At 45.6% G+C, this 72,089-nt stretch overlaps 1 protein-coding gene across 1 annotated transcript; it reads left to right on the forward strand.

Annotated features, from left to right (window-relative positions):
• Positions 1-18,562: 18,562 nt before the first annotated feature.
• NGDN (neuroguidin) lies at positions 18,563-38,078 on the forward strand. The gene is made up of 10 exons (XM_073575400.1): positions 18,563-18,715; positions 30,472-30,531; positions 32,842-32,913; positions 34,866-35,003; positions 35,189-35,326; positions 35,486-35,603; positions 35,681-35,849; positions 36,614-36,764; positions 37,334-37,394; positions 37,527-38,078. Exons 1-10 carry the CDS (start codon positions 18,701-18,703, stop codon positions 37,544-37,546), a joined length of 942 nt encoding a protein of 313 aa, XP_073431501.1. The 5' UTR covers positions 18,563-18,700; the 3' UTR covers positions 37,547-38,078.
• Positions 38,079-72,089: the final 34,011 nt, after the last annotated feature.

Below are 72,089 nucleotides of genomic sequence, written 5' to 3' on the forward strand. Positions count from 1 at the left end.
TGTCTTTGTACATCTCCCCTGGACAAAGCCAAGTGCGAAACGCGCGTTGGGGTCATTGCTGCTAACAGGTATATATACAGATTCCTTATATACTTTCTTATTGTAATGAGACTTGCTTGTCTCGGTTATTTGTTCCATCTTGGGCAATGCTAGTATAGCAATTTAATTATATACTTTAAGGACCATGGACTTGTCCCTTTTGTAGATTTGTTTATCTGGAATTGGTTCTTCTGTTTGCACAGTCACTTTATTATTGTTATGCTTGCATTGCTCTATCAAAAGAGACTTCTCTCTAATACTTGGTACTAGCCTTTGTATATACATACATATTTTATAAGGATTTGGTCATGTAGGCTAGTCTTTTGGACAGTTTTTGGTAAGATAACCTTTTTTGTACTCTTTATTAAGCACAACTTTTTCTGGGCATACATATATGCAGGGAATGCATCATCCATCTATACCATAGGATATTTGTGCAGCAATTTTGTTGTATTGGTGTTACCCGCTTTTAATCGGCATTGTTGCATTTATTAAATAAAATTTGTCTTTTATTATGAAAATATGTAAAATTTGCATTGTTGCATATACTAAATAAAAATCCATTTTTTATGGTATTTGAGCTTCCATTGTTCTTTCGGTTTTCCTATTATACATACATATAACTGCACAACATATTCTGGGTGCTGAGTGGTTCTGTAACACGGCTCCCCTTTTCAGCGACGCGATCGGCATACACAGTCTGATCCTCAACGGATCGGTTTGGGGATGACCGAAGTTTATGGGGTTGGTACAAGTTCCGTTTGTCGACTTAGTCCATCGGCGTTACCGTTTTGTTTGCCGGGTCTGTGGTGGATGGTGAAGTCCAGAGGTTGTAGGGCTAAACTCCACCGCAGCAATCTGGCGTTGTCTCCGGAGACCCAATTAAGCCAGACTAGGGGATTATGGTCCGTTAGGAGGGAAAACTGTCATCCATACAAATATGGTTGCAACTTCTTGAGTGCCCATACTACCGCCAGGCACTCCTTCTCGATGGCCGCATAGCTTACTTCACAGGGCAGTAGCTTCCGACTCAGGTAAGCTACCGAGTGTCCTTGGCCGTCCGGCCCGACTTGGCTCAGTACTGCCCCCAATCCAAACATAGAAGCGTCTGTGTGAACAAGGAAACGTTTAGTTGGATCGGGTGCGGCCAATACAGGGGTATTGGTGAGGGCGTCCTTTAGTTGACGGAAGACTTCCTCACACTCTGAGGTCCAGGATACCTGGCTGGGTTGGTTCTTACGGGTCAGATCAGTGAGGGGCTTGGCTACGCTGCTGTAATTGGGAACGAATTTCCTGTAATACCCCGCTGTCCCTAGAAACGCCATGACCTGGGTTTTAGTGCGTTGGATGGGCCACTTGGCTATGGCCTCAATCTTGGCTGGTTCTGGTTGCTGTTTCCCACTTCCCACCCAATGCCCTAAATACTGAACCTCTGCTTTGCCCACGTGACAATTGTTTGGGTTCAGGGTGATTCCGGCCTGGTGGATCCTGTCCAATACTGTCTCTAGGTGATTTAGATGCTCTTCCCATGTCGCACTGTAGATGGCCTTCCCATGACGCACTGTAGATGGCGATGTCTTCCAGGTAGGCACAAGCATAGTACTGGAGACCATCCAGAAGCCGGTCAGCCAGCCTTTGGAAGGTCGCCAGGGCATTCTTCATCCCGAATGGCATAACTCGAAACTGAAATAAGCCGAACGGGGTGACAAATGCCGACTTGGGAATAGCGTCAGGACTAAGGGGAATCTGCCAGTAGCCTTTGCATAGATCGATGGTAGTCAAACACTTTGCCCCCGCCAGCCGGTCTAACAACTCATCCACACGCGGCATGGGGTATGCATCCGTCACTGTTTTCTCATTGAGCCTACGATAGTCTACACAAAACCGTGTAGTCCCAACCTTCTTGGGCACGAACACTACGGGGGATGCCCAGGGACTGACTCTTCAATGACCCCTAAGCGCAGCATCTCTTGTTATGATGAGTCACCGAAGGAGGAAAAAATAAAATACAAGCTAAGTCCAGAAAAACCAGAGAGGTTGGCAGCTATCGGATTGCAGACCCCTGAACATATCCACAACAACTAGCAGTAGCCGTGGGGGGTTCCTACGGTGCCCTAGACCCCTCGATCACAGCCGGAGAACTATATAGCCTAAAGACAGAAAGGGGAAAAACTAAACTGCCCCAGAGCAGACCCCAAAGCAATAGGCAGCCCCCAACATATAATGACGCTGAAGCAAGATGAAAACACTAACACAGATAGAAAGATAGGTTGAGCAAATGATGGGGCCCAAGCTAACTACATAGGACAAGATAGGAAAGCTGCTGTCTGCCATCCGCAAAAACCCTATGAAAATGAGCCAACCGACTGATAGGAAAAACAGGCCCTGAAGTCGCTAGGCTTCAAAAGACTATATCAGCACTCAGGTATATTCTGAAGACAGAGCAAAAGATCAACAGATCAGAGACAAAAATGGAATTCAGCTCACCCCCGGCCGGGGATGGCAGAACTCCCAAAAAACAAGGCAAAACAAAAACAAAACTGAAGAGTACAAAGCAGAGCAGAAAAACTTAGCTTTTGAGATGCAGGAATCAGACTGGTCTCCAAGAATCCAGCAGGAAAATCACCAGCCAGGAAGAAGGGCATCGGCAGCCTTATATCCAGTCCTCAATTCCAGCCACCCAGTCATCATCTAGCTGCCCATGTGTTTGGTAATCAGCCTCACTACCTTCCTTCACCAGAGGAGGGAGTTCATCAGACCTCAATGTTGAAGGGAAAAAGGAACTCACAACAGTACCTCCCCCTTGAGGAGGGGTCACTGAACCCTCATCCATGCCACCAGGGCGATCCGGGTGAGCCCGATGAAAGGCACGCACCAATCTTTCAGCATGAATATCAGAGGCAGAGACCCAGGAATTATCCTCCTGACCATAACCCTTCCACTTAACCAAATACTGAAGTCTCCGTCTAGCCAGATGGGAATCCAGTATCTTCTCTACCTCATATTCCATGTTACCTTCAACCAATATAGGGTCAGGAGGTGCCACCACAGGAACTACTGGTTCAACAAACCTCTTCAACAAGGACTTATGAAACACATTATGAATTTTAAATGTGACAGGAAGAGCCAACCGAAAAGAGACCGGATTAATAATCTCCAAAATCTTGTAAGGTCCAATAAATCTAGGCTTAAACTTAGGAGAAGCCACCTTCATAGCGATATTTTTTGATGACAACCAAACCATATCACTCACCTTAAACTGGGGACCAACGGTCCTACGCCGGTTGGAAAACCGCTGGGCCTTTTCCTGGGAGAGAGACAACTTATCCACTGCTTGGTCCCAGATCTGGTGCATTCTCTCCACCACAGTGTCAACACCTGGGCAGGCAGAAGGCTCCACCTGCCCTGAAGAAAATCGAGGGTGAAAACCAAAGTTACAAAAAAAGGGTGACATCAAAGTGGCAGAACTAGCTCTATTATTTAAAGCAAATTCGGCCAAGGGCAAAAATGAAACCCAATCATCCTGATCGGCAGAAATAAAACATCTCAAATACGACTCCAAAGTCTGGTTTGTTCTCTCCGTCTGCCCATTGGTCTGAGGGTGAAACGCAGAGGAGAAGGACAACTGAATTCCCAGCTTGGAACAGAAAGTCCTCCAAAATCTAGACACAAACTGAACTCCTCTGTCAGATACAATGTTCTCAGGAATCCCGTGCAAGCGAACCACCTGTTGCAAAAACAAGGGCACCAACTCAGAGGAAGATGGCAACTTAGGGAGTGGTACAAGATGGACCATCTTAGAGAATCTATCACAAATCACCCAAATAACAGACATTCTCTGAGAGACAGGCATATCAGAGATAAAATCCATGGAAATATGGGTCCATGGCCTCCTGGGCACCGGCAAAGGCATCAACAAGCCACTAGAGCGAGAACAAGGTTTAGACCGGGAGCAAGTCCCACAGGACTGCACAAAATTCCTGACATCATGAGACAAGGCGGGCCACCAAAAAGACCGACTCACCAGATCTCTAGTACCAAAAATACCTGGATGACCAGCCAATGCAGAGCAATGAACTTCAGACATCACTCTCTTCCTCCACTGGTCAGGAACATACAACTTTCCACTGGGACAACGCTCAGGTTTGTCCTCCTGAAACTCTTCCAGAGCACGTCTCAAATCGGGCGAGATTGCAGAAAGAACTACCCCCTCGCCTAAGATGGTAGCAGGCTTAGTCACAACAGGAGAATCAGCAAGGAAACTCCTAGAGAGCGTCTGCCTTGACATTCTTAGTGCCCGGAAGAAAAGAGACCACAAAATCAAAACGTGTGAAAAACAAGGCCCACCTAGCCTGTCTAGGATTCAAGCGCTTGGCCGACTCCAGGTAAATCAAATTCTTGTGGTCAGTAAGGACCACGACTTGGTGTTTGGCTCCCTCCAACCAATGTCTCCACTCCTCAAATGCCCATTTCATGGCCAACAGTTCCCGTTTTCCCACATCATAGTTACGTTCGGATAGGGTGAACTTTCGGGAAAAGAAAGCACAAGGATTCATTTTAGATGTCACAGGATCTTTCTGGGACAACACCGCTCCTGCACCAATCTCAGAAGCGTCCACCTCTACCTGAAACGGGAGTGATACATCAGGTTGCCGCAAAACCGGAGCAGAAGTGAACCTTCGCTTCAGCTCCTGAAAGGAATAAACAGCCTCCGGAGACCAATTCAGCACATCAGCACCTTTCTTAGTCAAATCAGTCAATGGTTTGGCAATACCAGAAAAATTAGCTATAAATTTACGATAAAAATTAGCAAAACCCAAAAACTTCTGGAGGGCCTTCAAAGAAGTTGGCTGAACCCAATCATAAATGGCCTGTACCTTGGCCGGGTCCATTTCAATAGTTGACGGAGACAAAATAAATCCCAAAAATGAAATCCTCTGTACCCCAAAAAGGCATTTAGATCCCTTGACATACAGGGAATTCTCCCTCAAAATCCGGAACACAGTCCGAACATGTTCCACATGAGAGTCCCAATCCTTGGAAAAGATCAAAATATCATCCAGATAGATGATCAAAAATTTATCCACAAAGTCTCGGAAAATATCATTCATGAAGCACTGGAAGACAGAAGGGGCATTAGTGAGCCCAAAAGGCATCACCAGGTACTCAAAATGTCCCTCTGGAGTATTAAACGCCGTCTTCCATTCATACCCATGCTTAATGCGAATAAGATTATATGCCCCCCCTGAGGTCAAGCTTGGTAAACCAGCAAGCACCTTTAACTCTAGAGAATAGATCAGAAATCAGGGGTAACAGATACTGATATTTAACAGTAATTTTGTTGAGGGAACGATAGTCAATACAAGGCCTTAATGAACCATCCTTCTTGGCCACGAAAAAAAAACCAGCACCTAAGGGTGAAGAGGATGGTTTAATATGACCCTTCTCCAACGACTCCTTAATATAGGATTGCATAGCCTCGTGCTCGGGTACAGATAAATTGAAAAGTCGACCCTTGGGAAATTTACACCCAGGGCTCAGCTCAATTGCACAGTCATAACTCCTATGAGGAGGCAAAGACGCAGACTCATTCTCACTAAATACATCATAAAAATCAGCCAAATAGTCAGGAACATCATGCGACTGGGGAGAGGTGGAGAAAACAGGAGCGTCACTAAGGGCACACCGACAACCCCAACTCACCACAGACACAGATTTCCAATCCAAAGCTGGATTATGGATTTGCAACCAGGGAAACCCCAGAACAATGGTATCATGCAGATTATGCAACACCAAAAATCTGCAATTTTCTTGATGGTCTGGGGCGACCCGCATTACCACCTGGGTCCAAAACTGAGGTTTATTCTTCGCCAAAGGAGTAGCATCAATACCCCTCAAAGGGATCGGCATCCACAGAGGTGTCATAGGAAATCCACAACGTTTAGCAAAATCCAAGTCCATCAGGTTCAGAGCTGCTCCCGAATCCACAAAAGCCTTAGCAGAAAATGTGGACAGGGAGCAGATCAGAGTAATTGCCAGAAGAAACTTAGGTTGAACACCACCCACAGCAAATGTGTGTGCAAAACGTTTCTCTCGTTTAGGGCAGACAGAAATAATATGCGAGGCATCTCCACAGAAAAAACACAGCTTATTACGCCTTCTGAACTCCTGACGTTGCGCCCTAGACATAACTCTATCACATTGCATAGGTTCAGACATTTGTTCAACAGGTGGCAACACCTCTCGTGCAGTTTTGCGTTCACGCAAACGCCGATCAACCTGAATGGCTAATGACATAGAATCGTCAAGACCAGAGGGAACAGGAAATTCCACCATAGTATCTTTTACGGTTTCTGACAAACCCTTCCGAAAGAGAGCTGCCAAGGCACCATCATTCCAGGTAGTAAGGACCGCCCACTTTCAGAATTTTTGACAGTACAACTCTGCAGAATCCTGACCCTGGCTCAATGCCAACAGGGCCTTTTCAGCCTGATCAATAGCATTAGGTTCATCGTACAACAGCCCTAAGGCTTAAACAAATGCATTCACATTAGTTAGAATAGGATCATCAGGTTTCAAGGAAAACGCCCAATCCTGAGGATCGCCGCGCAGCACAAGGAGATGACAATTTTAACCTGCTGTGCGGAGCTCCCTGATGAGTTAGGCTTCAAGGCAAAAAATAATTTACAATTATTCTTAAAGTTCAAAAATTTAGACCGATCCCCAAAAAACACATCAGGAGTAGGGATCTTTGGCTCAGCAACATGTGAATGAGCAAGATAGGCGGAAATTCCCCGCACTTCAGCAGCGAGCTGCTCCACACGATCAGACAATTGCTTCTTCTCCATTGAGAAGAAAAAATTCCCCCTACGGCCTCAAAGACATAGAGAAATATACACACAAAAAAAGAAAAAAAAATTCTGACACTTTTTTTTTCTTTCCCATTTTTTTTTTTTTTACAATCCTTTCCTGCTATTGAGTACCCTAGAATCTGCGGTATGGCTGGTGATTCTGTTATGAATGAGTCACCGAAGGAGGAAAAAACAAAAATACAAGCTAAGTCCAGAAAACCGGAGAGGTTGGTAGCTATCGGATTGCAGACCCCTGATCCTATTCACCACAACTAACAGTAGCCGGGGGGTTCCTACGGTGCCCTAGACCCCTCGTTCACGGCCGGAGAACTAAATAAGCCTAAAGAAAGAAAGGGGAAATCTAAACTGCCCCAGAGCAGACCCCAAAGCAATAGACAGCCCCCAACATGTATTGTCGGTGAAAAGCAGATGAAAACACAAACACAGACAGAAAGACAGGTTGAGCAAACGATGGGGCCCAACTATCTAAATAGGAAAGGACAGAAAAGATGCTGTCTGCAATCCGCAAAAAACCCTACCAAAAATGTCCCAACCGTCTGATAGGGAAAAAGGACCTGAAGTCGCTAGACTTCAGAATCACTATATCAGCACTCAGGTATATTCTGAAAACAGAGCAAAGAGATAAACTGATCAGAGACAAAAATGGAGCTCAGCCCGTCCTCAACAAGGGCAGGCTGAACACAAAACACGAAGCAAACAGACAAAATCTCATGGAAAAATAAGAGAGCAAAAACTTAGCTTTCAGTAGACAGGACTAACTGGTTGCAAGAGCTCAGAGCAGAAAGGATCACCAGCACCCCTGTAGGGCATCGGCTGCCTTATATCCACTCAGTGATTCCGGGTGTCCAATCAGGCTCCACCTGTTCAGATGACAGGTTCTTCTCAACCCAATCAATTTCACTACGTCTCTTCACCAGCAGAGGGAGTTCATCAGACATCAACGGTGAAGGGGAAAATGAACTCACAACACTTGTAGTGTGGGGTGCGAGTGTTGGAGTGTGGAAATGAGTTCCCACCTTACCTGGACGGTGGGGCACCACACCTTAGGAGAAGGTGCAGTACCTCTGTGGCGACCGAGCCTCAGGGGCGCCACACATATACCAAGAGTGTAATGTATAGTGATGTAGCAGAGGTGAATTGGCTCAACACAATAACCATATCGTGTTTCCTCGTCAGTTTTCCGTAGGATTGCAGGTTATTTATCACAATGTAGACCCAGAATGGAGTTTTCTAGCCACTAAATAATCTCCCTATAATAGAACCTCCTTAGACCAGGTTCACATGAGCGTATAAAAAATTATCAATTCCATCTAGAAAACTTGGACAATTTTTTTCTCACTTGTCATCCGTGTTGCAATCTATTTTTTTACACCAGCTGTTAATCATTTGCAAGACCCTTTATAGTTTCCTATGTTGCAGAATTGCAATGTATCCGTATAAAAATGATGCTATACTGTGGCTCTGATTTTTTTGTGCACCCATAGACATGAATGGGCGAATCACATGCGAATCATGAAAGAAACTTGTGCATGCTGCAATTTTTTTCACATGCAGATTTGATCTGTGAAAAAAAAATCGCTCATCTGCACTGTCCCATTGAATAACACTGGCCCGAGTGCTGCCCGTGTGCGGTGGGTTTTTTCACCCATAGCACTAGGATCGAAAATATGGTGTTGTGAACAAACTCCAGCAGCTCTGCGCCTCCTTGCCTATAGTTTCTTATGAAGGTTAGATCAGTGAGTAGACATTGCCGTGACATATTCTGTCATGGACAAGTCTTACTTTAGGGGCTCATTCACACAACACTCAGACCAATGTTCTTCAATGAGGCTGCGCAGACGAGCAATTTTCTTCAGTGAGCAAATCTGTGTGTGAAATACATTCGCAGCATGCACTAGTTTCTTTTGTGTGTCCGATGACAATCGACCATTCAAGTCTATGGGTGCACAGAAAAAAATCGGATGCCTTATGGAGCCACATTATAGCATCCAATTTTATGAATCCATTGCAATTCTGTAACAGGAAACTGCAAATGGATAAATGCTGCAAGTCTTCAGTTATTCTATGTGACTGCAGACTTGTGAACCCTCACATCGCACGTACTGTGCCCCTGTGATGGGACTGCAAGTTTTTGATATGCATACTCCTGGACACCATCGGTCTAGATGGCTGCAGCCCCACTCCATGCAAGTCTAGTCGGAGTGTAACCGGCATATTGCATACTTGCGGTCACTTGACTGCTGTTCCTGGCACTGGAGAATCCTCGCAGGGCATATAAGGTGATGGACATACAGTGGCGAAAATATGAATTTGATACACTGGCAATTTTACAAGTTTTCCCACCTACAAAGAATGGAGAGGCAAAAAGGAGAAGCACATAACCAGCTCACCTGCAGCAGCATAAGGCATGTAGAAGCACGGAGCCCGTGTAGCCTCACATGCGATAATCAAGAAAAATGGGCGTTGTTCCAGCTTCTTATAAAAATCAATTTTCATTTAACAAAAATTAAAAGAGTAATGACAAGCATAATTATTATTATTTATTATTATTATTATGCATTTATATAGCGCCATTTATTCCATGGCGCTTTACATGTGAAAAGGGGAAATAATATAGACAAGTATAGCAAACATGTGTAAGACAAGGGACACACAAGTACATAAGGAGAGGGGACCCTGCCCGCGAGGGCTCACAGTCTACAGGGATGGGTGAGGATACAGTAGGAGAGGGTAGAGCAGGTCATGCGGTGGTTCAGTAGACCGAGGATCATTGCAGGCTGTAGGCTTGTTGGAACAGGTGGGTCTTCAGGTTCTTCTTGAAGGTTTCCGTTGATAATGCAAACGTCCTAGATAGCTACGCGTTTCGACGTGTCCTTTCTCAAGCTACATATAAAAAAACAAAACAGATCAAATCAATTGTCAAAAACATTCCAATTTTATTTGAGGATCCCACCTCGTCTTCTATTTTAGCCCCTGGGTGTCACTTTGTTGCCAAGAGCGCTGCTACGGTGGGTAATTCTGTTTCTCCAAGTTTTTTTAACCCCACGAAAAAACATCCTATTATATGGTTAAATTGTCCAGGTTTTTTTTAAATGTGATAGTACCATATGTAGGACGTGTTCACATGTGGTAGTTACCGACGTGTTTTGGGATCATCAAAATCAGAAGCAATTCAAAATGCAACATTACATTAATTGTGATTCCAAGTATGGTGCGTATCTGATTGCTTGCGCGGAGTGTAACTTGGATCATGTTGGATGCACTACACGTCATCTAAAGATAAGAATATCAGAACACATAACCGATGTCATCTCTCTCTCTAGTCTGAATCGCACGGCTTCCAGACATTTCATTAATCATCATCACAGAAGTATTGATAAAATGAAAGTTATCGGCATTGAGCGATTGTTGAAACCACCAAGAGGAGGGGACATCAAACGAATGCTTATGACCAGGGAAGGCTACTGGATCTTTCGCTTAGGATCATGCCATCCCACAGTATTAAATGCCCGCAAGGAACTCATGTTCCATTATTGAGATTGAATCGGTTACGTCTGTGTTTTTATTATTTTCAAAAAGCTATGGATTGCTGTTTTTCATTATCATACTAATTATGTTTTTTTTTAGATTTGGTTATACTATTGTTGGATTTTTTGGTTTCTTCTCTTTTTAACTATTCATATGATTTTAATTAACCATGTTTGACATCATGTGACGAGAGAATACTTTCCAATTGGGTAATATCAGTATAAAAACCATGGAGGTTTCATTAAGTGTAGCTTGAGAAAGGACACTTCGTGTTCGAAATGCGTAGCTATCTAGGACGTTTGCATCATGTCTGTCATCATTCTTTTAGTTTTTATTAAATAAAATTGATTTTTAGAAGAAGAAGCTGGATCAACACCCATTTTTCTTAAATAATGCTGCTGCACTTTTTATCGTAGGTATACTTCAACTGTGTGAGACAGGATCTGAGGCCGGGGTCACACTAGAGAGAAATACGGACGAGTGAGAGGCGTAAAAACCACGCATTGCACACGGACCAATGATTCTCTATGGGGCAGCTCCCAACAGCCGTATAATTCTCGCCCGTATTTTATGGTCCGTGCCAATCGCAGCATGCTGCGATTGTCGGCGTACTACGGCCGAAATACGCCAATGCAAGTCTATGAGTGTGCAAAAAAAACGCATTACACACGGACCAGATGTGTGACTTGCGAGAAATACGCACCGGTGTCCTTTAACAAAAGCCTGCAATTCAGTGCGCTATACAGTAAAATCACACTGACATGTTTAATAAAGAAACAAAAGAATAGATATACACACATAGAATACATATATATATATATATATATATATATATATATACATGTCATTGAGACACATATTTGTATTACATGGAGTTCTACATAGCAGAATAGCCGCTAAATCAATTGCCGGCTTCTGTAAAATCATTCTCCAACCCGACATGAAATGACACATGTAGCCGGGGGGGGGGGCAAGAACAATGGTCACTCTCAAGGCTATTAAAATCTGCCCTCACTCACCTGCTTTACCTCTCTGGTTGCGATTTTGCCACGGGAGCCCACGCATTTTTTTCCGACGAATTAACCCCTAATTTAACACCTAGACGTCCCAAACTTTACGCACAAACCCTAATCTAATTATTAGTCAGGGACATTTAAAAAAATATATGAAAGGAAATGGTTTACTGTATGTAAACCATGTGTCATTTCATGTCAGGTTTGGGAATGATTTTACAGAAGCAGACAATTGTATTAGCGGCTATTCTGCTATGTAGAACTCTAAGAAATGTAAATATATATATATGTGTCTCAATGACATGTGTGTGTATATATATATACTAGCTGAAGAGCCCGGCGTTGCCTGGGCCTAGTAACCAACTGGGGTTAGTTATAACAAATTCTAATGATTATATTGCACATAAAAACATTTCACATCATATATTCAACACTACAGATTTGCAACACAAATTAACTAAACAATTACCCAAGTATTGATAGTATTTTATTTTAAACTTATTCAAGAGCCTTTTGATAAACAACATTTTTGGTTTTTCCTTTCGGTGCAAAGATGAACAGATTTTTGGCAGTTCCAACTCTTAAACAGATCACGTAAAGATGACCATGAGAAAAGCATGGAGATTGCAAATCGATCCCTACTACTTTCAAGGACTGTCCCTGAGCATTGTTAATGGACATTGCAAACAGCAGTTGAACTGGAAACTGGAGGCATTTAAAATCAAAAAACAAATCAGATGGAATGAGTGGAATTCTTGGAATGAAAATGTCCTCTCCTTTGGCATATCCTGTTTCTGAGCTGTGTATCTAACCCTATCCTGTGTGATAATGTCTGCTGAGCTGTGTACCTAATCCTCTCCTGTGTGATACTTTCTGCTGAGCTGTGTATCTAATCCTATCGTGTTACTGACTGCTCAGCCGTGTATCTAATCCTATCCTGTGTGATACTGACTGCTGAGCTGTGTATCTATTCCTATCCTGTATGATACTGACTGCTAAGCAGTGTATTTAATACTATCATGTGTGGTACCGTCTGCTGAGCCGTGTATCTAACCCTATCCTGTGTGATACAGACTGCTGAGCCATGTACCTAATCCTATCATGTGTGTTATTGACTGCTCAGTCGTGTATCTAATCCTGTGTGATACTGACTACTGAGCTGTGTATCTAATCCTATCCTGTGTGATACTGCTGAGCTGTGTATCTAATCCTATTCTGTGTGATACTGTCTGCTGAGCCGTGTATCTAATACTATTCTGTGTGATACTGTCTGCTGAGCCGTGTATCTAATACTATTCTGTGTGATACTGTGTGCTGAGCTGTGTATCTAATCCCATCCTGTGTGATACTGTCTGCTGAGCCGTGTATCTATTCATATACTGTGTGATGCTGACTGCTGAGCTGTGTATCTAATCCTATCCTGTGTGATACTGCCTGCTGAGCTGTGTATCTAATCCTATCCTGTGTGATACTGCCTGCTGAGCCATGTGTCTAATCCTCTCCTGTGTGATACTGACTGCTGATCTGTGTATCTAATCCTATCCTGTGTGGTACCATCTGCTGAGCCGTGTATCTAACCCTATCCTGTGTGATACTGACTGCTGAGCCGTGTACCTAATCCTATCATCTGTGTTATTGACTGCTCAGTCGTGTATCTAATCCTATCCTGTGTGATACTGACTACTGAGCCGTGTATCTAATCCTATCCTGTGTGATACTGTCTGCTGAGCCGTGTATCTATTCATATACTGTGTGATGCTGACTGCTGAGCTGTGTATCTAATCCTATCCTGTGTGATACTGCCTGCTGAGCTGTGTATCTAATCCTATCCTGTGTGATACTGCCTGCTGAGCCATGTGTCTAATCCTCTCCTGTGTGATACTGACTGCTGATCTGTGTATCTAATCCTATCCTGTGTGGTACCATCTGCTGAGCCGCGTATCTAACCCTATCCTGTGTGATACTGACTGCTGAGCCGTGTACCTAATCCTATCATCTGTTATTGACTGCTCAGTCGTGTATCTAATCCTATCCTGTGTGATACTGACTACTGAGCCGTGTATCTAATCCTATCCTGTGTGATACTGACTGCTGAGCTGTGTATCTAATCCTATTCTGTGTGATACTGTCTGCTGAGCCGTGTATCTAATACTATTCTGTGTGATACTGTCTTCTGATCTGTGTATATAATCCTATCCTGTGTGATACTGACTGCTGAGCCGTGTACCTAATCCTATCCTGTGTGATACTGACTGCTGAGCCGTGTATTTAATCCTATCCTGTGTGATACTGCCTGCTGAGCCATGTGTCTAATCCTCTCCTGTGTGATACTGACTGCTGAGCTGTGTATCTAATCCTATCCTGTGTGATGTTGACTGCTGAGCCATGTACCTAATCCTATCCTGTGTGATACTGACTGCTGAGCCGTGTTTCTAATCCTGTCCTGTGTGATACTGACTGCTGAGCCGTGTATCTAATCCTATCCTGTGTGATACTGGGCTCCCCCTGCAGTCTGTGTCAGAGGGTGGTCTGTGTTGGCACGGTAATAAATGGTGTTATTTCCAGCTTTACAGAAGGACGATAACACCATAGAAATGATAAGAATAATAGGCCTCAGTTACCACAACTGTCTACAAAGAAAACTGTTGCTGATAGCAACCAATCACAGCTCATTTTTCATCTTTTAAACAGCTCTAGGACAGCGTGGCGAGTTTTGAGTGGCGACTTTTGTGTTTCGACTTTTATGTGGCGAGGTTGGTGTATGTGTGGTGAAATGTGTGCTGAGGGTGGTATATGTGTTGAAGCACGTATCGAGTTAGTCCCGGGGGCTAAATTGCCTAAAGCCCGTCTGTTTAATTTATCTGGCCCTGAGCGCTTGGCCATGAAAGATTACATTACTGAGAGTCTTCGCAAAGGACACATATGTCACTCAGTCTCACCTGTGGCGGCAGGGGTTTTTTTTGTTAAGAAAAAAGATGGTGGTTTACGTCCCTGCCTCGATTTTCGTGAGCTGAACAAGATTACTGTACGAAATACGTACCCCCTTCTGTTGATTCCCGATTTGTGTAACCAACTTTCAGGGGCAAAATGGTTCTCCAAACTGGATCTTCGGGGGGCATATAATTTGATAAGGGTCCGGGAGGGGAATGAATGGAAAACCGCGTTCCTCACGACCGAGGGACTGTTTGAAAATTTAGTCATGCCGTTTGGTCTTACCAATGCCCCAGCCATATTTCAGAATTTCATCAACGTGGTACTCTCGGATCTCATTGTTCGTTTTGTTGTCATTTACTTAGACGATATTCTGATATACTCACACGACAGTCAATCTCATCTGAATCATGTACGAACCGTTCTCCAAAGACTGAGGGAAAATCATCTGTATGCCAAATTGGAGAAATGTGTTTTTTGTTCAAGAATTGTCTTTTTTGGAATTAATTGTGTCCTGTGAGGGTTTTCGCATGGACCCCAAGAAGGTGCAGGCCATTGCGGATTGGGTGCAACCCCGAGACCTTAAACGTCTTCAGCGATTCTTGGGGTTCACCAATTATTACCGCAAATTTATTCGGAGGTTTTCACAGGTGGTCAAACCACTCACAGATCTTAATTGTAAAGGTGTGGATGTGAGAAACTGATCCTCGCTCGCAAAAGAGGCCTTTGCGACCCTGAAAAGGAGCTTTATGTCTGCTCCTGTTAGTACAGCCAGATCCGTCCAAACCATTCGTCGTGGAAGTGGACGCCTCTGAGGTGGGGGTGGGGGCGGTGTTGTCCCAAGGGCCTGCCACTCTAACCAACCTCAGGCCATATGCTTTCTTTTCCAAGAAGTTCTCTGCTGCGGAAAGAAATTATGACGTAGGCAATAGAGAGCTTCTTGCGGTCAAATTGGCGTTTGAAGAATGGAGGCACTTTTTGGAGGGGGCCAGTCACCCGGTTACGGTGATCACGGATCACAAAAATTTGTCATACATTGAGTCTGCTAAAAGACTAACGCCCAGACAGGCCCGTTGGTCACTTTTTTTTCCCCGTTTTCATTTTACAATTACATTTCGTCCAGGGTCTAAGAATGTCAAGGCTGACGCCTTATCACGCAGTTTTCAGCCGGTGTCGCCGCCTGAGCCACCGTCCTCCATTCTTCACCCTGGGGTTGTGATAGCAGAGGTCTCATCTGAATTGGAAAGGGAGATTCAGGGGGACCAGTCGCGGGCCCCGGCGGCCAAGCTGGAGGGGAAGTTGTTTGTCCCAGAGCAACTTTGCCTGAAACTCTTGCAGGAGTTCCATGAATCCAAGCTGAGTGCTCACCCTGGTATTTCAGCCACACGTCTGGCAGTGGCTAGGATCTTTTGGTGGCCTACCCTTGGTTCGGACATAAAAAAATTAATTGCTGGTTGTGGGGTCTGCGCTCGTTCTAAAAGCTCTCATAGCCAGCCGGCAGGGGAGCTGATGCCCTTGGCAGTGCCCGAAAGACCATGGACTCACTTATGCATGGATTTTGTTACCAATCTCCCTCCATCTAAGGGTAATACAATGGTATGGGTAGTGGTGGACAGGTTTTCTAAGCAGGCTCATTTTGTACCCCTGTCCGCACTACCGTCAGCTGAGACGTTGTCCAGGTTGTTTGTGCAGCATGTGATCCAGTTGCATGGGGTACCCCTGAATGTGGTGTCTGATCGTGGTGTGCAGTTTGTGGCTAAGTTTTGGTGTGCTTTCTGCAAAAAATTAGGGATGTCTCTGTCCTTTTCATCTGCATACCATCCTGAGAGCAATGGTCAGACGGAGCGCACTAACCAGTTCCTGGAAGAGATCCTCAGGTGTCTAACCTCTGCTAGACAGAATGACTGGTGCGATGCACTGCCGTTGGCTGAATTTGCCTTCAATAGTCGGGTGAGTCAATCCACGGGTATGACTCCTTTTTTGATCAATTATGGGTTCAGTCCTCATTTTGGTGAGTTTTCTCGTCTGGACTCGGGGTGTCCCGGGGCTGAGGGCTCTGTTCGGCAATTACAGAATACGTGGGCAGAAGTTCAGCGGAGTATATCTAGGTCTCAGGGCAGGTATAAGTTTTTCGCGGACAGGAAACGAACACTAGGGCCCACGTTTCAGGTTGGAGACAAGGTTTGGCTCTCCACTCGAAACATTAAGTTGAAGGTTCCTTCAGCCAAGTTGGGGCCCAAATTCATTGGCCCATACAAGATTGCGGAAAAAATCAATCCAGTGGCGTATAGGCTGTGCCTTCCACCCTTTCAAGATCCCTAACGTCTTCCACAAATCTCTACTGAAACCTTTTGAAGCAGTCCGGGGAGACTCAGAGTCTGCTACTTCTCCTGTTTTGGTTGAGGGGCAGGTGGAGTATGAGGTTGGTCATATCGTAGATTCCAGGTTGGTACGGCGGTCGGTACAGTACCTGGTTCATTGGAAGGGGTATGGACCGGAAGACAGGTCCTGGGTACCGGCCCGGTTGATGCATGCTGATCGCCTGGTGCGGGCTTTCCATGCTAAGTACCCGGGCAAGCCTGGGGGTCCAGAGGCCCCCGTTGAGAGGGGGGTACTGTCATGATCTCAGTGCAGGTTTGACTCGCACATGTGGGATTAATGTCTGGAACCAGTGCTGATGACTGGCATTTCTGGGGTTAAAGGTTGTGATCCCGGTGCAGGCTTACCTGCACACCTGGGGCTATGATTGTGGCCTCTCCCTGATTCTGCGAGAGGCTTCTTATAGCCTCAGGACGCTCCCATCCATGTCAGTTATACTCTCGCCCTTGGCATAGTGTGGTGACCCCTGAGTGTGTTTTTGCTGTGTTCTGGTTGCTTGATAATCTGTGTATGACTCGGTCTGTTCTCTGGATATTGCTTTGGATTCTGCTTGGTACTTTCTATGTCTGTTTGGTTTTGACTGCTGCTTGACCCTGACTATCCGCTCTGTCTCATCCTTGGTACGTTACGGCTATCTCTGTGTATGAACCCCGTTTTGCCTGACTCTGAGTAATTCTGTATAGCGTCTTTCCATCTCACTAAGCAGGACGCTGAGCCCCACCTCCTTGCAGTCACATGACCGTAGTTCCCGTGTCTGCTTGCTAAACTTCAGCATCCACAGGTCCTGTGCATCGGTACTTTCTGGCTGTACCTAACCCCGATACCCCTACAGTGCAGGTGAGTCCCTGCTCAGCAGAGGCTGCACGCCGGCGCTGACAGGATCCTGACACTCAGGACACGCGCACTGGCTCAGTGAGCAAGTACAGTGCGGTGTTCCTGACACAAGTACTATCAGTTTAATTAAACACAGCTGGACTCCAATGAGGTAGAACCATCTCAAGGTGGATCACAAGGAAATGGACCGCATGTGACTTACTAGTTTCACACTAGCGTATGGCCGAGGTGCGGAGGGCTGTGGACTTCCTCTGTGAAGCTCCGCCCATGGCCGCAACTCCTCCTGTCAGTTCCGCCTACCTCGGCATGCAGCATGCATACCCTATCTTTAGCATTGGGTACTCAGGCCATGTCGATCTATGCGGATGCCTCCGAATGCGTTGTTTTGACGGTGCTGCGACTGCATCAAAATGCAACAGAAGCAGTGAGAAAGACTGGTGGAAAGCATGCCAAGACGCATGAAAGCTGAGATTAAAAATCATGGTTATTACATAAAATATTGATTTTTTTTTTAACTCTTCCTGAGTTCAAACATTAGTATTGTCGTTTCAAAATGATTATGTACTTGAGAAAAATCAGACAAACTGAACATTTCGATGTGGTCTCTTAATTTTTGCCAGAGCTGTATATATTGTTCTCTCTACATAAAATTACTATTTGAAAACCCTGCATTACATAGTAATGTCCAGCAGAGGGCGCCCAAGTAACACTTCTGTGGAAAGAAAATGACACGCAGACACAGTAGCTACGTATAACCCATTCGGGACTTCCATTTACTGACACTGCTGAGATACAAGGTGACGAATGGAACCGTGAAGATAATTAGCATTTGTGTTACCGTCAGTCTCCTCTCCTACTAATTATTAGCGGTATACTCAACGCTGCTTTCGCGGCCAAGCAGACTAACTTCCGGTATAGGGCTAAGCTGCTAGTGCCTGCACCTGTGATTGGCTGGCCCACTGAAACAGCGTTTAGTCATTGGTCGATACTCTGAGGTCAGCACTGCGCACACGCCACTCTCATTTCCGCTTCCTTTGAGGTGGACAGACGACTTGTACCCGGAAGTTCCGCCCCCTGCGTGGTATATCCAGCAGCAACGGAGACATGGCCGCCGTGCAGGTGAGAGGCGTGTAAACGGCAGGGACACGTGCGGCTCATGTATGAGCTGTTCCTCCATTACCCAGACACGTGTGTGTGTGTGTGTGTGTGTGTGTGTGTGTGTGTGTGTGTGTGTGTGTGTGTGTGTGTGTGTGTGTGTGTGTGTGTGTATATATTGGCTCATGTATGAGCTGTTCCTCCATTAGGCCGGGGTCACACTAACCGACGCAAAATACGGTCAGTATTTTACATGCATAATACGGATGAATGGCCCCTAAGCAGTGCTCTGTATGTCATCCGTAATCAAGGTGTGGTCGCGTATTTTGCGCATGTCAGCATCCGTATGTAATCCGTATGGCGAGATTTTCTCACAGGCTTGCAAAATGGACATATAATGGAGCCCTATGACAGGGTTTCTAAAGACACCTGGTGCGTATTTCTCGCAAGTCACATGTGTGGTCCGTGTGCAATCCGTATTTTTTGCGCACCCATAGACTTGCATTGGCGTATTACGGCCGTAGTACGCTGACAATCGCAGCATGCTGCGAGTGGCACGGAGCGTAGAATACTGAGGAGAAATATACGGCTGGTGCGAGGGACCCCATAGAGAATCATTGGTCCGTGTCTAATGCGTGCTTTTTGCGCCTCTCACTCTCCCGTATTCCTCGCCAGTGTGACTCCGGCCTAACTCAGACGCGCACGTGTGTATTGGCTCATGTATGACCTGTGCCTCCATTACTCAGATGCGTGTGTGTGTGTGAATTGGCTCATGTATGAGCTGTTCCTCCATTACTCAGATGCGTGTGTGTGTGTGAATTGGCTCATGTATGAGCTGTTCCTCCATTACCCAGACGCGCGTGTATGTGAATTGGCTCATGTATGAGCTGTTCCTCCATTACTCAGATGCGTGTGTGTGTGTGTGAATTGGCTCATGTATGAGCTGTTCCTCCGTTACCCAGACACGTGTGTGTGAATTGGCTCATGTCTGAGCTGTGCCTCCATTACTCAGACGCGCGCGTGTGTGAATTGGCTCATGTATGAGTTGTTCCTCCATTACTCAGACGCGTGTGTGTGTGAATTGGCTCATGTATGATCTGTGCCTCCATTACCCAGACGCGCGCGCGTGTGTATGGGCTCATGTATGAGCTGTTCCTCCATTACTCAGACGCGTGTGTGTGTGAATTGGCTCATGTATGATCTGTGCCTCCATTACCCAGACGCGCGTGTGTGTGAATTGGCTCATGTATGAGCTGTTCCTCCATTACTCAGACGCATGTGTGTGTGTGTGAATTGGCTCATGTATGATCTGTGCCTCCATTACCCAGACGCGCGTGTGTGTGAATTGGCTCATGTATGAGCTGTTCCTCCATTACTCAGACGCATGTGTGTGTGTGAATTGGCTCATGTATGAGCTGTGCCTCCATTACCCAGACGTGTGTGTGAATTGGCTCATGTATGAGCTGTGCCTCCATTACCCAGACGCGCGTGTGTGTGAATTGGCTCATGTATGAGCTGTTCCTCCATTACTCAGATGCGTGTGTGTGTGTGTGAATTGGCTCATGTATGAGCTGTTCCTCCATTACCCAGACGCGCGTGTGTGTGAATTGGCTCATGTATGAGCTGTTCCTCCATTACTCAGATGCGTGTGTGTGTGTGAATTGGCTCATGTATGAGCTGTTCCTCCATTACCCAGACGCGCGTGTGTGTGAATTGGCTCATGTATGAGCTGTTCCTCCATTACTCAGACGCATGTGTGTGTGTGAATTGGCTCATGTATGAGCTGTTCCTCCATTACCCAGACGCATCTGTGAATTGGCTCATGTATGAGCTGTGCCTCCATTACCCAGACGCGCGCGTGTGTGTGTGAATTGGCTCATGTATGAGCTGTTCCTCCATTACTCAGATGCGTGTGTGTGTGTGAATTGGCTCATTTATGAGCTGTTCCTCCATTAGGCTGGGGTCACACTAACCGACGCAAAATACGGTCAGTATTTTACATGCATAATACGGATGACAGACCCCTAAATAGTGCTCCGTATGTCATCCGTAATCAAGGTGTGGTCGCGTATTTTGCGCATGTCAGCATCCGTATGTAATCCGTATGGCGAGATTTTCTCACAGGCTTGCAAAATGGACATATAATGGAGCCCTATGACAGGGTTTCTAAAGACACCTGGTGCGTATTTCTCGCAAGTCACATGTGTGGTCCGTGTGCAATCCGTATTTTTTGCGCACCCATAGACTTGCATTGGCGTATTATGGCCGTAGTACGCTGACAATCGCAGCATGCTGCGAGTGGCACGGAGCGTAGAATACTGAGGAGAAATATACGGCTGGTGCGAGGGACCCCATAGAGAATCATTGGTCCGTGTCTAATGCGTGCTTTTTGCGCCTCTCACTCTCCCGTATTCCTCGCCAGTGTGACTCCGGCCTAACTCAGACGCGCACGTGTGTATTGGCTCATGTATGACCTGTGCCTCCATTACCAAGACGCGTGTGTGTGTATTGGCTCATGTATGAGCTGTGCCTCCATTACCCAGACGCGCGTGCCCGTGTGTGTGAATTGGCTCATGTATGAGCTGTTCCTCCATTACTCAGACGCGTGTGTGTTAATTGGCTCATGTATGAGCTGTTTCTCCATTACTCAGACGCGCGCGTTAATTGGCTCATGTATGAGCTGTGCCTCCATTACTCAGATGCGTGTGTGTGAATTGGCTCATGTATGAGCTGTTCCTCCGTTACCCAGACACGTGTGTGTGTGAATTGGCTCATGTCTGAGCTGTGCCTCCATTACTCAGACGCGCGCGTGTGAATTGGCTCATGTATGAGTTGTTCCTCCATTACTCAGACGCGTGTGTGTGTGAATTGGCTCATGTATGATCTGTGCCTCCATTACCCAGATGTGCGTGTGTGTGTATGGGCTCATGTATGAGCTGTTCCTCCATGACTCAGACGCGCGTGTGTGTGAATTGGCTCATGTATGAGCTGTTCCTCCATTACTCAGACGCATGTGTGTGTGTGAATTGGCTCATGTATGAACTGTGCCTCCATTACCCAGACGTGTGTGTGAATTGGCTCATGTATGAGCTGTGCCTCCATTACCCAGACGCGCGTGTGTGTGAATTGGCTCATGTATGAGCTGTTCCTCCATTACTCAGACGCATGTGTGTGTGTGTGAATTGGCTCATGTATGAGCTGTTCCTCCATTACCCAGACGCATCTGTGAATTGGCTCATGTATGAGCTGTGCCTCCCATTACCCAGACGCGCGCGTGTGTGTGTGAATTGGCTCATGTATGAGCTGTTCCTCCATTACTCAGATGCGTGTGTGTGTGTGAATTGGCTCATGTATGAGCTGTTCCTCCATCATCCAGACACGTGTGTGTGTGTGAATTGGCTCATGTATGAGCAGTTCCTCCATTACTCAGACGCATGTGTGTGTGAATTGGCTCATGTATGAGCTGTGCCTCCATTACCCAGACGCGTGTGTGAATTGGTTCGTGTATGAGCTGTTCCTCCATTACCCAGACACGTGTGTGTGTGTGTGAATTGGCTCATGTATGAGCTGTTCCTCCATTACTCAGACGCATGTGTGTGTGTGAATTGGCTCATGTATGAGCTGTTCCTCCATTACTCAGACGCGTGTGTGTGAATTGGCTCATGTATGAGCTGTTTCTCCATTACTCAGACGCGCACGCGAATTGGCTCATGTATGAGCTGTGCCTCCATTACCCAGACGTGTGTGTGAATTGGCTCATGTATGAGCTGTTCCTCCGTTACCCAGACACGTGTGTGTGTGAATTGGCTCATGTATGAGCTGTGCCTCCATTACTCAGACGCGCGCGTGTGTGAATTGGCTCATGTATGAGTTGTTCCTCCATTACTCAGACGCGTGTGTGTGTGAATTGGCTCATGTATGAGCTGTTCCTCCATTACTCAGACGCATGTGTGTGTGTGAATTGGCTCATGTATGAGCTGTGCCTCCATTACCCAGACGTGTGTGTGAATTGGCTCATGTATGAGCTGTTCCTCCATTACTCAGATGCGTGTGTGTGTGAATTGGCTCATGTATGAGCTGTTCCTCCATTACCCAGACGCGCGTGTGTGTGAATTGGCTCATGTATGAGCTGTTCCTCCATTACTCAGACGCATGTGTGTGTGTGAATTGGCTCATGTATGAGCTGTTCCTCCATTACTCAGACGCATGTGTGTGTGTGAATTGGCTCATGTATGAGCTGTTCCTCCATTACCCAGACGCATCTGTGAATTGGCTCATGTATGAGCTGTGCCTCCATTACCCAGACGCGCGTGTGTGAATTGGCTCATGTATGAGCTGTTCCTCCATTATCCAGACACGTGTGTGTGTGTGTGTGTGAATTGGCTCATGTATGAGCTGTTCCTCCATTACTCAGACGCATGTGTGTGTGAATTGGCTCATGTATGAGCTGTGCCTCCATTACCCAGACGCGTGTGTGAATTGGCTCGTGTATGAGCTGTTCCTCCATTACCCAGACAAGTGTGTGTGTGAATTGGCTCATGTATGAGCTGTTCCTCCATTACTCAGACGCATGTGTGTGTGTGAATTGGCTCATGTATGAGCTGTTCCTCCATTACCCAGACGCATGTGTGAATTGGCTCATGTATGAGCTGTGCCTCCATTACCAAGACGTGTGTGTGTATTGGCTCATGTATGAGCTGTGCCTCCATTACCCAGACGCGTGTGTGAATTGGCTCATGTATGAGCTGTTCCTCCATTACCCAGACACGTGTGTGTGTGTGTGTGTGTGTGTGTGTGTGTGTGTGTGTGTGTGTGTGTGTGTGAGAATTGGCTCATGTATGAGCTGTTCCTCCATTACCCAGACACGTGTGTGTGTGAATTGGCTCATGTATGAGCTGTTCCTCCATTACTCAGGCGCATGTGTGTGTGTGAATTGGCTCATGTATGAGCTGTTCCTCCATTACCCAGAAGCATGTGTGAATTGGCTCATGTATGAGCTGTGCCTCCATTACCCAGACGCGCGTGTGTGTGAATTGGCTCATGTATGAGCTGTTCCTCCATTACTCAGATGCGTGTGTGTGTGAATTGGCTCATGTATGAGCTGTTCCTCCATTACCCAGACGCGTGTGTGTGTGTGTGTGTGAATTGGCTCATGTGTGAGCTGTGCCTCCATTACCCAGACGCGTGTGTGTGAATTGGCTCATGTATGAGCTGTGCCTCCTTTACCCAGACGTGTGTGTGTGAATTGGTTCATGTATGAGCTGTTCCTCCATTACTCAGACGCACGTGTGTGAGAATTGGTTCATGTATGAGCTGTTCCTCCATTACGCAGACGCGCGCGCGTGTGTGTGTGAATTGGCTCATGTATGAGCTGTTCCTCCATTACTCAGACGCGTGTGTGTGGGTGAATTGGCTCATGTATGAGCTGTTCCTCCATTACCCAGATGCGTGTGTGTGTGTGAGAATTGGTTTATGTATGAGCTGTTCCTCCATTACCCAGACACGTTTGTGTGAATTGGCTCATGTATGAGATGTTCCTCCATTACCCAGACGTGTATGTGTGTGAATTGGCTCGTGTATGTGTGTGAATTGGCTCATGTATGAGCTGTTCCTCCATTACCCAGACGCGTGTGTGAGTGAATTGGCTCATGTATGAGCTGTGCTTCCATTACCCAGACGCATGTGTGAATTGGCTCATGTATGAGCTGTGCCTCCATTACCAAGACGTGTGTGTGTGTGTGTGTATTGGCTCATGTATGAGCTGTGCCTCCATTACCCAGACGCGTGTGTGAATTGGCTCATGTATGAGCTGTTCCTCCATTACCCAGACTTGTGTGTGTGTGTGTGTGTGTGTGTATGTGAATTGGCTCATGTTTGAGCTGTTCCTCCATTACTCAGACGCATGTGTGTGTGAATTGGCTCTTGTATGAGCTGTACCTCCATTACCCAGACACATGTGTGAATTGGCTCATGTATGAGGTATGCCTCCATTACCCAGACGCGCGTGTGTGTGAATTGGCTCATGTATGAGCTGTTCCTCCATTACTCAGATGCGTGTCTGTGTGAATTGGCTCATGTATGAGCTGTGCCTCCATTACCCAGACGCGCGCGCGTGTGTGTGTGTGAATTGGCTCAAGTATGAGGTGTGCCTCCATTACCCAGACACATGTGTGTGTATTGTTTCATGTATGAGCTGTTCCTCCATTACTCAGACGCGCGTGTGTGTGTGAATTGGCTCATGTATGAGCTGCTCCTCCATTACTCAGACGCGTGTGTGTGTGTGTGAATTGGCTCATGTATGAGCTGTGCCTCCATTACCCAGATGTGTGTGTGTGTGAATTGGTTCATGTATGAGCTGTGCCTCCATTACCCAGACCGCGTGTGTGAATTGGCTCGTGTATGAGCTGTTCCTCCATTACCCAGACACGTGTGTGTGTGTGTGTGTGTGTGTGTGAATTGGCTCATGTATGAGCTGTTCCTCCATTACTCAGACGCATGTGTGTGTGTGAATTGGCTCATGTATGAGCTGTTCCTCCATTACCCAGACGCATGTGTGAATTGGCTCATGTATGAGCTGTGCCTCCATTACCAAGACGTGTGTGTGTGTATTGGCTCATGTATGAGCTGTGCCTCCATTACCCAGACGCGTGTGTGAATTGGCTCATGTATGAGCTGTTCCTCCATTACCCAGACACGTGTGTGTGTGTGTGTGTGTGTGAGAATTGGCTCATGTATGAGCTGTTCCTCCATTACCCAGACACGTGTGTGTGTGAATTGGCTCATGTATGAGCTGTTCCTCCATTACTCAGGCGCATGTGTGTGTGTGAATTGGCTCATGTATGAGCTGTTCCTCCATTACCCAGAAGCATGTGTGAATTGGCTCATGTATGAGCTGTGCCTCCATTACCCAGACGCGCGTGTGTGTGAATTGGCTCATGTATGAGCTGTTCCTCCATTACTCAGATGCGTGTGTGTGTGAATTGGCTCATGTATGAGCTGTTCCTCCATTACCCAGATGCGTGTGTGTGTGTGAATTGGCTCATGTGTGAGCTGTGCCTCCATTACCCAGACGCGTGTGTGTGAATTGGCTCATGTATGAGCTGTGCCTCCTTTACCCAGACGTGTGTGTGTGAATTGGTTCATGTATGAGCTGTTCCTCCATTACTCAGACGCACGTGTGTGTGAATTGGCTCATGTATGAGCTGTGCCTCCATTACCCAGACACGTGTGTGTGTGTGTGTGTGTGTGTGAATTGGTTCATGTATGAGCTGTTCCTCCATTACGCAGACGCGCGCGCGTGTGTGTGTGTGTGAATTGGCTCATGTATGAGCTGTTCCTCCATTACTCAGACGCGTGTGTGTGGGTGAATTGGCTCATGTATGAGCTGTTCCTCCATTACCCAGATGCGTGTGTGTGTGTGTGTGTGAGAATTGGTTTATGTATGAGCTGTTCCTCCATTACCCAGACACGTTTGTGTGAATTGGCTCATGTATGAGCTGTTCCTCCATTACCCAGACGCGTGTGTGAGTGAATTGGCTCATGTATGAGCTGTGCCTCCATTACCCAGACGCATGTGTGAATTGGCTCATGTATGAGCTGTGCCTCCATTACCAAGACGTGTGTGTGTGTGTATTGGCTCATGTATGAGCTGTGCCTCCATTACCCAGACGCGTGTGTGAATTGGCTCATGTATGAGCTGTTCCTCCATTACCCAGACTTGTGTGTGTGTGTGTGTGTGAATTGGCTCATGTCTGAGCTGTTCCTCCATTACTCAGACGCATGTGTGTGTGAATTGGCTCTTGTATGAGCTGTACCTCCATTACCCAGACGCATGTGTGAATTGGCTCATGTATGAGGTAAGCCTCCATTACCCAGACGCGCGTGTGTGTGAATTGGCTCATGTATGAGCTGTTCCTCCATTACTCAGATGCGTGTCTGTGTGAATTGGCTCATGTATGAGCTGTGCCTCCATTACCCAGACGCGCGCGCGTGTGTGTGTGTGAATTGGCTCAAGTATGAGGTGTGCCTCCATTACCCAGACACGTGTGTGTATTGTTTCATGTATGAGCTGTTCCTCCATTACTCAGACGCGCGTGTGTGTGTGAATTGGCTCATGGAAGAGCTGCTCCTCCATTACTCAGACGCGTGTGTGTGTGAATTGGCTCATGTATGAGCTGTGCCTCCATTACCCAGATGTGTGTGTGTGTGTGTGTGAATTGGTTCATGTATGAGCTGTGCCTCCATTACCCAGACGTGTGTGTGTGAATTGACTCATGTATGAGCTGTGCCTCCATTACCCAGATGTGTGTGTGTAAATTGGTTCATGTATGAGCTGTGCCTCCATTACCCAGACGTGTGTGTGTGTGAATTGGCTCATGTATGAGCTGTTCCTCCATTACCCAGACGAGTGTGTGTGTGTGAATTGGTTCATGTATGAGCTGTTCCTCCATTACCCAGACGCGTTTGTGTGAATTGGCTCATGTATGAGCTGTTTCTCCATTACCCAGACGCGTGTGTGTGTGAATTGGCTCATGTATGAGCTGTTCCTCCATTACCCAGACGAGTGTGTGTGTGTGTGAATTGGTTCATGTATGAGCTGTTCCTCCATTACCCAGACGCGTTTGTGTGAATTGGCTCATGTATGAGCTGTTCCTCCATTACTCAGATGCGTGTCTGTGTGAATTGGCTCATGTATGAGCTGTGCCTCCATTACCCAGACGTGTGTGTGTGTGTGAGAATTGGCTCAAGTATGAGGTGTGCCTCCATTACCCAGACACGTGTGTGTGTGTGTATTGGTTCATGTATGAGCTGTTCCTCCATTACTCAGACGCGCGCGTGTGTGTGTGTGTATTGGTTCATGTATGAGCTGTGCCTCCATTACCCAGACGTGTGTGTGTGAATTGGCTCATGTATGAGCTGTTTCTCCATTACCCAGACGCGTGTGTGTGTGAATTGGCTCATGTATGAGCTGTTCCTCCATTACCCAGACGAGTGTGTGTGTGTGAATTGGTTCATGTATGAGCTGTTCCTCCATTACCCAGACGCGTTTGTGTGAATTGGCTCATGTATGAGCTGTTTCTCCATTACCCAGACGCGTGTGTGTGTGAATTGGCTCATGTATGAGCTGTTCCTCCATTACCCAGACGCGTTTGTGTGAATTGGCTCATGTATGAGCTGTTTCTCCATTACCCAGACGCGTGTGTGTGTGAATTGGCTCATGTATGAGCTGTTCCTCCATTACCCAGACGAGTGTGTGTGAATTGGCTCATGTATGAGCTGTTTCTCCATTACCCAGACGCGTGTGTGTGTGAATTGGCTCATGTATGAGCTGTTCCTCCATTACCCAGAAGCGTTTGTGTGAATTGGCTCATGTATGAGCTGTTTCTCCATTACCCAGACGCGTGTGTGTGTGAATTGGCTCATGTATGAGCTGTTCCTCCATTACCCAGACGCGTTTGTGTGAATTGGCTCATGTATGAGCTGTTTCTCCATTACCCAGACGCGTGTGTGTGTGAATTGGCTCATGTATGAGCTGTTCCTCCATTACCCAGACGAGTGTGTGAATTGGTTCATGTATGAGCTGTTCCTCCATTACCCAGACGCGTTTGTGTGAATTGGCTCATGTATGAGCTGTTCCTCCATTACTCAGATGCGTGTCTGTGTGAATTGGCTCATGTATGAGCTGTGCCTCCATTACCCAGACGCGTGTGTGTGTGTGTGTGTGTGTGTGAATTGGCTCAAGTATGAGGTGTGCCTCCATTACCCAGACACGTGTGTGTGTGTGTGTGTGTGTGTGAATTGGTTCATGTATGAGCTGTTCCTCCATTACTCAGACTCGCGTGTGTGTGTGAATTGGCTCATGTATGAGCTGCTCCTCCATTACTCAGACGCGTGTGTGTGTGTGTGAATTGGCTCATGTATGAGCTGTGCCTCCATTACCCAGATGTGTGTGTGTGAATTGGTTCATGTATGAGCTGTGCCTCCATTACCCAGACGTGTGTGTGTGAATTGGCTCATGTATGAGCTGTTCCTCCATTACCCAGACGAGTGTGTGTGTGTGTGAATTGGTTCATGTATGAGCTGTTTCTCCATTACCCAGACGCGTGTGTGTGTGAATTGGCTCATGTATGAGCTGTTCCTCCATTACCCAGACGAGTGTGTGTGTGTGTGTGTGAATTGGTTCATGTATGAGCTGTTCCTCCATTACCCAGACGCGTTTGTGTGAATTGGCTCATGTATGAGCTGTTTCTCCATTACCCAGACGCGTGTGTGTGTGTGAATTGGCTCATATATGAGCTGTTCCTCCATTACTCAAAACGCGTGTGTGTGTGTGAATTGGCTCATGTATGAGCTGTGCCTCAAATACTCAGACGCGTGTGTGTGAATTGGCTCATGTATGAGCTGTTCCTCCATTACTCAGACGCGTGTGTGAGTGAATTTGCTCATGTATGAGTTGTTCCTCCATTACTCAGACGCGTGTGTGTGTGTGAATTGGCTCATGTATTAGCTGGGCCTCCATTACCCAGACGCGTGTGTGTGAATTGCCTCATGTATTAGCTGGGCCTCCATTACCCAGACGCGTGTGTGTGTGTGTGTGTGAATTGGCTCATGTATGAGCTGTGCCTCCATTACTCAGACGCGTGTGTGTATGAATTGGCTCATGTATGAGCTGTGCCTCCATTACTCAGACGCGTGTGTGTGAATTGCCTCGTATTAGCTGGGCCTCCATTACCCAGACGCGTGTGTGTGAATTGGCTCATGTATGAGCTGTTCCGCCATTACTCAGACGTGTGTGTGTGAATTGCCTCATGTATTAGCTGGGCCTCCATTACCCAGACGCGTGTGTGTGAGTGAATTGGCTCATGTATGAGCTGTTCCTCCATTACTCAAATGCGTGTGTGTGTGTGTGAATTGGCTCATGTATGAGCTGTGCCTCAATTACTCAGACGCGTGTGTGTATGTGTATTGGCTCATGTATGAGCTGTTCCTCCATTACCCAGACGCGCGTGTGTGAATTGGCTCATGTATGAGCTGTTCCTCCATTACTCAGACGCGTGTGTGTGTGAATTGTGTGTGTATCGGGTGTCCGTCCAGCTGGTGAAGTTTAGCCAAAAGTTCGCGGATAGGAAAATGAGGGGCACATCCATCCAACTTTATATAAAAATTATTTCATGCTAGTGGAATAATTTTTATATATTGTTGGGACGGATGGTCCAGATCATTGCGTTTTGGCCATAGATAGGAGCTACACAGATTATCTGACCTTTTGGCGTTTTAGTCGACGACCTGGTGTGATGTCATATATGTGCCCTGCGGCATACAGGTGATGATGCTCCAGCAAATCATAAGACAAGCACTGGATTCTGGAAGATCAGGAAATTCACACAGTTCTTGTGCATAACCAAAATGCACTGACTTGGAACCGGTTTGCATGACGCTATCCACGCATCTCCACTATGGACATTCAATCCAGACTTGCTGTTGGAACACCCATAGCCTATTACAGTAGAAGCAAGTGGATGAGGTTTTGCCAAAAAGGGAAATCCGCAGTAGAAATTGACCTGTAGTGCAAGTTATAAATCCACAACATGTTCATTTATGCTGTAGATTTTAACTTCTGATTTGACTCTCTTCAATGATTAGGGTGAAATATGTAAGAAATCGATTTTGATGCAGATTTACCACTACAGAAAACTTGAATGCGTGCAGCATAGCATTCAAGCTGAAAATGATTGTGACTATGGGTGTGGACATACTAACTGTATTACTTTTTTCTGTAGGGTATAACATCTGAAGATCTGTCAGCAGCGAAGATCCTGCTTAGTACAATACAAGAACAGGTAGTTGATGTGATGCTTTTCTCCACACACATTCTACATATTAATATGTGAACTTCTTTTTTAAATCAGATCATTTTTATTGATTATTTGATTTTATAAACAACTAGCTGAAGAGCCCGGCGCTGCCCGGGCATAGTAACTAACTACGGCTAGTTATAACAAATTATAATGATATTATATATATATATATATATATGTGTGTGTGTATATATATATATATATATATATATAAAGCTGAGTAATATCCCACGTCATCCCGTCAGCCAGAGCTACCGAACTACTACCTCTAATATCCCACATCGTTCCGTCAGCCAGAGCCACTGGACTACTACCCCTAATATCCCACATCATCCCATCAGCCAGAGCCACCTGGCAACTACCACTAATATCCCATCAGCCAGAGCCACCGGGCAACTACCACTAATATCCCACATCAGCCAGAGCCACCGGACAATTACCACTAATATCCCACATCAGCCAGAGCCACCGGACTACTACCACTAATATCCCACATCATCCCGTCAGCCAGAGCTACTGGACTACGACACATAATATCCCACATCATCCCATCAGCCAGAGCCACTGGACTACTACTCCTAATATCCCACATCATCCCATCAGCCAGAGCCACCGGACTACTACCACTAATATCCCACATCATCCCGTCAGCCAGAGCTACTGGACTACGACACATAATATCCCATATCATCCCGTCAGCCAGTGCCACTGGACTACTACTCCTAATATCCCACATCATCCCATCAGCCAGAGCCACCGGACTACTACCACTAATATCCCACATCATCCCATCAGCCAGAGCCACCGGACAATTACATCTAATATCCCACATCAGCCAGAGCCACCGGACTACTACCACTAATATCCCACATCATCCCGTCAGCCAGAGCTACTGGACTACGACATATAATATCCCACATCATCCCGTCAGCCAGAGCCACTGGACTACTACTCCTAATATCCCACATCATCCCATCAGCCAGAGCCACCGGACAACTACCACTAATATCCCACATCATCCTGTCAGCCTGGAGTCAGAACCAGAGCGCTGAGTGGAACAGTCCTAACTTCCATACTGGAAGTTTAAGAGAGGCCTGGCGTGAGAACCAGAGCGCTGAATGGATTTGCCCTAAATTCCATACCAATGATCCCTTTAAGAGACCCTGGGGTCAGTATCAAAGCGCTGGATGGATTTGCTCTGACTTCCATACCAATGATCCCTTTAGTAGAAACCTGAGGTGAGAATCAAAGTGCTGAGGGATTTACCCTAACTTCCATACCGGAGATCCCTTTAAGAGAGGCCTGGGGTCAGTATCAAAGCGCAGAATGGATTTTCCCTCACTTCCGTACCAAGGATCCCTTTAAGAGGGGACTTGGGTCAGAACCAGAGCGCTGAGTGGATTTGCCCTAGCTTCCATACCGGGGATCCCTTTAAGAGAGCCTGGGGTCAGTACCAGAGCATTTGAAGGCAATTGACCTGACATCCGTACCGGGGATCCCTTTAAGAAAGGCCTGGGGTCAGAATTAAAGCGCTGGATGGATTTGCCCTGACTTCCATACCGGAGATCCCTTTAAGAAAGGCCTGGGGTCAGTACCAAAGCGCAGAGTGGATTTGCCCTAAATTCCATACCAGTGATCCCTTTAAGAGACCCTGGGGTCAGTATCAAAGCGCTGGATGGATTTGCTCTGACTTCCATACCAATGATCCCTTTAAAAGGGAAGATATGCCTACGGGATGGAGGATGTGTGATGGGGATATAGGCACGGGAGGGGGGATTCATTTCTGTCATGTGATCTCTGCTCCTTTCAGGGGGGCAGACAAAGGCTGGGATCTTATGTTCCCAGGGATGCTATATGTCTCCCACCATGTCAGTGTCTGCTGAGGTGTTGTCAAGTGGGAAAACTGTTTGTCATAGCAACCAATCACAGCTCAGCTTCTTTTAAACAACTGGTGAAATGAAAGAGGCTTCATGATTGGTTGGTGATAAACACACACACACACATTCATTTTTATATATAGAGATTACATACATTATAGTACAAACACAATAAACTTAATAAACAAGTTTAACCCTTAAAGTTTATATAGCCCTATACCTGCCAAGCTAGTCCATGCCAAGCAAAGTTATCAATTTTGTCCAAATGAAGATTTTCAGAAAGACTGGTGACATGTTATTAAATGCAGGGATTATACCAAAACTAGTATTGGTCATATGTTCACTATATGTGAACTTCTTCTAATCTTCGTTTTGTGCTTGACCTTATGATATAACACTTTACATTCTTTGGCAGGTAACAGCAGTCACAGCACATATTAAAAACCTAACTGAGAAAGTCCGAAATGGGGTCTACCCAACCGAAAAGGTGAGACGAAAACATATTTTAAGTTAAAATATTGATCCTGAGTGCCAGTATACCATTATTCTAAAGCTCAAGGCAGGTAGTTTCCTTTGATATACATATTAGAAAAATCATCAATTCCAGGACTCTTAACTTGCTTGTAGTTGTGGGCTTGCAAGGCTACAGCAGCACGGATTAAGATCTGCTTAACCCCTTCATAACCTTAGGATTTTCTGTTTTTGCATTTTAGTTTTTTGCTCCTCAGAGTCTTAGCTTTTGCATATTTTCATCAATATGGCCGTATGAGCGTTTGGATTTTGCGCGATGAGTTGTTCATTTGAACGACACCATTGATTTTACCACGTAGTGTACTGGAAAACGGGGAAAAAAAATTTCAAGCACAGTGAAATTGAAGAAAAAGTGCAATTCCTCAATTATTTTTTTCTACCATGTTCACTAACCTGACCTGCCAATATGATTCTCCAGGTCATTACGAGCTCACAGACACCAAACATGTCTAGGTTATTTTTTAATTAAGTACATGTGAAAAAAAATTCCAAAGTTTAAAAAAAAGCCGCCTTTTCCGAGACTCATAACGTCTTCATTTTTCGGGATCTTGGGCTATGCAACGGCTTATTTCTTGCATGCTGAGCTGATGTTTTTATTGTTACCATTTTAGGGTAGATATGATCTTTTGATCGCCTCTCTGGTGTTTTTGATCTTTTTTCTCATTACACCGTTTACCAATCGGATTAATTTAGTTTATCTTTTGATAGGTCTGGCGTTTCTGAACTCAGTGATACCAAACATGTATTTTTTTTATTACTTTGAAAGGGGCAAAAGGGAGGTGATTTGAACTTTTTATTTTTAAAAAATATTTTTTAAAACTTTTTTTTACACTTTATACTGGCTTTAATAGTCACCATAAGAGATTTGAAGACGTGATCATCCGATCACTTGTGCTACATATAGCAAGGCTTCAGCCCTGCTATGTGTAACAAAAATAATCATCTGCTATGAACATTGGCCATGGGCCGGCATCGATAGGAGATCTGTAATGACAGGCACGGAGGTCTCTGCAGACCCCCGGCTGTCATGCCAACCCATCAGCGCTCTGTGATCATGTGATGTGATTCCGGTAACTGCGAGCTAAATCTCTGACAGCGGCATTTAACATGTTAACTGCCTCGTGTGGATCGCGATTCCTCCCTTAGCTGTTAGGGGCACATGTGCCTGGAGAGATGCAGGCTCAACGGAGGAGCCTGCATCAAAGAGAAGGAGGCGACCCATGACGTTTCTATACGTCATAGTTCTTAAAGGGGATAAAGGCTATTGTCAGCTTCAGGGGCAATTCAATTTTTTTTTTTTTTTTTTTTTTAAATCGGGGTCAGTAAAGGTCTAACCTCTGCCTGTCATAAAGTGATGACATACCCTAGCAATATGCCATCATTTCCTAACATAGGAAAATCTCTTTTAATTTGATGAAATTGAGTACATGGTTGGTTTTTCCTACATTTTAAGGAGCAAAGTAAGCTATTTTTGTATGGGACCTAAAAAAAATATTTAGGAATCTGTTGCCTCAGAAAATGGTATTTACCTGCAGATATGGGGTTAATCTGCATGTAAATAGCTTTATAATGCTGCCTGGCTTCCTTGCTCTGCACAGATACTTGCGGTGTGCAGAGCAAGCTGTCAGTCAGAGTGCCAGAGCGTTCTTATAGCCAGCACTCACAGTATAGCGAGCAGTAACTGTAGCCTCTCTGTGCATGACCCCATTTTCTCCTGGAACCTGCACTTTCAGAAAGCTGGCCAGGCAACACTGTAATGCTGTTAAACTCCTGATGATCCTTCAGATTAACTCTATATCTGCAGGTAAGTAGCATGTTCTGTGGTCACAGGTTCCCTTTAACACTGTTGCCACATTTAGGTAATGTCTATGAGGGATCAGTAACTGAGTCCTTGGTGCTTTCTTCTAGGGTCTTAGTTTCCTAGAGCTGAAGGATCAGCTGCTCTTGAACTATATGCAAGATCTCGTTCACATCATCATGGAAAAAGCGTCTGGGAGGTCCTTGAAGGAAAACGCAGCCATCATGAGACTAGTGGAGACTCGCACAGTAAGTAGACCCTCTGCCTTGTAATATACACGTGTTCTCACCAGAGTTGTGTGTGAGAGAGACAGGGGGGTATCTACTATGTAACTGCCCTTTAAATATGTTGGGTTATTTACAAAGTCTACACGTGGTCACACAAATTAAATGGTTTAATTTGTTTATTTTAATATTTACTTGTCATTTTAAAGGTTTTGGAAAAAATGCGTCCAATTGATCAAAAGCTGAAATATCAAATAGATAAGTTGGTAAGAGCTGCTGTGACTGGGAGTCTTGCTGAGAATGACCCTCTACGCTTCAAACCAAGTCCTCAGAACTTAATGAGTAAGGTAAGACAATGACATTGTTTGGTGAGCAAGTCGTTGAATTTTTTGCCCTTTAGTTCACTTCTCATTGTATTAACCCATTAACGTCACACATTCTTTTGTCTGCAGTTCAGTTGCTTCTTATCCTTGTTTCCATGTTTTTTTTTGTTTTTTTTTTTACAGTTGGAGGAATCTGACCAGGAGGGTTCAGACAGTGATAAAGATAAGAGTGGAGTAGGAAAAAAGTCTCACAGCAGTACCAGGAAATATATACCTCCTAGACTTGCACCAGTACAATATGGTAAGTAACATGTAATGACTTGTATATATCCCTGCTGTAGTAAGGTTTTGATGCTCTAATTGGACATAATTTCACAGATGACACTGAAGCAGAGAGAGAACAAAGAATAGTACAGCGGGCTAAGAAACGAGCTCTAAGCAGCTCGGTCATCCGGGAGTTGAAAGAACAGTATACAGATGCTCCTGAGGAAATCAGGGAAGGAAGAGCCTATCATATGATGCAGCATCAGCAAGAAGAGCAGCATCGGTGAGTAGCTTTTACATTGCTACCATGCAAGCTCTGATCTTGGTCAATCTTATATAACTGTTTTTCACTGTGCGTGATATTTTTCTAGTGTAGGACCTGAGCATTTATTTTTTTGGATTTTCATTTTTGGATTTTCCTTCTCTTGTTCCAAGAGCCATAACTTTAATTTTTCCATTGACCGAGCAATAAGAGTGCTTGTTTTTTGCTGAAATACTTGTCGTTTTGAATGGAGCCATTCACTTTATCAAACAATTTATTGCAAACAAGGAACAAAATTCTAAGTGAATAAAATTATTTAAAACATATGCTATATTTGTAAAACTCTTTTTATTTTGTAATAATTATATTTTTTAGTTACCTTTAGTGGACCTGCAATCATTCGATCACTTATACTGTATACTTCAATCATGTAGTATTTAGTGAATTTGTGATTCTGCTATTAAGCTCAGACTACGGCTGAGTTTCACATGATGTCCAAGATGGCAGATACACATACGCCCTTGGTAACCCATCAGTGCCCTGTGATCGTGTCTAGCCGCTGGGAGCCAGTGCGCAGTGGCAGTATTGTCAATTAAATGCTGCTGTCCAAGATTGATGGTGGCATTTCAGTGGTTAAACTGCAGCAAGCTGCGCTAACTCTGCTTGCTGCAGTTGCTGGCTACATAGCACAACCAGCTGTTTTCTTTAGTGACCTATGACAAAAATGTACGTCCAAGGTCGTGAGAGTTATTTACTGATTATTTGTTTTTTCTTTCTTTTTAAAGGACAAACTATGAAGAATCTATGATGGTGCGATTAAATGTGACTCGAAAGGAAAAGGCTCGTAAGAAGAGAGCACTTGCCATGACGTCACAGCTCAACTCACTCACACACTTCACAGATATTAGCGCCCTAACTGGAGAAGCGAGAGCAGAGGTGAGAATTGCCTGGGTGCCAGACATCTTTCTCTTTTAACAACTTGGTAAAAAAAAAAGCAAACAATAGTATAATGGTTGAAAAAAACGTTGCAATATATCTTAGAGAAAAATGTTTGTTTCTCCTCCTATCAGTCATGCCCTCAACAGGCACCACTCCCTCCCCACTCAATTCTTGGTCTTCCTAACTGATCATTTACTCTAGATGCTTAAATTTGTCTTGAAAATAATATCAGGATCTTCTGCCCTTACTGTGTGCTCTGTATGGAAGACTTACTGGCAGGTAGTCACCACCCACAATTCGGCTTCGGACAACCTCTTTAAACTTGGTATACACCTTCAATTCAGATTATCTTCCATATGGCCTATCAATTGCACATGAGTTTGTTCACACAAATTAATAGACCTTCAACAAGTTAGCTTGAACTGACTGATCTTGGCTTAGAAAAAATGTGTTAGAAAAAAGAAAATTTTTCTTGTTGTTGAGCCATCTGTATGATGTATGTTACCTGGTTTTGTTTGTTTTCTCGTTTTTATTTTTTTCATATTTTAATTTTATTTTGTATAAAGGACTTCATGCATTCTGCCAAGAAATCCAAGAAAGGACATAAGAAGGGGAAAAGCAAGAAAGGTAATTTTACTTATATTTTATACTATTTTGTGTTTATTGTTTGAGTTTTTCATGGTTGTCATTTCCTTATGGGCATAAACTCATAGCAACATTTGAAGCCTATTACAATATATTTTTTTCTCTCCTTTCTAGGCTTTAGAAAGCGCCACTGAGGAATAGCCACCAGTCAACTCTTTACTTTCTACAAGTGTATTGGGCCAGCAATTCCAAAGCACTGCCATCCCCTCACTGTTTGCTTGTCTCTGAGGAGCCTTCATTAGTAATAACTGGCACCTATGTATCGTATGGACTTGTGCTATGTTATTGTTGATTGTACTGGAAAATATAGACAAGATTATCCTAATTTTGATAACAATTATCAAAATTTATTCAAAGTAATTTAACTTGTTTTTTAAGTGCAATAATAATGTTCCAGAGAGATAAGGTGAATAGGGCCAGCTAGGACTTGTATTTTCCTTGTCTTAAAATGACCTTTGGCATGCCTATCTCTGTTTTTCGTTAAATAATTAAGAATCTGTTTCTCCATAACCATGCCTTTTATAGAAATGAAGATTTGTTGTTACTTTCCTATTTATAGTGTTGACCTGCAATTTAATTTCTCTACACTTGTACAGCGGCCCTTTATTAGCTATGAGCAGAATAAATGCACCTTGTTGCCTCTTGTGTAATAAATAATGTGAAGTATTTTTTTCTCCCTGGTTAGTCTATTAATTTAAAGGGAAGCTGTCATTAGATTGATGATGCCAAAGTTAGGGGCATGAACCATATCCTGGGTGCATGATTGCAGCCAGGTATAATTTTCTCTAAAATCCAGTGGCCTTTCAGAGAAAATGTAGCTTTATCCCACCTTGCTCCAATTGACTGACAGGCCTCCCATGTGTGTACAGAAGGAGAGACCTGTCAGTCACCAGGATAAAGGTGGGAAGAAGCCAGACAGGGGCTGCAGCTGGATTAGTCAGGTATCTTATGTTTTCAAAGTGAAACACGCCTGGTTGCATTGACACAGCCATGTTCTGATTCTCATGGTTCAGGCAGCATGAATATAGTGGCTGCTTTCCTTTAAGAACAGTGTGTATCATATTTCTCAGTCGCCTTATTGGGGGACACAGAGACCATGGGTGTATGCTGCTGCCACTAGGAGGCTGACACTATGCACAAAAAAAGTTAGCTCCTCCTCCGCAGTGTACACCCCACCGACCGGCAGGGAATTCCTCAGTTTAGCTTAGTGTCAGTAGGAGGTGGACACGGGTCTTTCATTAGACCCATATCTACCTCAGTGTGCGTCGTTCCTTTTCAGGTTTCCGGAGGGATACAGTGTGAAGAGTCACAACTGTACTCCCACAAAGAGACTATGAGTACGGCGTGTACTGCCACCCCGTATCCTCATAGCTCTCCGTGCGGACCAGAAGCTCGGCGCAGATGCGGGCCAGCGACGGATGGTCCTTGCCAAACGCCTCCCACCCACTCGCCCACCAGAGCCTGTCGGTCGGAAGAAGCGCAGACACGGGAAAGATTAACAGACAGCGTTGGATAAAGAAGGTACCTTTATTGGAGCAGAGGCGCGGCGCACGGAGCAAACCACCGCAAGGATACATTGGAGCGGCACCAAGGCAGCGCTGCAGGATGCGGCCCGCGCCTTCGACGGTCGCCACATTTCACCTAGGCCCCGACTGCGGTGCGGGCCTTGTCTCCCCCCCCCCCGCCTGTATTCATCGGGGGATTCATCTTCCGGCGCGGTTCTGGCGGCATCTTCGTTGTGTGTGGCTGCTGCAGCGTTGCGGCACTTCCGCGCCGCCCATTGCTTACAGGCGGCCACCGTCTCTAATTTAGTCCCCGGCTTCATTTTAGGCCTTCGCGGCCACGCCCCCCGCCCACTCATAGGCCGGCTGCGCTCCCGCCCGTTCCTAGGCCCTCCCACCGCCTCTCTTGGCCTGTGGCTGGGTAAGGGGGGCGGTTTCCTTTAGTTCAGTTGGCTAACTCCGCCCTTCTTCTTGGCCCTCCTGAACCGCGTTTTTTTCATCCACCTCAGGCTGCCGCCATCTTTGCAGCCTGTCAGCCGGAGACGATAGACAGATGTCAGCTGTCCCCTGCTGGGGTCCTGCAATTCTCACAAGCCTGGTACAGCGCTTTGGGGGACACCGGACCGTGAGTAGTTCTGCAACTGCAGACTGACACCCTCCTCTGCCTTTCTGTTCCCCAACCTTCCGGCTTTTCTTCAGGGTCCTTCTGTTCCATCTTTATGTCTAACTCTAAGTCTGAGCGTAGCCGGCCTCCGGCCCCCACGGGCACTCTAGTCCAGTTCGTCGCATGCCCCTCTTGCAATCGCAGACTTCCCTGACCCCGTTCAGGAGCCATCTATTGTGCCACGTGAAAGCGAATTCCCCATCCCTGGCTGGGCCTCGTCTTTCACAATCTGTGGCAGACCTCCCCAGAGTGTCTCAGTCCCTAGTGGCCGTTCTTGATAGGTTGCCCCTGGACACTTCTGCAGGGTCCAGCAGGTCGCAAGACATTCCATCTGAGCCAGCCAGCAGAAGCCGCAAAAGACCCAGGCAGGATCTCCGGCCGGAATCCTCTCCTGGCCTCACATCCCCACATAGTCCTTCCCAGCAGTCGCCCTCCCGTGCCTCCTCACCCGAGTCAGGTGAAGCGTTTTTAGAGCTGGATTCGGACCAGGACGCGGACATGAAGGTTACAGTACAGAACCTCATTGCTGCGATTCACCACACCTTCGAAATCTCAGACTCCCCTGCGAAATCCTCAGATCAGGAGGTTTCGTTCAGACGGGCAGAAACACCTTCCAGGGTCTTCGCCTCCCACTCTTGAGTTTGGCAAGACTCTTACCAGGGAAAGAGAAAATCCGACCAGGCGCTTTCAAAGAGGGAAGCGCCTCGGCGTGCTGTATCCGTTTGCCAAAGAGCTCACCGATAACTGGTCTGCTTCCCCCTCGGTAGACGCACCCGTGTCCAGACTTTCTAACAACACGGTCCTCCCGATTTCAGGTGTGACGTCGTTACAAGATTCTAATGATAGAATTATAGAATCTTTAGCAAAGTCAGCATTTGAAGTGGCTGCAGCGGTGCTAAGCCCAGCCTTCACTTCACTTGGGTAGCGAAGGCCATAGCCACTTGGGCAGAGGATCTCCGCAAGGGCATCCTAGATAAGGCCCAACCAGGGCATTTGGCTGATCAGGCCAACCAGATCTCCCATGCAGGGGATTATCTACTCTCTGCCTCCTTGGATGCCGCGTCCTGCGCAGTTCAGGCGTCAAGCAACATGGTGGCAGTCCGACGTACAATTTGGCTCAAAGCTTGGCAGGCGGATTTCTCTTCAAGAAAGTCCCTTTCCAATCTGCCTTTTCAGGGAGCGCTGCTCTTTGGATCCCAGCTGGACCAGATTATTAAGGACGCCACTGGGGGCACGAGTTCCCTCCTCCCTCAGTCCAAGCCTCGCAGACCTCCGCTAAGACGTCAGTCTCTGCCCTTTCGGTCTTTCCGCCGCTTCAATACGGCAGAGAACTTCTCTAACCAACAGAGACCGCAGGCATGCCAGGATAGGAAGAAGGTGCCTTTCAGACCCACTCCTTCCTGTCGATCTCACTCCTCCCAGGTCAGATCCTCCAGGTCCAGATCTGGTCGGTCCACATCAGCATGTCTATCAACGGACCCCCGGGGGTCCTTCCCAATTAGGAGGTCGACTCCTTTTCTTCAGAGACGTCTGGCTTGCCTCAGTAGAGGACACTTGGGTCAGGGAAGTTGTATCATCAGGATACAAGATAAACTTAGTTTCTTGTCCCCGGGATCGTTTTTTCGAGTCCCGACCTCCAAAGGATCCTGCCTTAGTTCTGGGGTTCTTTGCGTCCATCGCTTTTCTCCTCAATTCCGGAGTGATTGTGCCCGTTCCCGAATCAGAACGTTTCACAGGATTTTATTCAAACCTGTTTGTGGTACCGAAAGAAGGCGGGACAGTTCGCCCATCTTGGGCCTCAAGTTACTCAACTAGAGAGTCCGACTGCGTCACTTCCGAATGGAGTCTCTTCGGTCGGTAATCGCTTCCATGGAGATGCAGGAGTTCATGTGTTCAATAGACATTCAAGATGCCTATCTACATCTTCCCATATTCTCCGGGCATCAGAAGTTCCTGCGTTGTGCGATTCGCCAGGAACATTACCAGTTCGTTGCACTGCCGTTCGGTCTCGCCACCGTACCCAGAGTATTTACAAAGATCATGGCGGCGTTGATGGCCTTGTTGAGAATCAGAGGTCTCCTTCTCTTTCTGTACCTCGACGACATTCTGATCAAAGCTCCATCCTTTCATCAAGCTCGCCAAAGTCTTACCATCGTCCTCGACACCCTGTCCAATTTCGGGTGGCTCGTCTACAGGAAGAAGCCCTGTCTTGTCCCGACACAACGTCTTGTGTTTCTGGGTCTATTGTTCGACACTCGGCGATCGAGGGTTTTTCTCCCACAAGAAAAAATTGGCTCTCTGCAGCGGGATGTACGATTGTTGCAGATCATACGACTTCCATCTCTCCGAACAACCATGAAAGTCCTGGGAAAGATGGTGGCGGCAATAAAGGCAGTTCCCTTTGCCCAATTTCACTCCAGACCTCTCCAACACGCCATCCTGTCTCGGGGGAACAGGTCTGTCCTTTCCCTGGATCACCCATTTCGACTTTCATACCGGATCAAGCGGTCACTCAACTGGTGGTTGACGTCACCTCTCATCCTCTTGGGTCGGTCTTTTCTTCCCATTCACTGGCAGATTGTAACAACGGATGCCAGCCTCCTCGGCTGGGGTGCAGTGTTCCGCAATCACACTGTTCAGGGTCGATGGTCGACTCAGGAATCAGCTCTGTCGATCAACGTCCTAGAGATACGAGCGATCCATCTGGCTCCCGTCCACTGGGAGAGGCTCCTCAGGGGCCTGCCTGTCCGGATTCAGACAGACAATGCCACAGCGAGCCAGAAAGCCATCATCTTCCAAATTTTATTACTATACTTGGAAGACCTATTTCACTTGGTGTAAGGCCAATGTCATCGCGCCCATGTGTTTTTCGCTCCCTTCTGTTCTGGCGTTTCTTCAGGCAGGGCTGGATGCTGGGCTTGCCCTCAGTTCTTTGAAGGGTCAAGTTTCGGCGCTGTTCATTTTATTTCAGAAGACGGCCTCCCGCCCTCAGGTCAAAATCTTTCTTCAGGGCATGGCTCACACGGCTCCTCCGTACCGAGCGCCCGTGGATCCATGGGATCTTAATCTGGTTCTTGAGGTTCTGCAAGGTCCTCCTTTTGAACCTCTCAGGGATGTTTCCCTTTCTCTCCTTTCTTGGAAGGTAGCTTTTCTGGTGGCCATCACTTCCATCCGGCGCGTCGGAATTGGCGGCTTTCTTGCCGCTCTCCTTATTTGGCACTTCACCAGGATGAGGCACTTCTGCGGCTTCCGCCCTCTTTCCTTCCGAAGGTGGTGTCCTCTTTTCACCTCAATGAGGATATTGTTCTGCCGTCCTTCTGTCCGAGTCCAACTCATCCTCGGGAGCGGTCCTTGAACAAGCTGGATCTGGTCAGGGCGATGATAGTCTATCTGGCTAGGATGACTTCCTTGCGAAAGACAGTCTTTTCATCATTCCAGATGGGTCGCGGAAAGGTCACCCAGCTTCAAAGGCCACTATTGCTTGCTGGATCAGATCGGCTATTTTGGAGGCCTACCGGATTAAGCATTGAGTGGCTCCTCCAGGGATCACAGCGCACTCTACCCAGGCAGTGGGTGCCTCCTAGGCGGTACGCCACAGAGCTTCCGCGCTGCAGCTTTGCAAAGCTGCAACCTTGTCTTCGGTTCACATGTTTGTGAAATTCTACTAAGTCCACACCTACGCTTCGGCGGATGCCAGCCTAGGTAGAAGGATTCTGCAGGCTGCGGTGGTGAGTCCGCTGGCCTGATGGAAGTTTGTTTTCCCACCCCAGGGACTGCTTTGGGACGTCCCATGGTCTCTAATAAGGCGACCGAGAAAACAGGATTTTTGGGTTGCTTACCGTAAAATCTGTTTCTCGTAGCCTTCATTGGGGGACACAGCACCCTCCCATGTTCTACAACTCCTGTTCTTGCTTTGGTTGATTGGTTACAGTTGAGTTTTGTTCTGTTTTCAATCTATTCTGTTACTTCTCCTACTGCTTTCTCACTAACTGAGGAATTCCCTGCCGGTCGGTGGGGTGTACACTGCGGAGGAGGAGCTAACTTTTTTTGTGCATAGTGTCAGCCTCCTAGTGGCAGCAGCATACACCCATGGTCTCTGTGTCCCCCAATGAAGGCTACGAGAAACAGATTTTACGGTAAGCAACCCAAAAATCCTGTTTTTATATTTCAGGGACTACAGTGTAATCTCCTTGTCCTTGTTTCCATCAGTGTGTTTTCTGGGTGTTATTCCATTTATTTCTTTCAGTCTCACACTTCTGCTATTGCTGTGTTTAAAGTGATGTGTTCACCATGTAGATAAATGGTTATATCCCCCGTCAACAAAGAATGCAGGGCAAAGACTACTCATAGCGATGATATTGAGATGGAAGGTCCTAGCAGGGTAGTATATAGTTTTTTTTTGTTTTTTTTTCTACATTAGCTTTGGAGCTCACAACCAGTGCATGTGCAGCAATCCAGAAGCCAAGCTAATAATGGTAAAACATTTTGGTATTGCCAGGCTACTTCTAAGTAGACAGAATTTTACAGGGGCTAATCCACTGATCTGACAGGTTGGATAATTTAGGAGATGACTGACATCCATGTATTTCAAATATACCATTTAAATAGTACAATTGTGCTGGAATGTATCAGATTTTAGTTGTCCATTATATTTTTGTGTGTGTGACAAAAACAAAAGCAAAGTATGAAGTTTTTTTGTTGGTTACCTGTAGCCTGAATATTTTTGATACAGTTGAACATTTTGCTCACACGCATCATTTGGGCTTTTTACACGTTTTTTCTGTTTTTTTTAATGCTCTGAATAAAACTAGGATGGCTGAACCAGAGAGCTGCTGGTCATTCGAAAAATGTGACAGAAAAACGCATTATTTGCCGCTACTTTCTAAAATGCTGTGCTTTTACTGCAATTGCGGCAAAAAGTCGCAATATGTAAACAAGTAAGTGGTTGAGACATTTGTCCATTAGCGTTTTGAGTATGGTGTCAAGTCTTTACAGTCACTACATAAGCGTAAAAGATGTCTGTGACTATTGTGTTTAAGCTCACATGAGCGTATTCAAAACCCTCCGATTTTACATCCAGAAAAAACATGTTTCAAGTACCATCCTTCTGTCTGTATCGTTTACATCCATATGGCATCCGTTTTATACGTTAATAAGATTTACAAGACCAAAAAACGTTATCAATGCTAATAATTACAATGTATGTATCCATGAAATAAATAATATCGAAAATGTATGGTTGATCTGTATTGTATCTAATTTCTCTATTGCTTCATTGGGGGACACAGGAAACCATGGGTGTATGCTGCTGCCATTAGGAGGCTGACACTATGCAGAAAAAAAAGTTAGCTCCTCCTCCGCAGTGTACACCCTACCGACAGGAAGTAGGATGTTCAGTTTAGCTTAGTGTCAGTAGGAGGTGGTAATTAGACCCTTATCTACCTCAATGTGCGTCGTTCCTTTTCAGTTACCAGGAGGGATACAGTGTGAAAAGTCACAACTGTACTCCCACAAAGAGACTATGAGTATGGCGTGTACTGCCTCCCCGTATCCTCATACGTCTAGCCAGCAGGACCCAAACCCTTAGCACAGAAGCGTGCTTAGGTGATCCAGAACCACAGGGAGAAGAGGTAAACACCGCATAAGAAGATAGGTAAAGAAGAGGAAATCCCCTAGGTTCCAGTAGTCTAGGCCCGGCTTATATCGGGCCGAGTCCTCCCCTCTCCCTGGCCGCTCCCCCCCCCCTTCGTCGGCGGTCTCCTGGGTCTAATCTAGGCCCCGGCTTCAATTGTGGCCTAGTCCTCGGTTGCCCCGCCCCCGTCGCTCTTGTTTCGGGCGGGCTTTTTTCCCGCCCGTCTTCCCTCAGCCGCTCCCTGCACCCAGCACAAGCTCCGCCCTCCGTCCAACCTCCCTTGCGGCGCAGAGAGAATATCCTTCGCCGCCATCTTTCTGTCCCCAGAGCTGACGGTTGGCTCCGCCCCCGTTCAGGTTGTGCAGAGTGGAGTTGTGCACAGCGCGCCCTTGTCTAAGGCGGGTAGGTGGGGGCCCTGAGCGGCCATATTGGTGTGAGCACACCGGTAATGACTGTCCTGCCTGCAGGCAGCGCGGTCCTCGTCACTGTTCAGTTTTGCTCCTCACTTGCAAAATGAGATATGTCTTCCTGGACCTCGGCATCCTCCCTGCGTCGGCATCCACCACAGTGGTCGTATTCTCCCAGCGTGGGACACGGTTAGTGCCTTCACCGGACAGGACCAGCTGTTTCCTGCCTATCTCCCCTCAGCCGAATCAGATACAATGTGGAGTATAAGCCCCTCATAGTAAAATTAAGCAGGGCCACACTTTCCGCAGGTCCAGTGATGGAGCAGAGGATCCATCTTAGCTATTGCGTCTCATGTGAAATGCGCTATAGTAGCACAGTCCCGGGAGCAGTACAGTCACTAACGTAATGGTTTCTGGAGCCGTACAGTCTCTGATGTAATTGTACTCTGTACAGTCACTGACGTAATAGTACTCTAGAATCGTGTATTTTCCAGGCTTAATTGTAATCTTCTGCCGCACGGTCTCTAGTGCATCAGTATGTCTGGCATAGCACACAGAGGTTTGGACAGCCACGCTGCTGTCTTCTGTATTTGCCGCATGGCGTTGGCCTGGTAGGGGGTTTCACTCGCACGTTTTTTTCATCGGAGATCTGATTTTGTCACACGGCTGTTGTGTTTTCGGCCATTGCAGATATGTGCCTTGATTTCAGCAGAGCAACACTCAATCATTGCTTCACACATAAAGGTGCTGGAGCCCTGGCATAGCATTTTCTCCCATATCTACTGCTCACAGGCACTCGCCCTTCCTTTTTTCTGCAGCCCCCTCCGGACGCTGGCTTCATATTGGTCTAAGCAGAATAATGTGCGGCTTCTATCTCTTCACGTCCTCAGTGTTTGGGCCGGCCTTCCAGCTGGATAGAAGTTCGTGCTACCTGGCAATTCTCTACTGTGGTTCAGTGGATAAAGAAGCTGACCACATCTCGCTGGTCCAGAGGTTGGAACCATAGCACACAACAGAGAGTGCAGTCAGTCTCTTTCTGATCCCAGGCCTAATGTTCTACCGTCAGAAGAATTGACTGGTCAGAATCTACTTTAATACAGTCTTCGTAGTACGGCTTACTACACGTGAAGCCGTTATTCTACCTAATGTCGTCAGGTATCCAGACCTAGACCGCAACACAGAAGCCGTTATTCTGCCTAATGCCGTCAGGTATTCAGACCTAGACCGCTACACAGAAGCCATTATTCTGCCTAATGCCGTCAGGTACCCAGTCCTTGACCGCAACACAGAAGCCGTTATTCTACCTAATGTCATCAGGTATCCAGACCTAGACTGCACCGCAACACAGAAATGGCTGTCTCCTGTTCCCTTCTCCGGGTTCTCTCCACGCTGATTTGTTCACAGGATACTTAGAGCCGATGGCAGCTGTCCTATATCCGCTATACAGGCTTCAGAAGCACCACCTTCCAGGTACAGTAGTTCAAACGGCCGTATTACCGTGGAGACGTGTCTGGGGTTGACTGCTTCAGTGGTACTGGTGTTCTGTACCGTATTCAGGTGAGTTAGACGCTCTCACCTTCAGGTTCCTCGCGCTCTATGGCAGCAGTATTATATCTCTTATCGAGCACTTGGATAGGCCTCTACCAGACATGTTTAGTCAATACATGCCGTCTTCCTGGTGACCCAAACGTACCCCAGGTCCATCTACTACACCGGTCCGGCTCTACTGTCCCATTTCAGGTGAGTCAGGCGCGTCCTCTTTCGCGTTCATCTGGGGCTTTTGCCTAAGCTCCCGTCTAATCACCACTCATGGTGAGGTGCCGGCATTCATTGCTCCTGACGGGCTGCAGCTGCGGTTACAGGCCGCGTCCAGGTGTCAAACACCTTTCAGATGCATATTTCATTGTTAATAACATCTGTGGTTTGTTACCAGTTAAACGTAAACACTACCATGTCCAAACGGAGCGGAACTCTGTACCACAGATTGGATCTCGGTAGCAACATAACTTGATTCTCCACCCTCAGGTGGGTCAGACACTCTCGTGTCAGGTACGGATGGTCGCAGTTTTACTGCGGCATGCTCTGGACCCTATGTGCGAGTTGCCCCACAGGAGTTTTTGCCACACCTTCTGATCAGTTTACAGTACTGTCCGCAGGCTATCTTTACTGCAGGTGTTACGTCTATCTTTAATATTTGGCCAATAGTAGTTTATAAGTTCTAGTCTGTCCTAAGGGCCTTCGAGCTACGACAATACCTAAGCTCCTTATCTGTCGGAACTTACTTATTCTTTCTTACAGACGCCGGGTAAAGCCTCCAGCAGCTCAGACAGGTAACTTCTGACCGTGACTGGAAAATGTATCCCACCTCAGACAAGAGTGGAATCTGACTCTGCGCAAGCATCGACCAGGGTAGAAAGCTGCTCCAGTCTGGGATCCAAGGATGAGTCTGGTGATAACGCGTTTCTTCCTTCAGCTAGAATTGTATCTTTTCCCTGTTATCCTCGGGCGTGTTGTCTTAGACTTAGGTAAGCGGGTCTACTCACCGCAATCCCCTCACTGCTCCAGAGGGTCCAGGATGGATTTGGTCGTTTACATCGTCATACGGATTGACCTGCCTTTCGTCATCCTAGTTGTCCTCTGGGGTCTATTTTATCTACCTAGAGCCAACTTTCCTTACAGTTGACATAGTCCATGTTTTGCATGGACTTTCCTTGCTCGACTAATCTCTTTTCTAAGTCCGGCTGGACTATTTTTTTCCATATCCACCCTCATCCCTGAATGATGAGTTTATCTTCCCTTTGATCTCAAAGTAATCCAGTAGCCTTCGTTCTACCTGCCTAGTCGAGCAATCTGTTGTCTCTTCTTAGCTATCCTGAGCCTACATCGCGACAATGAGATCCAGGTTATTCTCAGGTGCCATTCAGTATGTTTCCAGTGTTCGACTCTTTAGCAGGTTCCCAGTGGCCTGCTTTCAGGTCCTGTCATTTTCTCACAGAACGGACTTCAGCCGTTTCCAAACAAAGGGGAGCCTCGGTATATCTCTTTTCTCCCGAGTGCTTCGCAAAATTGGACTACTTCTTCGGCTGCGAACCCTGGGGTTCCAAGTTTTCCACCACTATGGTCCTTCCTCTCCCAGAAGTGCATCCCTCAGGGATGCAAACGGCAAATTCACACAGTAGTTGGCAAAATTCTATAGCCGCGTGGCCTAGCTTGCTCATCAGAGCATTCTTTCTGGACACCAGTCGGAAGATTTGACCGTCCTCACTGTCCAAAAATTTTTCTTGCATGGAGACATGGGTTTTCACCTATCGTTCCTATCTAAGGTTCCATTTGGCTTTCGGTTTCACGAGCGAAATTATCCCCAAAGAAGTCCCTCACCAACTTTCCGCTCTTTCCATGTGGCTCCAATAGGCCAAATCATTGATGAGGTCACCGGAAGGACAAGCGCTCTCCTTCCTCAGGCTTAACCTCGTCATTCTTCAGCGCTTTTTTCCTCAGCGTGACTTTGGGGATCTAGGTTTGAGTCCATACTTGTTTTTCTCAGGAAGAAATTTTCTTCGTTCAGCATTTGTCTCCTGTGAATCGCATGATTTACCCTTGTTCCATGAAGCTCTTATCCAGGTCCTGATTTCTTCAGGACTTTAGCGATATCTGGGTGTGCAACGGACGGGTTCCTTTTCCTTCCAGTTGGTAGCCTGTCCTTTCAGACTCTCAACCACCCTTGGGGTCTCACAGAGCCTGTAGCAGCTGCGGTGCACTTCCTGTGGATCAAGGGTCCCCTCTCCATCATTCTGAATTCCCTTTCTTTCGTGCGCCTCGAACTTTTACTTCGTGACGCTCTCGCATCAGGCTACCTTGCTACTGCAACAGTACTTATCAGGCTCCGGCTTGAAGTGTACAGGTCCTCTGGCCTCCAGGTCAGCATCTGCTCGCAGAATCTGGTCGGCATTAGTAGGGTTGCCGGCTCAGAAAGGACTGCGTTCTTTTGAGTATGATGCACTCTGCCCGGGCAGTGTGTGTCCTGGCGGTACTCTTTGAGCCTTCGTCTGGCACCTCTGCAGTGCGATGATACTCCACAGGTCCATGAGGTTTTCTTCAGAGCCCATGCCTAGCTTCAGCAAGTGCCGGTCGGGGTTAAAGACCTCGCAGGTGACGAGGGTGACTTCCTCGTCCTGATTGGAGTTGTTTGCTGTTCCCTCCCCTTGGGGACTGCTTTGGGACATCCCATGGTTTCCTGTGTCCCCCAATGAAGCGATAGAGAAAACAGGATTTTTAGTTGCTTACCGTAAAATCTTTCTCTGAGCCTTCATTGGGGGACACAGCACCCTCCCAAGTTGAACAGCTCGGTTACTGCATAATATTGTTACAGTGTGGATTTGTGTTTTCTGTGTTTTTATCTCGTCTACAGATTACTTCTCCTACTGCTTTCTCACTAACTCAACATCCTACTTCCTGTCGGTAGGGTGTACACTGCGGAGGAGGAGCTAACTTTTTTTCTGCATAGTGTCAGCCTCCTAGTGGCAGCAGCATACACCCATGGTTTCCTGTGTCCCCCAATGAAGGCTCAGAGAAACAGATTTTACGGTAAGCAACTAAAAATCCTGTGTTTTTATTTTTTTTTCCGAACCATAGACATTATAAATAGGAGAGTATTATCTAAAATACAGAAGAAACTAGTGCATATTCGTGGGTTTTCGTTTGTAAATGACCACTACCTGTATACATTTATCACCCTTTTATTGTGATGCCTCGGATGGCAGTTTAGAAGCCATCTCTGCTACTTGTAATCTTTAACCCTTTCACCCCAGAGCCTGTTTTCACCTTTATGACCAGGCCAAATTTTACAATTCTGGACCAGTGTCACTTAACCCCTTCCCGACCTTTCACGCCACGTAGGCGTCAAGAAACTCGGTGCCAATCCGACCCATGACGCCTATGTGGCGTCATGAATTGATTGCCCCCCTGCAGGTCGTGTGACCGAGGTCACTGAAAGGTCACAAATGAACCTTTATAGTTCACCCCAGGGGGTGGCTTAGCCCCCACGTGCCTACGATCGCTCTGATTGGCTGTTAAAAGTGAAACAGCCAATCAGAGCGATGAATTTGGTGAAATATTACAATCCAGCCATGGCCGATGCTGCAATAGCATCTGCCATGGCTGGAGACCGAGACCCAACCCCCCCCCCCCCACACACACACACACACACACACACCGACTGCCTATCTGCCGCCGCCGTTAACATCAGCTCCCATCCCCCTTCCCTCTGCTCCCCCAACCTTCCGATTTCCCCCCCCCTCACCCCCCCAGGGTACCTACAAAGTCCCTCTGGCCGTCCCGTTGTCCCGCCGTACCGGATCATGGGCGCCGCCATGTTGGAAAATGGCGGGTGCATGCGCAGTGCGCCCGCCGAAATTTGCTCACAGTGCTCTCACAGTGATCAAAATAAGAAAAAGTAAATACACCCCCCCTTTATCACCCCCATAGGTACCCACAAATAAAATAAAAAAAAAAAATATTTTTCCATTAGGGTTAGAATTAGGGTTAGGGTTGGAGTTAGGGTTAGAGATAGGGGTGGAATTAGGGTTAAGATTAGGCTTAGGGGTGGGTTGGCATTAGGGTTAGGCTTGTGGTTAGGGTTACAGTTGAGATTAGGGGTGGATTGGGGTTAGGGTTGGGATTAGGGTTAGGGGTGTGTTGGGGTTAGAGTTGGAGTTAGAAATGAGGGGTCTCCACTGTTTAGGCACATCACGGGGTCTCCAAACGCGACATGGCGCCACCATTCCAGCCAATTTTGCGTTTAAAAAGTCAAACAGTGCTCCCTCCATTTCGAGCCCCGACGTGTGCCCAAACTGGTTTACCCCACATATGGGGTATCAGCATACTCAGGAAAAATTGCACAACAACTTTGGGGGTCTAATTTCTCCTGTTACCCTTGGGAAAATAAAAAAATGGGGGCTAAAAAAATCATTTTTGTGGAAAAAAAATGATTTTTTATTTTCACGGCTCTGCGTTTATAATCTTCTGTGAAGCACTTGGGGATTCAAAGTGCTCACCAAACATATAGATAAGTTCCTTGGGGGGTCTAGTTTCCAAAATGGGGTCACTTGGGGGTTTCTACTGTTTAGGCACATCAGGGGCTCTGCAAACGTAACATGACACCCGCAGACCATTCCATCTAGTCGGCATTTCAAAACGTCACTGCTTCCCTTCCGAGCCCCGACGTGTGCCCAAACAATGGTCCCCCCCTCACATACGGGGTACCAGCGTACTCAGGACAAACTGATTAACAACTTTTGGGGTCCAATTTCTCCTCTTACACTTGTGAAAATAAAAAATAGCTGGCTAAAAAATCATTTTTTGAGGAAAAAAAATTATTTTTATTTTCACGGCTCTGCATTATACGCTTCTGTGAAGCACCTGGGGGTTCAAAGTGCTCACTATGCATCTAGATAAGTTCCTTAGGGGGTCTAGTTTCCAAAATGGGGTCATTTGTGGGGGAGCTCCAAAGTTTAGGCACACATGGTGTCTGCTAACGATTGGAGCTAATTTTCCATTCAAAAAAAGTCAAATGGCGCTCCTTCCCTTCTGAGCCCTGCCGTGCGCCCAAACAGTGGTCCCCCCCCACATCTGGGGTACCAGCGTACTCAGGACAAACTGGACAACAACTTTTAATTTATCCTGCTATCCTTGGGAAAATAAAAAATAGCGGGCTAAAAAAAAAAAATAATTTTTTATTTTCACTTCTCTGCGTTATAAACTTCTGTGAAGCACTTGGGGGTTCAAATTGCTCACCATACATCTAGATAAGTTCCTTGGGGAGTCTAGATTCCAAAATGGGGTCACTTGTTGGGGAGCTCAAATGTTTAGTACACAGGGGCTCTCCAAACACGACATGGTGTCCGCTAACAATTGGATCTAATTTTCCATTCAAAAAGTCAAATGGTGCTCCTTCCCTTCCGGGCCCTGCCGTACGCCCAAACAATGGTTTATGACCACATATGAGGTATCGGTGTACTCAGGAGAAATTGCCCAACAAATTTTAGAATCCATTTTTATCCTGTTGCCCATGTGAAAATGAAAAAACTGAAGCTAAAAGAAAATTTTTGTGAAAAAAAAGTCCTTTTTTTTTTTTTTTTTAGAGATCAATTTGTGAAGCACCTGGGGGTTCAAAGTGCTCACTATGCATTTAGATAAGTTCCTTGGAGGGTCTAGTTTCCAAAATGGGGTCACTTGTGGGGGAGCTCCAATGTTCAGGCACACAGGGGCTCTCCAAACACGACATGGCAACTGCTAAATATTCCAGCATATTTTCCATTCAATAAGACAAATGGCGCTCCTTCCCTTCTGAGCCCTGCCGTGCGCCCAAACAGTGGTTTATGACCACATATGAGGTATCGGTGTACTCAGGAGAAATTGCCCAACAAATTTTAGGATCCATTTTATCCTGTTAACCATGTGAAAATGAAAAAAATGATGCTAAAAGAACATTTTTGTTGGAAAAATTAAAATGTCCATTTTTTCCTTCCACCAGGGCTGTGGAGTCGGTAAGCCAAACCTGCGACTCCGACTCCGACTCCTCAATTTCCCTTACACCGACTCCGACTCCACGACTCCGACTCCCACACATATTGCTTATATTTGAGTGAAAAATTTATTGTAGTACAATGTGAAGCTCAGACATTTAATCATTTTTATGATCCAATAATCAAGATATTTAGATAGAACAGAATATATATTGGTGTACTACCCGGTTTTCATTCTTTTTGGTACAGATACGATATGGATAGACAGATATGGATAAATGGATAGATAGAACAGATTTCTAATCTGCTTTTGCTATTGAAAACATTATCTATGAGCTCAAAAACCTTTCAGGTGATGCGGTTTTTTAAAAAGATGATCAGCTTTTGCAGCTGAAAAACGTATCCTCAAAAAACACAGGAAAAACGCTGTGTGTGAATGTAGCCTTAGATCAGGAATAGAACAGCCATTTATAGGACATTTCATAACTTTCCCAAACTCCTATGAAAAAATATTCAGCACATCCTGCATTGAATTACTGTACCCAATTTATTATATATTTTAGGAGTCGGAGTCGCTCCATTTTATACCGACTCCAACTCCGACTCCGACTCCACCAAAATGAGCTCCGACTCCACAGCCCTGCCTTCCACGTTATTTTAGTTCCTGTGAAGCACCTGAAGGGTTAATAATCTTCTTGAATGTAGTTTGAGTAGCTTGAGGGGTGCAGATATTAAAATGGTGTCACTTTTGGGTATTTTCTGCCATATAGACCCCCTCAAAGTGACTTCAAATGTGAGATGGTCCCTAAAAAATATGTATTGTAAATTTTGTTGTAAAAATGAGAAATCGCTGGTCAACTTTTTTAACCCTTATAACTTCCTAACTAAAAAGAATTTTGTTTCCAAAATTGTGCTGATGTAAAGTAGACATGTGGGAAATGTTATTTATTAACTATTTTGTGTCACATAACTCTCTGGTTTAACAGAATAAAAATTCAAAATTTGAAAATTGCGAAATTTTCAACAAATTTCTGTTTTTTTCACAAATAAACGCAAAAATTATCTACCTAAATTTACCACTAACATGAAGCCCAATATGTCACGAAAAAACAGTCTCAGAATCGCTAGGATGCGTTGAAGCATTCCTGAGTTATTACCTTATAAAGGGACACTGGTCAGAATTGCAAAAAATGGCCAGGTCATTAAGGTCAAAATAGGCTGGGTCATGAAGGGGTTAATGTGGTAATAACTCTGTAACACTTCAACAGATCCCACTGATTCTGAGACTTTTTTTTTGTGACGTATTGTACTTCATGATAGTGGTAAAACTTATTTGATATGACTTGCATTTATTTGTGAAAATATTGGAAATTTGGCGAAAATTTAGCAAGTTTCAAACTTTTAATTTTTATTCCTTTAACACCCGGTGCCCGGTGATGGCGGACCTATCGGGGGGGTTGGGGGGCATTATTTCTCTCACCTCTGACATGTCAGAAAAGAGAGAAATTTTAAGGCTATCTGCACACATTGCCGACTCTACCGCGGGTCCGCAGCAGATTCTGCTGCGTTGTACATTACCATTAAAGTCAATGAAATTTGAAAAACGCTGTGCACATGCTGCGGAAAAATCCGCGCGGATTAGCTGCAGGTTCATTTCCGCAGCATGTCAATTCTTTGGGCAGATCTGCAGCGTTTCTGCACCCATTGACTTGCATTGATCCGCAGCAAAACCGCAGGTCTCAAAAAGATCTGCGGCTTTACTGCGGATGAAATGCTGCAGATCAAGAGTGGGGGTGGAGTGTGGGTGGTGATGTGTGCATGTGTATGGTGTGTGGGCGGTGACTGGGGGTGTATGTGTGTGTGGGGGTCTGTGGGGCTCATTGGGCTTTCTGGGGGTCTGTGCGGGGGGTTACCAGGCCTGTGCGGGGCTCTTTGTGTTGTCATGGGGTCTGTGTGGGGCCTGTGCCGGGGTCATCGGGCTGTCAGAGGTCTGGGCGGGGCTCATCGAGCTGTCGGGGGGGGGATCTTGCAGGGGGGCTGTCCGTGGGTCATCAGTCTGTCTAGCGGGTGTGCGAGGGGGGGGGCTGCGGTGCTGTATGTGTGTACGTATGTGTATGCAGGCATCGTCCGATGGGACTACAAGTCCCGTCGGGTTATTCATGCTAGCCTGACAGTGATTGACACATTAGCCAATGATAGGACAGTAGTAGTCTCCTCATCCGGCTAATGTGTTGAATGTAAAAAAAAGAAAGTGGCCACTTTCCCCTGAGGAAGCCACGCTTTCTAGTGGCGATACGCGTGGGGTTGTCCCCACATTACACCTACATGCTGGCTGCAGGTTTAACCCATTGACCACTTTCATTGTGAGGTAGTATCATCATGTTTTTGACTGCTGATTTTCAGCCTCACTCTTTGTGCCTAACCAGAGGTTTCTCTGACATATTTCTTTTTTTCTCCCAGGTCATTTTCTGACTTCATACAGTTCTTTTTTTCTTTTGTTTGCCATATTTCAGTATATGGTCACATACTATTATTACATACCTTCCAGTATATATTTTTTTAGGAGATTAAGTTACATTTTGATCTCACTGGATGTTTATCCAAATATAGGTTACAGCAGACCTTAGGTTGCTAATCCAGGATTGCCCATTTGCCTCTCATGTATTTTTTGTACATTATTGGGAGATAACAGATTACTCATCACTTCATTTATTGGGCTTTTTGCTGTTTGTACACATTTATATGTATATTGGTTGCCAAATGAATGATGGTTGTATATGTATTGTGACATTATTTCTTGGGTTTTCTACCTGCTTATATTCATGTGATATGAAAAAAACTTTTTGATCATTAATAACTGCCAGCTTGGTGTATATGTGTTTATAAGGGTCTTAACATGGACTCTGGGTGGTTCGATTTTTGGCCTTTTTTAGGCCTTTTTAATTGGTCTTAACCTTTGTGTGTTCAGATTTGTGTGCTTTTGTATAATAAAAATTTATAATTTTATACTGATTGCTTTGATTGAGTATAACTTTGGGTGATCATGACTTTTATACACACTGCTTTTCCCTTCTATTGAAATCCACGGTAAAAATGCACCTGCGTTTTCTGCCAAGAGCTGCAGTTTTTTGTGCGGGAGAATCCGCAACGTGTGCACATAGCCTAATAGTGTGTACACTTTTTTTTTTTTGTGATCATTGTTATTCACTGAATATTGGCGATCACGTGATCGGGCACTGGAAAATCCAGAACTGATCATGTTCTCTAGGGTCTCAGCTACCCCTGCTAGGGTCTCTGGGGGGAGCTACAGCCTTCTTCCCAATCGCCGTTTGGGAAGAAGTACACTTAGTGGCCGCCGTTTTAATGCGTATCAGCGGTTGTTAATGGGTTAAACCAGAAACTTAGGTAACACAAAATAGTTAATAAATAACATTTCCCATGTCTGCTTTATGTAGAGGTGTAATGATGATTTTAACTACATAGTTTTTTTGCAGAAACAAGCAGTAGTGGATGTTGCCGTGTGAAAATTGCAAACTGCCAGTATGTTGTAGTGCCCAGTACATTATGCCCACCTCATACTTCTGGAGACCCTCACCTATAAATTAGGTTGGCTGTCATTTCTACAAAAGTCGATTAACGGGGAGGCCAATTAATAGAGCGTTGCAGTAATCCAGGCGGGAGTAGATCAATGCTACAGTGATGGTTTTTGTTGTTTCCATGGTTAGAAAAGGGTGGATTTTGGAGATGTTCTTTAGGTGTAAGTGGCAAGAGATTGTATATGGGATGTGAAGGAGAGATTGGTGTCAAACAGAACACCCAGACAGCGTGCCTCCTGCCGGGGTGCTATTGTGGTGCCACCCACGGAGCGGGAAATGTCAGATTTAGGGAGGTTAGTAGACGGCGGGAGCAGAAGTTCAGCTTTGGAGAGGTTGAGTTTCAGATAGCGGACATGATGTTGGAGACTGTGGACAGACAGTCACTGGCGTTCTGTAGTACAGCGGGGGTAAGGTCGGGGAATAACGTATATAGTTGTGTGTCATCAGCATAAAGATGATACTGAACGCCAAATCTGCTGATGGTCTGTCAAATTGGGGCTGTGTAGAGAGAGAAGAGAAGGGGGCCAAGGACTGAGCCCTGAGGTACCCCGACAGCGACAAGAAGAGGAGACGGAGATGACGTGGAGCCAGAGAACAGAACGCTGAAGGATTGGTCAGAAAGATAGGAAGAGAACCAGGAGAGAGCAGTGTCCTTAATGCCTAGTGACTGGAGCCTAGAGAGTAGGAGATGGTGGTCAACAGTGTCGAAAGCTGCAGATAGGTCGAGAAAAATGAGCAGAGAGTGGTCACCGTTACGTTTTGCTGTCAGAAGGTCATTGGTCACTTTGATGAGTGCAGTTTCAGGCGAATGTAGGGGGTGGAAGCCGGACTGTGAAGGGTCTAGAAGGGAGTGAGTGGAGAGGTAACACGTAAGGCTGGAGTAAACTAGGCGCTCCAAAAGTTTAGAGATGTAGCGGAGATTGGAGACTGGTCTGTAGTTATTTGTGCAGGATGGGTCAAGAGCGGGTTTCTTTAGTAATGGAGTAACGATGGCGTTTGAAGGAGGATGGGAAAATGCCCGAGGAGAGGGAGAGATTAAAGATTGAAGTTAGGTGAGTTGTGACGACTGGAGGAGATGTGAGGGAATGGGGTCGGAAGTGCATGTGGTCGGACGACAGGAGTCTGGAGACTTCTTCTTCTGTGATGGGATCAAATGTGGAAAGTGAGCCAGGGGAGATGCAGGAAGGGTTGGGAGTCACAGTACTTGGTGGTTAGGAGCAGGTTTCCTGACGGATATTATCTATTTTTTCTGTAAAGTGGGAGGCCAGGTCATCAGCACAAATGTCTGTGATAGGGGCTTGTGCTTTCGGCCTGAGGAGGGAGTGAAAGGTGCCAAAAAGTTTCTTGAGGTGAAGGGCAGCGTTATAGGTTCTTAACAGAAATTTGAAGTGGATGAAGTCTTCTGGTGTGCGGGTTTTTCTCCATAGGCGTTCAGCACTCCTAGAGCGTCGCTGTTGAAGGCGTGTTTGCGATGTGAGCCAGGGCTGTTTTACTTGGTGTTTGGAGGTTCTGAGGGTGAGGGGTGCTACTTGGTCAAGGGTGCTTCTAGGAGTGTCGTTGTAGTGACGAACAGCTAGATCTGGACAGGAAAAAGAGGAGATTGGGGACAGTGATGAGTGTAGGGAGTCTGAAAGTGTCTGAGGTTTAATGGCTTGTAGATTTCTGACTGTGTGGTAGGTAGGAGTGAGCTGGGGTGGGCAAGGATTTGTGAGCGTGAAGGAGAGAATGTTGTGGTCAGAGAGTGGAAGCGATGAGTTGGGAGATTGAATAGAGCCGGACAAAGACCAGATCAAGGGTGTTACCGTCCTTGTGTGTCTCAGAGGTTGAAAGCTGCGAGGGGCCTAGAGAGGTGGTTAGTGATAGAAGCTGGGATGCAGATGTGGAAGTAGGGCTGTTAATGGGGATGTTGAAGTCTCCCAGGATAAGAGTTAGTAGTTCTGAGGACATGAAGTGCGGCAGCCAGGCTGAGAAGTTGTCAAGTAAGTGGTCAAGGAAGAGGGTGGGTGAGCCTGGGGACTGGTATATGACTGCTACTCTGAGGGAGAGGGGACGGAAGACCCTGATGGTGTGGACCTCAAAAGAAGGGAATATGAGTGATGGAACTGGGGGAATGACCTGGAAAGTGCCTTGTGGGGAAAGTGCATTGAGTATGCCGACTCCACCACCATGTCTGTTTGTGGGTCTCGGGGAATGAGAGAATTGTAAGCCACCATAGGAAATGGCCGCAGGAGAGACAGTGTGAGAATCTTGAATCCAGGTTTCAGTGAGCGCCAACAGATTAATAGAGTTGTTCAGAAAGTAGTGCAGGAAAGGAAGCTTGTTACAAACAGACCGTGGATTCCAAAGGGCACAAATAAAAGATGGAGATGAGGGAGTTCAAGTAATATTAATAAGATTATTATGGTTTCGATATGAGGTAGGGTAGGGGTTGAGGTTGGGGGATGGTGGACCAGGGTTGGGGTAGATGTCCCCTGAAATCAGTAGGAGTAGGAAGATAAAGAGCAAGTAGTTGTTGTAATTGTAAGTAGTTTTTTTCTGTGATGTTTTCGGGCAAGATGGGCTGAGGTTTCTCAGGAAAGTGAGGAGTGCATGGGAGCTGTACATGGGAGAGGGAAGTATAGAGGGGTTGATGTGAATGAGTCTTGATGGAGGGGGGAAGGGGTGGTGAATGTGGATGGCAAGGGAGCACAGGAGGATAGAAATAAAGCACATGGATAAAGGGGAAAGCAAAGTGGTGGGTTACCTGACTCCTGCCCTGATTAACTGCCATGGATAACTGCCGTTTTCTTGATGCTTAGCTTCTGTGATGCTTTGCTTATGGGATGTTTGCGTTCTGCACCCCACACTGCGTGCTTCCCCTTAGGAACTACTACATATATAGGCCACACTACAGGGTCAGGAGAGAGGGATTGTGGGAGCTGGTTTGGGATAATTTGGCAGCTGGGGCCAGCACACCAGGGGGTGGTTAGATGATCAAAGGCACTAGACCAGGCTGCATCTATATGATATAGCACCTTCCACCTGATAAGATCTAGAGAGGCCCCAGTCACGGATATAAAGCAGTAAGTATTAAATACAGTGCAACAAATGAATTATACCAAAGCTTTAGCAGGCACATTAAAATATGTTGCAAAATAGTAAAGCAGCAGAAGTATGGACTTGTACCATTCAGGCAGCTTGCTAACAGTGAATGGAGTGAATACATGCAGGGTGGATCAGTTGATTACTATTTGGATATATTGCAGCAGAAATGACAGCCAGCAGAGGTGGGGAGTTGTACCATTCAGGCTGCTTGATAACAGTGAATGGAGTGAATACATGCAGGGTGGATCAGTTGATTACCATTTGGATATATTGCAGCAGAAATGACAGCTAGCAGAGGTGAGGACTTGTACCATTCAGGCTGCTTGCTAACAGTGAATGGAGTGAATACATGCAGGGTGTTTCAGTTGATTACCATTTGGATATATTGCAGCAGAACAAGTAGAAAGGAGATTACCACAAAAATTTATTGTAAAACCTGGAAAAAAATTTTGTTGTTTCACTCAGCTCCCCTATCAGACCAGGTTCCGATTCTGGTGATTCTAGAGTTCTTGCAGAAGGGCCCATAATTGGGGTTATCTGCCAGTACCCTTAGGGTACCGGTGTCGGCATTGGGAGCATTGTATAACTATAACGTAGCGGGGGACAGGTGGGTCACTAAATTCATAAAAGCCTGTGAACGTAGTAACCCAGTGCGTATCATTAGATTGCCGCCATGGGATTTAAACCTGGTACTGGACGCCTTGATGGAGCCTCCTTTCGAACCCCTGGCCTCGGCCTCTGCTAATGTACTGACCCTTAAGACTGCTTTGTTGATAGCCTCAGCGCAAGCCATGGCGTCTTCATGGGTCAAAAAGGATGATGTCTCCATTGAATCGATATGTAAGGCGGCAATGTGGTCGTCACCTTCTATAGGCATTACCGTCTTCATCGTTCATCCACCTGCAGTTCACAATTCGGGTGATCAGTGCTTAGTGTTGTGGTCCCTCTCTGTGATAGTCTCTGAAAGTCTCTCCGTGGGTGTTGTTGTGGCGATAGGAAAAGCGGTTATTACATACCGGTAATAGGATTTTAAGGAGTCCACGACAGCACCCACACGTTCCCCCCCGCAATTAATTGCTGGGTTTCCTGCAGTCTATGGGGAAGTGCATTATTAAAGTTTCACTCTATAGTGGAGGCGGTATTGTAGTATGAACAAGATACTTTTTTGTGTACTAATCCATGGGCAGATCCTCTCATACTCTGAAACAGGACTGAGGAGGCGAGGGCGACCGCCCCATTTTTATTCTGTAGGTTCCTGTCCTGATGGTGGGCGGATCCCCTCTCTCCGTGGGTGCTGTCGTGGAGTCCGTAAAATCCTATTACCGGTACGCAATAACCGGTTTGTAGGGGATAAAATGTGAGCACTGTTTTCTAGGAACTTGCACCCGGCATTACTATATTCTAGAGGATTGCTTTAGAATTTAGAGGCACAGAGAACCACATTGCAGGTGCAGTAATAGGGACACATACGGCAGCAGCGGCTCTATATTGGGTTATCAGCAGTTATAAGGAGTTTGTGCAGGTTGGGAATAGATGTGGACGGTGCTGAAAATATGAGACGTGAAATGTGTCTTTGTAATTTCTACAAATCAGTCCTGGCTGGCGAATTCATCATGTCGATCTGGGCCAGATGGAAAAGGCGGGAAAAGTGAATGATTCCATCAGAAAGAACATCCTCTGTAAGTCACCATCTATAAACTATGCTGTAATCTCTGATATATTCCATAGGAATGGTATATACCACTGACCATATGGCGGTAATATCAGTGCTGGTATTTGTATAGAGAATATTTTCAACGACAGCGCAGTCATCTGCTGAGGTTCTCCTACATCCACTATTATGGTGTGTCACCCAGTTGTAATCAAGGTTACCTGGTTAGGGGCCCACTCAGAAGTTTCACCGCCATGAACCAAAACCCTAGGTTCCCCTCTGCCCCAGACACAAATCTTTGGTAACCCCGAGTTGAAATATAACACAAATTATAATCTAAATTTGAAAAGCTAACATCTCCAAAACTGAGAGAAGAAATTAAAAAATAAACACTATGCTTCATTCAGCTCTGCAGCCACTATTCCAAGATCTGGCCAGTTCAACATGCTAAACCTTGAGAAAGGTCCTTTTTAACCCCCTAATGACCACAGATACGCCTTTTAACGGCGGCAGTTAAGGGTACTTACTCCTCAGCGCTGCTTTTTAACGGCCCTGAGAAATGTGTATAGCCCCCCCCGGGTCGGAATTTCTCCGGGGTCTCGGCTACCAGGGGTAGCCGGGATCCCGAGGGACATGATTCGAGTCGGGTTTTATCGATCCCAGTGTTGCGTTTGACGTTATTCACGCAAAACAAAAAAGTCTGATTTTCCATTTATTTCTCTCTCTGATGTGATATAGCACATCAGAGGAGAGAGAAGATGTCTGTTGTGAGTTGATTCTCTGGTTCACCAGTTGTGAGTTCTCCTTCCAGACTCCCTCTGGTGGTAACAGGAGGTAGAGAGTCTGATTTGATCGGTGGAGATCTGCCACCTGAGAAAGAGGATGACGATTGGATCTCAGGAGTCTCAGATTGGATTTAAGACAGTCGACGCCCTATTCAGTTGCTGGTGATTCCTTCTGGCTTGTCAGCTCTTGGTTTTCAGCTCTGTTCCAGTCATCTAAAGCTAAGCTTTTCTGCTAATGTTCACACTGGATTTTGTTGGTCTATTCAGTTTTTTGGTGTGGTCAGCCAGCCCCTGCTGGGGGCTGTGCTGAATTTCCACTCTTATTTATCAGTATTTTGCCAATTGGCTTTTTGTCCCTTACTAGTTCGGTCTCTTTTTGCTCTGTCTCAGAATATTTCAGAGTGCTGATATAGTGGGAGAAGTCTAGTGACTTCAGGGTTAATTTTGCTATCAGAAGTGTTGGACATGATTTTGTAGGGTTTTTTGCAGGTTGCAGACAGTGTCTCTCCTTTCCTTTCCTGTCTAGTTAGTTTGGGCCCCATCATTTGCTCAGCCTATTTTCCTGCCTGTGTTTGTGCCTTCATCTTGTTTCACCGTCAATACATGTGTGGGGGCACTATTCCTTTGGGGTCTGCTCTGGGGCAGTTAGTTTTCCCTTTTCTTGCTTTAGGCTTATTTAGTCCTCCGGCCGTGACGAGGCATCTAGGAACATCGTAGGCACGCTCCACGGCTACTGCTAGTTGTGTGGTAAGATCAGGGATCTGCAATCTGCATAGTTACCAACCTCTCTGGTTTTCTGTGACTTAGCTTGTTTAGCTTTTTTCTCCTCGGTGACCCATTCATAACAGATGTCCCCCGATTCCTCTGGCTGTGTCCCCCGGCCATCAGTGTCTTCTGGGAAAAAAATGGCGGTGCGCCCGCTGAGATCTGCAGGCCAGCACCCCGCAATAATAGGAGATTTCTCCTATTGGTTCATTTTGACTATGATAGACCCTATCACAGTGATCAATATAAAAAATAGTAAATCAAACCCCCCATTGTCACCCCCTTAGGTAAAAATAATAAAATAGAAAAAATGTATTGCTATGGGCTTATAGTTGGAGTTATAGTTAGGGGGGCTAGGGTTATAGGATTGAGTTAGGGTTATACTTGGGGTTATAGCTAGGGTTGGGGCTAGGGTTGTGGTGTTGGGGTTAGGGATGTGGTTAAGGGAGTGTTGGGGTTAGGGCTGTGTTAGGGTTTGAGTTAGAATTGGGGGTTTTTCACTGTTTAGGTACATCAAGGAGTCTCCAAATGCGACTTGGCGCCCGCCATTAATTCCAGCCAATGTTCGGTCTAAAAAGTCAAACGGTGCTCCCTTCCTTCTGAGCCCTGCCATGCGCCCAAACAGTGGCTTTCCCCCACATATGGGGTATTGGCGTACTCAGGGGAAATTGCACAACAAATTTTGTGGTCCATTTTCTCCTGATACCCTTGTGAAAATAAAAAACTTTCCAAAGTAAATTTTTTGTGAAAAAGTAAAATATTCATTTTTTCCTTCCACATTGCTTTAGTTCTCGTGAAGCACCTGAAGGGTTAATAAACTTCTTGAATGTGGTTTTGCACACCTTGAGGGGTGCAGTTTTTAGAATTTTGGGTATTATCTGTTATATTGACCCTTAAACTCACTTCAAATGTGAGGTGGTCCCTAAAAAAAAAATGGTTTTGTAAATTTTGTTGGAAAAATGAGAAATCGCTGGTCAAATTTTAACCCTGATAACGTCCTAACAAAAAAAAAATATGTTTCCAAAATTGTGCTGATGTAAAGTAGTGTGGGAAATGTTATTTATTAACTATATTGTGTGACACCACTCTCTGACTTAAGAGTAGAAAAATTAAAAGTTTGAAAATTGCAAAATTGTCTAAATTTTTGCCAAATTTCCATTTTTTTTCATAAATAAACGCAAGTTATATTGAAGAAATTTTACCACTTCCATACAGTACAATATGTCACAAAAAAACAATCTCAGAATCGGGATACGCTGAAGCATTCTAGAGTTATAACTTCATAAAGTGACAGTGGTCAGAATTGTAATAATTGGCTTGGTCACTAAGGGCTTTATGAATCCACCACACCACTGGACATAACAGATGGAAAAGAAAGAGGGGTCCTCATCACCTTGGTAGAGTGGAGGCCATCTTTTAAATCACGATTCCCAAAATGGAAATGCATTTAATTTCTAAGCAGTCCTTCTTATTAAAAAGTGATGAGGGGTGTTTAGTAAAGGGGATCATAACTCTTTCTGATCCCGAACTAAAGCTTGGATAGCAGTTAATTTTTTAAATATGTTCAGATTCTTTGGTTGTTTGATATTAGAGGAATTTGCTTGACTCCTGATGATTTCAGTCTTTTTCTGTTGATTTCTGCTATGGCATGTGCAGCAATGAAGCAAAATATTGGCCATCTAGAGCTATCAGTGTGGGCATATACTTATCTGGTGCATTCACAACTTCTAGTCCTGGTCCTCGCTGCACACCTCCCGTGAAAGAACAATCTTGTTAGGCTATTAGGAGGAACTAGTGAGATCGAAGGTATTGAGCGAGGAGAAGGCAGCGGATTTCAGACAACTTAAACACTGATCAGCGCTAAGTGAAAGTCAATATGCACAAGCGGGAAATCAATGCGGGGCAGAGAAAGAGTCTGAGGGAGGGTGTAAGAGGGAGAGACTGGGAGTTTGTGTGTACGCCAGAGACTAAAAACGATGAAGTGACACAAGGTACGAAAGATAGATTATGTGTATGATTAGCAGTGTAGATCAACAGAGCATTGCATGGGACTGGATACGACAGCCCATCGTTACCTACTATTTATACAATGTAGTACTATATAATGCTTATCACATGGCTTTCTGTATGGCTCGCTCATATGCCCAGACAGGAACTATGGTAGAATGGAAATGGCCATCAACACGTGCCACAAAGAATGCAGAATCAATCTGGAAATTTGCTTTACTTAAAGGGAATCTGTCACCCCTTTTTTGAGATATCATATAATGATATTATTCAATTGTGTGTCACATAAGGATTCTCTTAGTACTTTTGCTTCCCCCTGACGCCGCACCTTTCATGCATAAATACCTTGTTTATATCGGTTCGGATGTATGTAAACTGCCGCTGTCCGGTCCGCTGGGCGGAGCTTAATCACCTGCTCCCCCCCTCCCTGTCTTGCTCTATGCATTTCTTCTTGTGTAGAGCAAGACAGGGAGGGGGGGAGCAATTGAATAAGCCCCGCCCAGCGGTCATTTTATGATATCTCAAAAAAGGGGTGACAGATTCCCTTTAACAATTTACCAGAAACATTACTAGATCCAGAGATGCGTCCTTCTGTACTTAGAGGTTATCCACTAGCCTGAATCTGTTAGTGTTTTGCCATAAATACTTGAAGAGTAACTAAATATTTGCTTATTTTTATGTTGTTCACTTAATTACAAGTAGATCGATGGGGGTGCCTGGGACCACATTGATCACAAAAATACTTTGGAGGTGCATAGCTCTGGAGACAAGTGCGCACACACAGATCCAAGGATAGATGCAGTAGAAAGCAATATGAATGGAAAACAAAATTTCTGGATGAAAAATGGACGATTTTGCATATGTGTGTTTGATCCCGGCCTTATAATAAATAGAAGTAATGCACAAAGCACCACAACACCACTTCTTGCAATAAAGTTTATCAGAAATATCATTTAAAAACATCAGACTTTATTAAATATGTATGAAAAGCAAAAGTGCCCCTTTAATAAAAACTTGTAATTCCAGATATCAAAATCTTAAACCAATCCAAGTGCTCTGGAATATGGCTATTAGGTACTTACGGTATAAAATGTCTAATTGACATTTATAGGCACATTGGGATTTATGAATCATAGACTGTTAAGGCTCATTCAGACGTCTGTGCAAATAGGTCTGAGATTGGGCCACAATATATGAAGCTGTCACACTCGGGACCGGGGGAGCCACAGCCAGTTCATGCATTAGTGGTCCATGCCTGGACCGATTGGCATGGATGTATGAATGAGTGTTGATATATATACAACTAATGTGCAAATAAATTACCCTATTATGTACAAGATTTACTGTACACTAATATCCAGAGAACAAAAACTTGATCAATATACTCTTCAGCTGTCTTACAATGAGCAAAGTGGCAGCCGGATAGCTGCCACAGACAGGAAGTGGTGAGGAGTCAGTAGAGCATATGCTATCCAGTGATGTCATCGGCGGCTTCCACAGGGAGCGTGTAGTCACTTCTTTCGGTTTTCACCTTAGCATAGGCACCACTTCTACTTACATAGGAGCTGTGGTAAGAATTAACAGAGAATGCCCCACATCTTATCAGTTAGACCCTGCATGATCTCCTGAGGAACCTCCAAATTGGGGATGGGGGAAATGCATGGACACAATAAGTATATATTATTCACAGGGGATATTTTTATTACCCATCTATTGATCAGGTTTTTGTTCTCTGCATGTTATGTTGAGACTGGCCCCCAATTCTATCTTTGGTTTTAGTAGATGAGTGCAACTAATGTGTTTGCTGAGGGCCTATTGTCCATTTGGAAGACCCATTTCCATCCAAGCTTTAACTTCCTGTATGATGTCTTAAGATGTTGGTTCAGTATTGCCACATAATCTTTTCTCATGATACCATCTGTTTTATGAATTGCACCAGTCCCTCCTGCAGCAAATCAACCCCACAACATGATTCTGCCACCCCCATGTTTCACAGTTGTGATTGTCTTCTTGGACTTCAAAGCTTCTCCCTTTTTACTTCAAACGTAACGATGGTCATTATGCCCAATTTTAGTTTTATTAGACCACAGGACATGTCTCTAAAAATTTAAGGTCCTTGCTCCTGTGTGCATTTGCAAACATTAACCTGGCTGTTTATGTTTCTTTTGGAGTAATGGCTTCTTCCTGGCAGAGTGCTCTTCAGTGGTCTTTCAGCCCATGTTGATACAGTACTCGTTTCACTGTGGATAGTGACACAATCTTACCAACTTCCGCCATCATCTTCACTAGGTCTTTTGCTTTTGTCCTTGGGTTAATATGCACGTCGGACAAAAGCACGTTCATCTCTGAGACACAGGACCCATCTTCTTCCTGAGCAGTATGGTGGCTGGACATTCCCATCTTGTTTCTACTTGCGCATAATTGTTTGTGCAGATAAACAAGGAACCTTCAAGTATCTTGAAATTGTACCCAAGGATGATCCAGACTTGTGCAAGTCCACAATTCTCTTCCTATCTAGGCTGTGCTTCAGGTGTGCATTAAAATACATCCACAGGTGTGTCTCTAACTCAGATGTTGCCAAAAACTGAAGCTTCCAAACACAAAACATTATCATATGGGCAGTCCAGAATTGTTTAACCCCTTTCTGACATGAGACGTACTATCCCGTCCACGGTACCCGGGCCCCTATGACCGGAGACGGGATAATACGTCTAAGCTGATCGCGGCCGGTTGTTAGCTGATTACCACAGCTGACACCTGGCACTATGTGTCAGGCGGTCATGGACCACCCCTGGCACGTTAACCCCTGCACACTGCGATCAAACATGATCGCAGTGTACCGGGGGATTAGGGAAGCGTCGGCAGGGACGGAGCGCCCTCCGTGCTTCCCTGAGACTCCCCGAGCAGCGCGATGTGCTGCGCTGCTCGGAGGGTCTCCTTCCCTGCTGAGAGCAGGCACGAAGAAGCCTGTGCAGCGCTTGTCAGATCGCCCGGGACAATAAAATAAAGTAAAAAAAAAAAGTGTAAAAATAATTTATAAAAAATCCCTAAATAAATAAATAAAAAAAAAAATAATCCCTAATAAATTCATTTTTTGGAAATAAAAAAAACCAATAAAAGTACACATATTTAGTATTGCCGCGTCCGTAACGACCCACCCTATAAAACTGACCCACTAGTTAACCCCTTTAGTGCACCCCTTAAAAAATAAAAAAACAAAGCAAAAAACAATGCTTTATCATCATACCGCCGAGCAAAAAGTACAATAACGCGTGATCAAAAAGACGGATATAAATAACCATGATATCGCTGAAAATGTCATCTTGTCCGGCAAAAAATGAGCCACCACACAGTGTCATCAGCAAAAAAATTAAAAAGTTATAGCTCGCAGAATAAAGTGATGCAAAAATAATTATTTTTATATAAAATTGTTTTACTGCATAAAAGCGCTAAAACATAAAAAAAGACATAAATGAGGTATCGTTGTAATCGCACTGACCTGAAGAATAAAACCGCTTTATCAATTTTACCACACGCGGAACGGTGTAAACGCACCCCCCAAAAGAAATTCATGAAATGCTGGTGTTTGTTCAGTTTGCATCCCAAAAATCTGAGTAAAAGTCATCAAAATATGTCACGTGCCCGAAAATGGTACCAATAAAAACTTCAACTCGTCCCGCAAAAAAATAAGACTTCACATGACTCGGTTGGTCAAAGTACGGAAAAATTATAGCTCTCAATATGTGGTGATGCAAAAACTATTTTTACAATAAAAAGCGTCTTTTAGCATATGACAGTTGCCAACATAAAAACCGCCATAAATAGTAAATCAAACCCCCCTTTATCACCCCCTTAGTTAGGGAAAAATAATAAAAAAAAATATTTCCATTTTCCCATTAGGGTTAGGGCTAGGATTAGGGCTGAGATTAGGGTTAGGGGTGTGTTGGGGTTAGGGTTGGAGTTAGAATTGGGTGTTTCCACTGTTTAGGCACATCAGGAGCTCTCCAAACGCAACACGGCGTCTGATCTCGATTCCAGCCAATTCTGCGGTGAAAAAGTCAAACGGTGCTCCTTCCCTTCCAAGCTCTGCCAAACAGTGGTTTACCCCTCACATATTGGGTATCAGCGTACTCAGGACAAATTGCACAACAACGTTTGGGGTCCAATTTCTCCTGTTACCCTTGGGAAAATAAAAAATTTCGGGGCAAAAATATAAAAAAAATATCATTTTTGTGGAAAAAAATATTTTTTATTTTTATGGCTCTACGTCAGGGGTCTCAAACTCGGCAGAGTAAATGTTTCACACATAAAAAAAATTTGAGCTGAGGGGCCGCATTCCTTTCAAACTTAATGCACCTCATACACACACAGCTCCGCTCCATACACCTCGTACACACAGGGCTCCGCTCTGTACACCTCATACACACAGGGCTCCTTACACCTCATACACACACGGCTCCGCTCCATACACCTCGTACACACAGGGCTCCGCTCTGTACACCTCATACACACAGGGCTCCTTACACCTCGTACACACAGGGCTCCGCTCCTTACACCTCGTACACACAGGGCTCCGCTCCATACACCTCGTACACACAGGGCTCCGCTCCATACACCTCGTACACACAGGGCTCCGCTCCATACACCTCGTACACACAGGGCTCTGCTCCATACACCTCGTACACACAGGGCTCCGCTGCACACACCTCAAACACACAGGGCTCTGCTCCATACACCCTGTAAACCCATCCTTACCCCATGCATAAACATACCTTCATCCAGTACCATGACAACCAGCACACAGACAGCAGCGTCCATCCTGCACACACTGAGGCCCCTGATCATGTGACCCCTGACTCCTCCCCCTCCTGTGACCTCATCACAGGTCCTGTGCAGTGTGTGCACACCAGGGCTGTGGAGTCGGTAAGCCAAACCTGCGACTCCGACTCCTCAATTTCCCTTACTCCGACTCCAACTCCGACTCCACGACTCCGACTCCCACACATATTGCTTATATTTAAGTGAAAAATTTATTGTAGTACAATGTGAACCTCAGACATTTAATCATTTCTATGATACAATAATCAAGACATTTAGATAGAACAGAATATATATTGGTGTACTACCCGGTTTTCATTCTTTTTGGTACAGATACGATATGGATAGACAGATATGGATAAATGGATAGATAGAGCAGATTTCTAATCTGCTTTTGCTATTGAAAACATTATCTATGAGCTCAAAAACCTTTCAGGTGATGCAGTTTTTTAAAAAGATGATCAGCTTTTGCAGCTGAAAAACGTATCCTCAAAAAACACAGGAAAAACGCTGTGTGTGAATGTAGCCTTAGATCAGGAATAGAACAGCCATTTATAGGACATTTCATAACTTTCCCAAACTCCTATGAAAAAATATTCAGCACATCCTGCATTGAATTACTGTACCCAATTTATTATATATTTTAGGAGTCGGAGTCGGTCCATTTTATACCGACTCCAACTCCGACTCCACCAAAATGAGCTCCGACTCCACGACTCCGACTCCACAGCCCTGGTGCACACAGAACAGCCAATGCCATCACCGCTCCTGAATGCGTGCCTTCCCCTTGCTTCAGGGAGTGAGACATGTGGTGCACCGCAGGCCGCAGATGCCTGCCTCAGGGGCCGCATGAGGCCCGCGTGTTTGCGACCCCTGCTCTACGTTATAAACTTCTGTGAAGCACTTGGGGGTTCAAAGTGCTCACCACACATCTAGATAAGTTCCTTGGGGGTCTAGTTTTCAAATTGGGGTCACTTGTGGGGGGTTTCCACAGTTTAGGCACATTAGGGGCTCTCCAAAGGCAACATGATACCCGTAGACCATTCCATCAAAGTCTGCATTCCAAAACGTCACTACTTCCCTTCCGAGCCCCGACGTGTGCCCATTCAGTAGTTTTCTCCCACATATGGGGTATCAGCATACTCAGGACAAATTGGACAACAACTTTTGGGGTCCAATTTCTCCTCTTACCCTTGGGAAAATAAAAAAATTGGAGACTAAAAGAGCATGTTTGTGGAAAAAATATAATTTTTTTAATTTCACGCCCGGGCGTTATAAACTTCTGTGAAGCACTTGGGGGTTCAAAGTGCTCACCGCACATCTAGATAAGTTCCTTGGGGGGTCTAGTTTCCAAAATGGTGTCATTTGTGGGGGGTTTCCACTGTTTTGGTACATCAGGGGCTTTCCAAACGCGACATGGCGTCCGATCTCAATTCCAGCCAAAAAAGTCAAATGGTGCTGCTTCCCTTCCGAGCTCTGCGATGCCCCCAAATAGTCGTTTACCCCCACATATGGAGTATCAGATTACTCAGGACAAATTGAACAATAACTTTTGGGGTCCTGTTACCCATGGGAAAATAAAAATTGGGGTGAAAAGATCATTTTTGTGGAAAAAATATGATTTTTTAATTGTACGGCTGTACGTTATAAACTTCTGTGTAGCCCTTGGGGTTCAAAGTTTTTACCACATATCTATATAAGTTCCTTAGGGGGTCTAGTTTCCAAAATGGGGTCACTTGTGGGGGGTTTCCACTGTTTAGGCACATCAGGGGCTCTCCAAATGTGACATGGCGTCCGATCTGAATTCCAGGCAATTTTGCAGTGAAAAAGTCAAACTGTGCTCCTTCCCTTCTGAGCTCTGCCATGCGCCGAAACAGTGGTTCCCCCCACATATCAGGTATCAGCGTACTCACGACAAATTGCACAATAAATTTTGCAGTTCAATTTCTCCTGTTATCCTTGGTAAAATAAAAAAAATTAGACCTGAAGTAATTTTTTTGTGAAAAAAAGTTAAATGTTCATTTTTTTTTAAACATTCAAAAAATTCCTGTGAAGCACCTGAAGGGTTAATAAACTTCTTGAATGTGGTTTTGAGCACCTTGAGGGGTGCAGTTTTTAGAATGTTGTCACTTTTGGGTATCTTCTATCATATAGACCCCTCAAAGTGACTTCAAATGTGATGTGGTCCCTAAAAATAAAATGTTATTGTAAAAATTAGAAATCGCTGGTCAACTTTTAACCCT

This window comes from Dendrobates tinctorius, unplaced genomic scaffold (genome assembly GCF_039654945.1).
Source record: "Dendrobates tinctorius isolate UK_male_01 unplaced genomic scaffold, ASM3965494v1 ptg000044l, whole genome shotgun sequence".
Taxonomy (NCBI): Eukaryota; Metazoa; Chordata; class Amphibia; order Anura; family Dendrobatidae; genus Dendrobates; species Dendrobates tinctorius.

What these genes read in the sequence shown, in the direction of transcription:
- NGDN (XM_073575400.1), top strand. An exon ending in GACTAGTGGAGACTCGCACA is followed by an intron (nt 35,004 to 35,188) that starts GTAAGTAGACCC and finishes GTCATTTTAAAG; the next exon opens with GTTTTGGAAAAAATGCGTCC. An exon ending in ACTTGCACCAGTACAATATG is followed by an intron (nt 35,604 to 35,680) that starts GTAAGTAACATG and finishes ATAATTTCACAG; the next exon opens with ATGACACTGAAGCAGAGAGA.